General features: G+C 43.9%; 1 pseudogene; it reads left to right on the top strand.

The window, feature by feature from the left end:
• Positions 1–32,523: 32,523 nt before the first annotated feature.
• LOC101404163 (large ribosomal subunit protein uL11 pseudogene) lies at positions 32,524–33,005 on the top strand (annotated as a pseudogene).
• Positions 33,006–72,089: the final 39,084 nt, after the last annotated feature.

Raw genomic sequence — 72,089 nt, forward strand, 5'->3', positions numbered from 1 at the left:
AGCAGAGCCCCAGGACCTCTGCTAGAAATAGGTTCTCGATTCCCCACTACAGATTGTGTCCTGAAGGGACGACAGAGTGTGAGTGTATCATTCGCAGCACCCTCCATGTGTGGGGGATGGGGGTGGAGTGAGACAGAGAAAGAATCTCAGGAAGTGTGTGTATTTGTCCTGGCCTAGCCTTAAGAAAACCCAGCCACCAATCCATCAAAAATGAATTTGAGTTTGGATAACATTAGCGTTTAAGGCAATGCTCTTCTCTTGTATTGATTCTCTGTGGGTTGAAATGGAAACAATTTTAGAAATGTAGTCTTAGGTTTCCTTAATCTGTGTGGCTCAGGGAGGAAAAGGCTGTTGTCACTCGTGCTAATAACCGCAAGAAACACAGTTCTAAAGTGCTTAGCTGGAAAATGAATTCCAGAAGCCAGCCCTGGCCAGGCCTCCAGGGCAGCTGTTTCCTAAAAATTCAGCCTTTTTCTTTCCTTCAAGGGAGTTGCCTCAGGTGCAAGACCATTTGGGAAATAAAAACTAATAAGCGGAATTGAGGATGCCCGAGAAGGGAGGAGTCAGCATGGGGTGGGGTCTTCATTGCCATTGGTGGGGTGAGGGGAGGGGTTGCTTGTGCAGTTGACTTTGGAAGCCCAAGGGAGGTCTCTGTCTCCCACCGTTTAAAATAAATATCTGCTTGGAGTTCCATATGAGATACTTATCCTTTAGGTTAAGGCATTGAAGATACCTGTTCAGATGTGCATGATGTTCGATTGTCTTAGCAGGAAATATGTGTTGAGTTAGCATTAGTCTCCTCTCAGGGTCCTGAGGTGAGGGATAAGTTGGATGGAGAGCAGAGAAGGGAGAAAGGTTTGTGGCATGGGGCACCGCACTGGGAGGAGAGAGCAGGGTGGAGCCAGCAAGGGACGGCAAGAGGTCATGGGGTGTCTAGGTCTGGTGTCTAAGTGCACCAGAGGTGGCTGGCTACCCCCAAATGGGAGTTCTGGTCCTACTAAAGGAAGTCATGTCTGTTTGTCGTTTGGTCTGAGCTTCCTGAAGACCCAACATTTGAAGACTTGTGTCCCAACCCTTTGACTGTAGGAGAGGAAGGTAGGGAGGTCAAAATCAGAAAAAGAATGAAGTCATCAGCCCTCTCCCCTCAGAACTTGCCTTTTTGCCTCTAGCAACTAATGGAGTCCTTGTAGGTATTTGCATAAATATGGGCACTATTTGCATAAAGTGTTAGCACAGTTTGCAGTATCCCCTGGAGGACCAATCTGTCTTGTGGCCTTTTCCCTCTTTGTCACCTGAGGTTTGTCACTTCGCACCTCTCTTCCTTCTCACCTCCCACTTGTCCTGACCCAGATCTGGGGGACCAGAGTGTGGGAGGAGGTTAGAAGCTGATGGCAGATGGATGGACCTTTCTTCCTGGCCACTAACAAGAGTCCAAGTCTTGCCTCCCCCATGGTGTGGACTTCCTTTTCTTCTTCTCAGACCTCCAACAGCCCTCTCTGGCAGCCATGCGCCTCCAGAGTAACATCTTCCTTTTCACTGTAAGTAATTTGCTTCTAAAAATTATGATCCATGTCTCTATCAGCAGCCTGCATTTGGGCACAGCCTGTGTGCGTGGTGGACTCAGACCACAGGATGCAGACAGGGGTGGCCTCCCTGAATCCCCATCATGTGGCCAGAGCTCTGGGGAGTCAGCCTCTTTTGTTGCATTGCTCAGACTCTTTAAGGTGGAAGTACAGATGCTCAATTCACATCAAGAGTTGGGGTTTACTGCAGGTGAGGCCACAGGAGGCACAGGCTGAACCTCCTAGGACAGAAACTCAAGAGAGCAAGGCCACGCTGAGGCTGTGATGGATTGGGCCTGGGAGGGCTTCCAGATTCCAGGCAGGCCAGCTCTAGTGTCCAGATTATCTTGATTCCCTCTTAGAAGCAGGAACTCATAGTCTTCTCTTTCTTCCATCAATGACCAACCACCTCCTCTACTACTCTGTCTGTGTTTAGAATTTTTGTTTACTTATAGCTTCTGCTCATTTGGGCAAACCCAAGACTTAAGGTCTTTGCTGATTGGCTGCTTTTGGTATGATTTCTGTGGTCTCATTATTAACTGGTTCACTTTCTCTCCATAAAAAATTTCCTGCAGAGGGTCTGGCCTGGTGGCGTAGTGGTTAAGTTTGTGCTCTCAACTTCAGGGGCCCGGGGTTTGTGGGTTTGGATCATGGACAGGGACATACCCACTGCTTATCAAGCCATGCTGTGGCAGACGTCCCACATACAAAATAGAGAAAGATGGGCACAGATGTTAGCTCAGGGCTAATCTTCCTCACCAAAAAAAAAAAAAAAAAAAAATTTCCCGCAGAGAATATATGATGTATACAGCTGATCACGACTGTGCCTATTTGGTCACAATTTGGGTGCCCACCCTTCAAAGGTTGGTGGCCAACACAAAGATTGGTTTTTCCAGAGTTAAGTGCTCACACCAGATCCGATCCAACCACCTACAGAAGGGGGTGGGGGGAAAGTGTTGTGGTGTAACCATAAGGACTCCTTAGGAAGATCTCTTGGAAGGGGTGGTGGCATGGTAGGCATTCCAAAGCTTAGCCTGACCCACATGCCTGGCTGTCTAAAGTGATGGCAACTCCAATAATAACCAATCATCTATCTACTTGCTGTGCTGAGGAAATCTTAGTCCCCTGAATCTAACACTGTAGTTTTCTATTGCCTTGTCCATTTGTCCTACTGGCTGAGGGCTTCTGATGTCTAGTGTAATGCCCGGCACACCCTCAATACCCAGTAATTATTTGTGGAATAAATAAGTGTGTGCTGCCTAGGTTGTCATGAAAATATCTCCTTTCCATTCACTAGATTATGAGGATATTTAGCACTGGCATCCTATTTCAAAAATCTCCTGCAATACCTAAAGACCAGGTATACAGAGATTATTAAATGCCTACATTGCTTGGTAAATAAACAGAAACATAGCAGAGATATTACAAAGTATGGCCCGCCAGCCCTCCTAATGGGTACTTTGGAGGACTTTGTGTCAGCTTGTCCAGAAGGAAATAATTAGATCTTTGAGTGAGGAAACTGAGCAGGTGGGATAAGGGACTGAGAAAACAAAACAATGTCTTTTTCCAGGGGCCTCATGGGCAGAGCATGGACTCACTTGACTATAAGGAGAAAAAATGGCCTTCTTAAACCTCATTAACTCAAACTACACTAATTTAGAGTAAGCAATCACTCAGACCCACAGAGCTGAATTTTGGTTTTGCACTTTGAGAAATGTATCTATAAAGTCAGTGAGCAGCATCACAAGGGAAGCAGAGGGTGGGGTAAGTGGGGTGGAGGGGTGGGGGAGGGATCCAGCTGCCTGATGACTGCTAAGCATAGGCCCAGTGTCAAAGCTCAGGAAGCCCTCTCTGACTTCTTCTTGTTCTGTAGAGGCTCAGGGCCCCTCTGTGCTTGCCACACTCCATCGTGGCCCTTAGCACAATGCATCAGACTGGGAACCCCTCCAAGACAATGCCCCCAGTCCCTTTTCTCTGTATCCCCAGCTCGGAGCCTGCCTAAATAAATGTTTGTTCAGTGAAAAACTTCCACAGAACAGTCTTTACATAAAAATGAATACTGTGTTTATTTCAAACAGATATTATTCTAGGAATAAGGTTTTATATCTTTTAGGCAAGTCCTGGACAAATTGGTCTCTTAGACCTAGTATTACCACTATAGAATAAATATTGAAAAGGTAACTTGATGATAAAAGCCAATAGCTTTTGAGTAGTTAACTTACCAGTAATTAGATTTTTAATGTTATGTTTCACTTTCTTACAAAAGTACCTACCCTCCTCCCTCACTCTCAGATCCTAGGTCATGAAGAAGAAAATAAATGAATGAGTAAGTGAGTGAATGAATGAATGCTATACAGTATTTCTCATTGTGGCTTATGTCCTTCACTTTATTTTGTGGCCAGGTTGCCTCCTAGTGGGATTGGGTGCACAGAGGGAAGCTATGTTGGGGCCTGGTGGCCTAGACAGGATAGGCTCGAGCTGGAGCTCAGCTACTTAGAAGGACAGTCCTGGATGGGCAAACCTAAGGGCAAGGGTAGGCCACAGCTTTGCAAGAGAGACTCTTATGGTGAATGCTGGAGAGCAGCTAGATGATGCCCTGGCAAACGGTTAGCCTCAGGAAAGTCCTAGAAAGAGCAGGAGGGGTCATGTGTCAACAACTAAGGACTTGGCCAGGAGGTGGCATCCCAGGAACACTGGCAGCATCCCAGCCTTATACCTATAGAGCTGCTGCAGTTCAAGGCTAGGAAACTCCTGGAAAGAAGCCAGGTGGAGCTCTACTCCTGGTGGGTATAGAGAACAGGGCATGTCTTTAGGTGCAAAGACAAGCACATGAGTGAGTTAACCAGAATCAAGGTGGGTATTATTTGGTCACAAGAATAAGACCATTTACTAGTATTGAGACATGAAGCCAAGGCCAGACTGGGGCAGAGGTAACTTGAAGCTGAGTCATTTGGGTAACTATCTACAACTCTTTCAATTCCTTTTGCTAGTAACATGTCTCTTGAGAAGGTTTGGGGATGTGGGCAGAGGTCTCTCTGGAGGCAGAAGGCAGTGTAGGATTCTTAGGTGTCAGATGTGGGACCACGCAAGAATTGGTAGACTAGTTAATTTGGACAAACTCTTCTGCTGAGGATTAGAAAATATGAACAACAACAATAAAAAGGAGCAATCTGGAGGCATTGGAAAGATAACAAAGTAGTGAAGAATTTCTCAGGAGAAGATAAAAATTCAGAGATGTAAGCACTGGTAAATCACCCTCAACTTGGGTTGGGACTTTGAAAGGCTGTACCTTAGGAATACAGGTGAACCAGAAGTAAAAGAATCGTCTCAAGACTCCAGCCTAGCTTGAGTTGCAGGATGGCCCAGAAATTCTTTTTTTTTTTTTTGTGAGGAAGACCAGCCCTGAGCTAACATCTATTGCCAGTCCTCCTCCTTTTTTCCCCTTTTTCTTCCCAAAGCCCCAGTAGACAGTTGTATGTCATAGTTGCACATCCTTCTAGTTGCTGTATGTGGGACGCTGCCTCAGCATGGCTGGGCAAGCGGTGCGTTGGTGTGCACCAGGGATCTGAACCTGGGCCGCCAGTAGTGGAGCATGCACACTTAACCACTAAGCCACAGGGCCGGCCCCCCAGAAATTCTTAATACCTGAAACTGAATTAAGATAATCCAAGATTATTATTGTTCTCAGGTGTATGGAAAATCAAATGAAAATCACCTCTGGAGGAAGATAATGACATTTAATGTTTCAAATAATTTCTATAAATAATTTTCAAATACAGTGTCTGGCATACAATCAAAGATAACCAGACACATAAGGAGACAAAACCAACATGAACATGAACTTGCTCAAAGAAGGATTCACAGAGTATCCACATATTGAAAATATTAGGGACAGAATTTAAAATAATTATATTTACTATTTTCAAGCAATTAAAACAAGATGGAAACTTCAGCAGAGAACAAGAAACTATAAAGTTGATATAACAGATTAAAAAAATTAGTTATATAGAATTTGTAGAAATAAAAAAATAATACTCTAAGTCAAGAAGTTTATGGAATGGTTTACCTGAAGATTAGACATAACTGAAGAGAGAATTAGTTAACTGGAATATAGGTCAGAAGAAAATATCCAGAAAGAAGCCTAGTCACATAAAAGGTGCAAAACAAACAAACAGACAAAAAAAATCCAACAGAAAATAGGACAGAGACATATAGGAAACAGTGATATATTCTATCATATGTTTAATTGAAATCCCAGAAATAGAAGTGAGAGAATGGAGCAGAAAAAATATTTGAAGAAATAATATCTAAGAAATTTCCAACAATATTAAAAGACATTAAACCAAGATTTAAAAAAGCTATAAACTGTAAGCAAAAAAATGAAAATTTCACATAGCCCATCATTTTAAAATCACAGAAATCCAAAGACAAAAGAAACTTTTAAAAGCAGTCATGGGGGAAAGATAAATTATCTTCAAAGTGCAACAATTAGACTGATGGGTAACTTTAAAATAGGAAAGAGAAAGCAAGCAAGCAAGCCAAAAGACATTAGAATGATATATATATATATATATATATATATATATATATATATATTTTTATTTTGGTGAGGAAGATTGGCTCTGAGCTAACATCTGTTGCCAATCTTCTTTTTGCTTGAGGAAGATTGTCCCTTGGCTAACATAGAATGATATTTTTAATGTGCTGAAAGGGAATAACTGCCAATTTAGAATTTTATCCCCTGAGAAAATATTTTTCAGGAATGAAGGTAAAATAAAGACTTTTTCAGACAAACAAATGGGAATTTGTCACCAGCAATCTTACACTAAAGGAAAAGCTAAGGGCTTTCTTCAAGTGGAAGAAAAAATAAGCTTAGACAGAAGAATGAAGAGTGAAAAACAAGTAATATACAAGTAAATTTAAATGAGTATTGGTTCTATAAAACAATGATAATATTGCCTTGAGTGGTTTAAAGTTAACATGGAATTAAAATAAATAAAAATGTGTCATACAAATTAGGAGAGGGATAAATAAATTAATAGTACTCTAAGGTCTTTTTCCTGCCCAGGAAAAAGGTTTAGTTTCCAATTAAAATTAGACTTTGATAGGTTAAAGATGTAAATCATAGTTTCTAGTTTACCCACTAAGAGAATAGAAAAATAAGTTTGTAACTAACAAGCTAATACATGACCATCCTCTGAAAAAAAGAAGAAAGGAAAAGGATCAAACCATAGAGAGAAAGAAAGGAGAGAAAAAGCAACATAGAATAAGAGAGACAAAGCATAAACAAATAATAAAGTGGTAAGTTTAAACATGCCTATATTAATAATTACATTAAATTTAAATGGACTCCAATACAAAGACAAAGATTGTCAGACTGGATTAAAAATTTTTCAGTTATGTTTGGTTTTTGAGATATACAACTAAAATATGAGGATAACAAAAAATTAAATGTTAAAGGATGGAAAAATTTATACTATATTAAGATTAGAAAAAGTATTCTTAAAGAGAAAGTATTGCTAGAGATAGAAAGGATTTTGTAATGATGAAAGGTTCAATTTACTAGGAAGAAATGACAATTCAAAATTTACATGTACCTAAAAATATGACCTTAAAATATATAATGTAAAAGTTGACAAACCTAAAAAAAATAAATCTACAACTACATATATAATTTCGCCTACCTCTCTCACTGACTCAAAGAACAAACAGGAAAAAAAATGAGCAGGGATACAAAATATTTTTAAAAAATGACAAACAAATTAGACCTAAAAATATATATAGGCACTCTGCTCCTAAAAACAGCAGAATGTACATTTTGTCTAAGCACAACGGCAACAGTGGTAAAATTTGATCACATTTAAAGCAAGTCGCAAATTTTCAAACTATTGAAATCATGCAGAGTATGTTCTCTGATTGCAACACAAATGATCTAAATGTAAACAAATGATAACTAGAAAAATCCTCATTTGTTTGACATTAAAAAATGTACTTTTAAATAACCTCTTGGTGAAAGAAGTCACAAAGTAAAATACAAATTATTTGCAACTGGATTATAATAAATATAAAATACATCAAGAGTTGTGGAATGGGGCCAAAGAAGTATTTAGAGGGAAACTTTATGTCCATAAATGAACATATGAGAAAGAAAGAAAGGCTGAAAATTAATAGTATAAGCATCTATTTTAAAAGTTAGAAACACAACTTCAAAATAAACATAAAGAGTAAAAATAGTGAAATAAAGATAAAACAGAAAATATAAAAGTAAAAACTACATAAAAACTAGAGCGTTAATGAAACTAAAATTAAGTCTTTGAAAAGAGTAAAATAATTGATAAACTCCTGATACGACTAGTCGTGAAGAAAGAGAAAGACCACAAATAATGAAGAAAGGAAAATCTTTTCATTTGGATTTTTCAATTATGGATCTGGAAAACGTAAGAAAGAAAAAAAGAGAGCATATTATAAACAACTCTATGCAAGAAATTTGAAATTTATTCAAAATACACAAATTTCTAGACAAACCCTACCTACTAAATGTAATACAAGAAGGAACAGAAAATCTGTTGTCCTATAACGAATAAAGGAAAATTTCAGAAACAAAAGGTTTCATCAGAAAAATTTCCCAAACATTTAAGAAAGAAATAATGCCAGTTTTAACTAAACTCTTCTATAGATGGACAAAAAAGGGAATATTTTCCATCGTGTTTATGAGGCCGGCACACACTTGATACTAAACGTGTGAAAAAAGAAAGGAAAATTGCAAGTCAGTGCCTCTCCTGAACATTTAGACAAAAATCCTAAACAAGATATTAGCAAACCAAATCTAGTAATATATGGGAAAACATAATTTGTCCCTTCTGAGTTGGGTTTATTCTGTGAATACAGATTTTATTTAATATTTGAAAATCAATTAATGTATATTACCATATCAGCAGACTAAAGCAGAAAAAATGTGATTATTTTAATAGGTGCAGGAAAAATGTTTGATAAAATTCATGATAAAAATAAAACTTTAGCAAACTAGGAATAGAAATAAACTTCCTTGTAATAAAGGATAATCTTTCTGATGAAGAATATCTACAAAAACTCTATCTTAAATAATACCTTATTACACCTAGCGTAATGTCTTCTAGGTACATCCATGTTTTCGCAAATGGCAGGATTTTCTTCTTTTTTATAGCTGAATAGTATTCCATTGTGTGTGTGCGTTTGTGTGTGTGTATCTATATATCTATATCTATATGTATCACATTTTCTTTATCTATTCATCTATCAATGGGCATTTAGGTTGCTTCCGTGTCTTGGCCATTGTGAATAATGCTGTAATGAACATGCGAGTTAAGATATCTGTTCGAGATTCTGATTTTAATTCCTTAGGCTATATAGCCAGAAGTGCGACTGATAGGCCACATGGCAGCTCTATTTTTAATTTTTTTGAGGAAGCTCCACTGTGTTCTCCATACTGACTCTACCATTTTACATTCCCACCAATAGTGCACAAGGGTTCCAATTTCTCTATATCTTTGCCAACACGTATCTTTTTTTTTTTTAAATAATAGCCATCTTAACAGGTGTGAGGTGATATGTGGTTTTGATTTGCATTTCTCTGATGATTAGTGATGATTAGTTGAGTATCTTTTCATATACCTGTTGGCCATTTGTGTGCCTTTTTTGGAGAAATGTTTATTTCCTTTGCTTATTTTTCAATCAAATTGAAATAAACCAGACACAAAGACAAATACTACATGGTACCACTTATACGAGAAATCTAAAATAGTCAAAGTCATAGAAGCAGAGAGCAGAGTGGTGGTTGCCAGCGGCTAGGGGGAGGGGAAAATGGGAAGGTATTTGTCAAAGGGTACACAGTTTCAATTACGCGTCCAAGAGATCTACTGTACAGCATAAGCCTATAGTTAAAAATTCTGTATTGTGTACTTACAAATTTGCTGAGAGGATAGATCTTATGTTAAACATTCTTATCACCAAAAAATAATAATTAGAGCAAATTAAGAGGGCAGGAGGAAACTTTTGGAGGTAATGGATATATTTATCGCATAGATCGTGGTGATGGTTTTATGGGTGTATATGTTTTGTATGTCAATCATAACTCAATAAAGTGTTTTTATAAAATAATAACAATTATCGATTATATGAAAAAAGCAAGACAAACAAAAAATAATACTTTATGTATAAGTATTGACAGATTTTCTTTTGAGATCATGACCAAGACCAAGGTGCCCGCTATCATTATTTCTATTCAACTTTATATTGTGTGCCCTAGCCAATGCAGCAAGATAAGTAGAAAAATAAACATTTTTTGAATTGGAAAGCAAGAAATAAAATTGTCAGTATTTACTCAAATATTATATTATTGTATATGGAAAAAAATCTAAATAAATCAACAGATAAATTAGAATTTACAGGTGAGTTTACCAAGGTTTCTGTAAACAGGTCACTATTCACAAACCAATTGATTTTGAAATACCAGCCATAAGCAATTAGAAAATTAAAATTTAAAATATAAATATACCATTTATAGTAACATCAAAAATATAAAATGAAATCCTAAGAATAAATTTAAAAACAAGTGTGCAAGATGTAAATCGTGCTAAGAACAACCAAGACACTCTTGAAGAAGAATGAGTCAGAGGATTTATTCTATTGAATATTAAGATTTCTTTTGAAGCTGCAATAATTAAGATGGTGCAGTATTGTTGTAATAATAGGCTAATAGACCAGTGAGACAGAATAAATTGCCTAGAACAGACCCATGTACATATGGACACTTGATTTATGACAAATGTTACACTCTATCACAGTGGGCAAAGAATGGTCTTTTTAATAAATGCTTGTGAAACAAAATAGATCTCCATGTTTCAAAAAAAGAAAACTATTCTTGACCCCTACCTAACACTATTAAAAAAATCAATTACAGATGGATTGTGTATATAAATGTAAAAGGCAAAATAGTAAATCTTATGGAAGACAAGATAGAGAATATCTTCATAATCTCAGAAGGGGGAATGACTTTTAAGTAGGAAATAATGCTAATTATATAGACAAGACTAATAATTTATCTATATTCAAATTTAGAACTTCTATCCATCAAAAGAAACCTTCAAGAGAGTGAAAATATAACCCGAAGAGTGGGAAAATGTTTGCAAGACATAAAAGCAACAAAGGCTAGATTTCAGAATAAATAAAGAACTCTTAAAGATCAATAAAAAAAAATCAAACAAACAACCCAGTAGGAAAACAGGCAAGAGACTTCAATCAGGATTCCACAAAGAGACCATGTGTTCACATGACAACGTGTCCACCTTCATTAAGAATCAATAATAACAGGGAAAATGCAAATTAAAACCACAGTGACATAACACTACATAACTACAGAAGGGCCAATTTAAAAAACTGGTTAATAACAAGTTTTTGTAAGAATGTGGAGCAAGGCACACTACTGGTGGGAGTGTAAATTGACACAACCAAATTGGAAAACAGTTTGTGCTTCCCAAAGCTGAAGATATCCATATCCTATGACCTAACAGTTTCACTCTTAAGTAAGTATATAGTCAGCAGAAATTCACGCACACATATGCCAAGAGATAATTCACAATAGCCCAATGCTGGAAACAGCCCAAATGCCATCACCAGTAGAATGGATAAATAAAATTTCATGTATTCCTATAGTGGCATACCATTCAGCAATGAAAATGAATGAACTACTGCTATATGTTAACCGTGGATGAACTTTACAAGCCTAATGTTAAGCAAATGAATCCAAACACAAAAGAATACACATGTGATTCTTTTTATATAAGGTTCTAAACAGGCCAAATTAAACTTAATGTTTGGGAATGCAAATTAGGTGATAAGATTATAAAGAAAAGCAAACAAGTGATTACCGTAAAGATCATGATGGTGGTTACCTGTGGCTGGAGAGAGAGAGACAGTTGAAAGGCTTCCTGGATGCTGGAAATGCTTTTATCTTGACCTGGGTGGTGGTTACACAAGTGCTCATTTTGAAATTATTTAAGTATATATTTATATTTTAAGTATTTTTTCGTATGTGTGGTTTAATTTTGCAATACAAAAGAGATGGGGCGGTGTTGAGAGACAGACAATACTTGCCTCTACCTCCTACTTTTTCCCTTCTTCCTCCTGCTCCCTCTCCTCTTCCTTCTTTGTTTTCCTCAGCATCATCTAGGTCTACAAGTGCAGAGCTATTTCATGTAAAAACAAAATAAACATCTTTTCCTAAGGAATTTTTTTTCTTTTTACTATTTTATTCTCCAAAGAAAAGTATTCCAGAAGACATGTGTTAAGAAAAAAGGAACTGACTGGTATTGTTAGTCACCTCAGGGCTTGTCCGTAGTACTTTCCACATTCCATTAGTTTCTGCAATTGTGGGGGTGGGAGGGGGCACACTGTTTGGGGTTTGGAGCTCTGAAAGCAGTGAATAAACTCTGGCTGAGATTTTAAAATACACCTTGGTGGTGGTAATATTGATGCTCTGAATTCTTCTTGGATCAAGGAATATTGCCTACCCATTTGTAGATGTAGGCAGATCTGGTGAATGCTGAGAATACTGAGAAGGAATTTCTCTGACCCTTGGAAATAAAGGCAAGCACACTCCACTCACCTGTCAGAGTACCTGAAATCCCCACCCACACCTGCAGCCCCTCAGCGATTTATTACTTTGGTTTATAATTTTTCTCTCCAGACTCTCCTGAAAGCAGGTGCCCCTGGGAGGGAGATTTTGGAGACATATTCAATGTCTGGCACCTTTGTGAGAATGAGCTCCTTGACACCATCATCCCTTCCTGATATCTGAGCACAAGGAGAGGTGAGGTAGGGAAATGCCTCTGTGACAGGGAAAAGGGAGGGAACCAGGGAAAGTTAAGAATAGTCACTTTTGCTATAGAGTTGTAAGGATTCCCTATATATTTTGGATATTAACCCCTTATCAGATATATGATTTGCAAATATTTTCCCCATTCTGTGGGTTGCTTTTTCCCTCTGTTGGTTGTTTTCTTTGCTACCCAGAAGCTTTTTAGTTCGATGTAGTCCCATTTGTCTATTTTTGCTTTTGTTGCCTGTGCTTTTGATGTCATATCTAAGAAATCATTGCCAAGACCAATGTCATAAGCTTTTCCTGTATGTTTTCTTCTAGGAGTTTTATAGTTTCAGGTCTTATTTTTAAGTCTTCAATCCATTTTGAATGGATTTTTGTGTATTCTATAAGATAAAGGTCCAATTTCATTATTTTGCAAGTGGATATCCAGTTTTCCCAGCACTATTTGTTGAGGAAACTATCCTTTCCCCGTTGTATATGCTTGGCACTCTTCTTGAAGATTAGTTGACAATATGGGAAAAGGACTTGAATAGATATTTCTCCAAAAATGACATACAAGTGATCAGCAGGTATATGAGAAGATCCTCAACATCACTAATCATTAGGGAAATGCAAATCAAAACCACAATGAGATATCACCTTACATCTATTAGGATGGCCATTATAAAAATAACTAAATAAGTAGCAAGTGTTGACAAGGATTTGGAGAAATTGGAACACTTGTGCACTGTTGGTGGGAATATAAAATAGTGCAGACACTATGGAAAACAGTATGTAGGTTCCTCAAAAAATTAAAAATAGAACTGCTATATGATCCATCAGTCCCATCTCTGGGTATTCATACAAAGGAATTAAAATCAGGGTCGCAAAGAGATCTTTTGCACTTCCATGTTCATTGCAACGCTATTCACGATAGCCAAGATGTGGAAGCAAACTAAATGTCCACTGATGGCTGAATAAAGAAAATGCAGTAAATACATACAACGGAATATAACTGAACCCTAAAAAAGAAGGACATTCTGTCATATACAACAAGAGGGATGAACCTTGAGGACATTATGCTAAGTTAAATAAGCCAGTCACAGAAGGACAATTGCTGCATGATTCCACTTATATGTGGTATCTAAAGTAGTCCAACTCACAGAAACAGAGAGTAGAATGGTAGTTGTTAGAAGCTGGGGGGAAGGAGATGTGGGGAGTTGTTCAATGGGTATGAAATTTCAGTTATGCAAGTTGAAAAAGTCCTAGAGATCTGCTGTACAACATTGTGTTTATAACAATTCTCTACTATACACTTAAGAATTTATTAAGAAGGTAGATTTCACGTTACGTGTTTTTACTACAACCAGGAAAAAAATCATCAGACCACAATCCAAGTCTGACTGCCCAAAGGAGATGGGAGAAGATTGGGGGGAACCTTCCTAGATTAGTTTAAGGAAGGTTCTACAAAGCCGCAGGGAGTCCTTGAGACAAAGTCTGTGGATTTAAAGTACTAGGAGTTGAAGCTCTTAGTTATTTATGTTCCTGTAAGTCCAAGAGAAGCATTCTTATGGCTGCCAAAGCAAGAAAGGAGAGGGAAGGTGGGATTCTGAGGACACTCCCCACTGCCTCCCCCAGGTGGGGAACTTTGAATGCTGGCTGACTTCCTCCTTGCCCCTTTGAAAAATCACCTTGGGGCATGAAGACAACTCAGTCACTAAAGCTGAAACCCAATGGTCTCAGCTGCCCACATCCTTCCAGCCTCCATGAGCCTCTCCTGAGCTTCCTGTTCTTGGGGGCACCTCAGGGCATCTTGAGAGTTAGGCTCTGGGGGCAAGGTTCGAGGCTCTCAAAGCCAGTGTGGAAAGCCTGTACTGAGACTGTTTCTTTCTGACGATGCGGCTGCTGAAAGCATGCACCACGGTCAGATAAGAACAACCCCAGAATCATGCCATGGGGAGACAACACCTGGCTCTGTCCTGGAAGAGAAAACAAAGGACGTCTAGGTTCTGAACGTTGGTTCTGGTATTCTTTTTCTCAGCTCCCTGAGCCAGCCCCATTGGACGTGACTTATCTCCTTTTGGATCTCAACATTTCCTTGTACCTGTCTTACTCTGCCTTTTGTCTGGACCACTTCTGATGCCTGGGAACAAGGCTCTCCTAGGAATCTGTTGTTTATCTCTGCCAGATCATCCAGCACATGATAGGGTCTCTTTTACATATAAGAAACTTCAAATGGAGAATCAGCAGGACTCCAGCCATCAGGATCAAAACTGATCATTACCTTTGGAGTCTGACTGGGAGAATTACATTACCTCTGGAAGCAAGAGAAACCTCTGGAAGCAAACCTAATTTTAGGAGAAGATGGTAGAATTTTCAACACGAGGAGCTTGAGAAGCATGTGGAACATGCAGGTGGAGAGTCCTATAGCAAGATGGGAGCTGGGACTGCAGATGTGGGTGTCCTCATCATAGGGTGGAGATTTTTACTCTTATCAACACATATTTACTCAGTACAGCATTGAACCACTCTCAAAACAGTTGGGATCATGTATCAGGCATAGAAGCTCTCCTCAGACAGTAGCTAATCTCTGCAGAAGATGAAACATTGATGTGCTACACAATAACCTAAGATTATTTAAATAAAAGTCCCAGATAACAGTGGAGTGATGTGCAGCCCAGTGCATAATTAGTTGACAAGTGAGAGATACAGCCAGTAAGTCCTATTTGTTCCAAAGAAAGAGAAAACATTAGGTTGGGGAAATCCAAGGTATAAATTTATGCTGAATCATTAAAAATGGGGGAGAAGAGGAGAAAATCCCATGTGAGTGCAATTTATTAGCAAAATGGGAAGGTGGGAGTGTGCAAGCCAACTTTGGACATATTCAGAAATGTCCAGGAGATTCCAGTTATAAGGAGGTTCCGGGATTAGGCTGTAGTTACACCAGGGAACCTCACCCGTCTGACTATAGCATATCTTTGCAAGTGGTGTGACATAAGGCAAAGGTGCCTGGGCTAGAAGCCATGGGTCTTGGCTCTCATCCTGCTTCACCACTTACTAGTGGTGTGACCTTGAACAAGATGTTTCATCTTCCTGAGTTCCTGTTTCCCATCTGTAAACCAATCCCTGTCTATGTTAAATGGCTTTGTGAAGATCCAAAGAGAAAACATTTGTGCAAGTCCCTCAAACACAGCAGTTAATGAATGTTGGTTATTATCATTATTTCTGACCTCTTTAATATACACAGTGCCTTCTCCATTCTCTGAATTCCTAAGACCACTTAATGCTTGTATCATTCATTTTGACCTACCTGTTCCACCTGTTGTTATCTCTTAATTGCTTCACAAGTTTGTAGGAGCTTCTTAATTAGATAAAGAACTCACTGTGGGCAAGCGCCTTGTCTTAGGTATTCACTGACTGCTCAGAATATTGTGAGCACATACTAGGTACTCAAAATATTGTTGCAATGATTGATTTCTGTATCCACGAAGACCAAAATAATCCTGAAAGATTTCCCAGAGGAAGTAGATCTTGGGGTTGACATTGATGGATGGGTAAGTAATGACAGGTAATGTTCAAGGGGCAGGATGCCCAGTGATGGGAATGATGTGAACAAGCTGGCAGATTTTTTTTTTTACTTTCCGGTAGCATGATTCCTCTAGAACATTCTTTCAGGTTTTGAAGTCATTTATCACCCTGGCACTTTGTGAGAAAACCAAGTAAAACAAAACCAAAAGAGAAAATATCCGTCCAGCAGCTGGACAGCTCAGTTATTTTTAGGGACAGGAGAAGAAGCCAGTATTTGGGACTCAGCAAAACATCCCACTCTGTTTGGATTGACCAGTACCTGGAAATGCATGGGTATAAGCATTTTCTCAGCTGTAACTCTCCAGCACATGTGTATTTGAAGGAAAACTTAATCCATCTGTTTCTAATTCATTTACATTGTACTCATCAGAAAAGCTGTTGACATGTCCTTTGCACAGTCAAGTTCTCTATAGGTTTTCAGGAAATCCCAATATATTATTGTGTTCTTTTGGGTATCCCAGCGTTGTTGGGATTTCTCTTCACTGGGAACCCAGGGAGAGCGGAGAATGCTCTGAATTGGAGTCATTCCAAACCTGCAAAGCTCTGCTCTTCCCTCTTGGAGTCTCAGTGGCTCCCAGAGTCTGACCAGCTTGGAAAGAGAACAAAGAAAAAGTATCCCCAAGGTCTCAGATCTCTTCTCCCTGCTCCTAGCAGAGCCTGAGAGATGGTCTCAGATAGGGAGAAAAGTGCTTTAGATGCAATGTGGCCATTAGACTAATTACAAGATAAAGAGTGTTTTAATTCTAGATATTGTGTGACCTTGGGCAAAAGAAGTTACTTTTTTGTTTTTCAATTCCCCAAAATATAGTAGGAGAATGATATTGCAATTTTTGATCCATCTCCTAGAGATGGTTTGTGTGGTCAGTGTGTGGTTTGTGATTTTGGAAACAAAAATATCACAGTAAGAAATTATTTTCCAGTTACCCAGATGGCAGTCATGACCCCTTTGAGTAGAGTGTGTTCTGGGTATCTCATCTCTAGCACTGGGCATGGACAATGCTAAATTACCCATCCATATTCTTTCTTAGGCTTGGTGAGGGGTCTAGCTTGGGTGTGTTGTCCAAGTCCTGAGTGATGCTGACTGATCCATGAAGGAGTTGGGTTGTTGATAGCTGAGTCCTGCAGCCTGTCTGTTCAACACACTCACTTTGGCAGGCCTGGAAGGAGATTTGTGTCCCTGCCAGTGTAGACATAGCTAATACCCCACTGTAGAATATAAACGTGTACGCTCTCCAGAGAACTGAGAGCTGAAAAGCAACTTGGGAGCTCACAACTCTCTTCTTTATTCTAAATATGAGGGAAATTGGGGCTCCAACAGGTAAGATAATGTACCTAGCATTTACTGGATGTTGATTTTTATGCCAGTCCTGTGTTGGGTGGTCATAGTTAAGTAGCACTGGATAGAAGATATTATTATCTGCATTTTGCAGAGGAAGCAACTGGGGTGCAAAGGAGGCTGATACCTGGCCAAAGTCACACAGCGAGCAAGTTATGAACTAGAATTTGAATTCAGCTCTGTGAACATCAAAGGTCAATTGACACCCCCCTAAGTAGTGAGGGACCAGAACACAGAACCTTGATCTCCCAGCCAAAGATTATTCTGAAAAGTAAAAGTTGGGTTGTACCTCCAGCACGCATGCCCTCTTCTCTATAGCACCTCCTACTTTTGGTCGATCCACTGAGGGATTGGCTGCCTGGGGAGAAGAGTGCCGTAGCAGAGGTAGAGAGGGTGATGAGTGGGTCAAACAGGTGGATGGGAAGCTGAATCTCCCACCTGAGGGCACTGTGCAGGGGCAGGCCCTGTGAGTGGTCTCCAAAGACTCTGACATGACCACCATGAGAGAACGAGAGAGCTGAGGTTTAGAAACCAGCAGGCAGCCATGGCCGGCCAAGTAGAAGGACCACCATAGCACCATATCCTTAAAAGACACTTGTTGCTTTCCATCTTTTCTATCCTTTTTGCCCCAACATGTCAAGGGTACAGAGGGGAGTAGGAGACGTCCTGAGAGTAGACCAAACTCCCCCTCTCATCTCCTTCTCCTTTGGGCCAGTGCCTGGCCAGTGTTGGGGGAAGGGAGGAGTCGATGCCTTATTGGATATATGATGGAGTTCTGAACAAAGCTCAGCTTATTTGTGCTTTTTAATGATTGGAAGTGATTAGCCAGGAATGAGATATGCCTGGGTTGTCATCGAGGATGGGAAAAGAGATTCGACAGGGCCTGTCTGAAAACAGGGATTGGGGAAATGCAAATCATTTTGTATCTATGCCTCGTGAGTTCCAACTGTTCAATGGGCAATTATCTCCCTCTCTTTTTCCATCTATCTGTCAAATGGAGGGAATATGAAAATAGAGTGTATCCTTAGGTAAGATTCCTCCTCTCCTCTTGGGCACATTTTGCTTGTGTCTGCACTCCCTGGTTTTGAGCAGAAGAAAAAGACCCAGATACTGCCGGGTTGGCTATTCTTCCCAGATGAGCTACTCAGCACCAGAATATCCAGACATGGAGGAAGAGAGAGAGAGAGAGGACAAACGTCAGGGACGGAAAGGGACAAGGTGTAAGGGACAGAGGAGGTGAGAGATGCAGCAAAGAGGAGAGAAAGAGTTGAAAGAGTGGGAAGAGGCGAAGGGAATGGAGGAGGCAGGGAGAAGAGTGGAGTGGAAGGGCAAGAAGGGGATGGGCCAGAGGCATGGGTTTGGGGTCAGAGCTGGAGCAGCTTCCTGCCAGGCCTGCTGCCCAGCCGGCTGCTGGAACATCTGCATCCTGGTGGGGGTGTTTCCAAATGGAGCTACTACCTCCCTGGATTTCTTCCCGTGCATTTGCGTGCCTGCCCACTAGTGCCCAAACAGCTAAATCAGCTCTGGACATGGGCAATGGCTGAGCAGTTGGGGCGACTCTGGGGTCAGCCAGGGGAAGAGGTGTTTGCTCTTGGACATCACGATTCCAGGCACAAGAGGAGCTGACTGGCTGCACCAGCGCTGCCTTGACCTCCCCTTGAATAACTGAGTTTACGGAAAGAACACGGAAATGGGAGTCAGGGTCTGGAGGACAGAGTCCCTGTATGGTCTTGGCAAGCTGTGAGTCTTCTTGAGTGACAATTCCATCATCCATAAAATAAGGAGCTGAAGTCCTTCCTGATGATTTGGGGAAAGAAGATATTTCACACAATCGTGTTTTAGCATTCTTTGCTACCTGGTTCCTGTTGGACAGAGTTCAGATGAAAGAGGAAAGCTGTTATTTTCTCCTCAATGCCTTTCATCTTTCTCAGCATCTCAGGCCTGTGGTGGGGTCCCACTAGAGGGGTCCTTGCACTGGTGCCCTTCCTGGAGGGTGCCAGGTGGTTTCAGGTGTCAAGGCCAACTTTCAGCCCTCATAAGGAGGAAAAGCTTGTCCTCTACTTGTCCTTGGCTTCTATGGTGTCCTCTTAGTCTCTTCCAGGGTCCCCCATCCTCGGGTGTCACTCTCAGGCAACTGCCCCACTCTGCCTCTCAGCTGACAGATCATTAATCTCTGCGAAGCTGCCACTAGACCTGGAAGGTTCTAACTGTTAATTGGATGAAAAGAGGTTCTTGTTTAGCTCTTCCCTGGGAAATCTCACTTGTAAAGGCCACCCTGCTCTTTTCCCAGATGGCTGTTCTCCTGGTCCTTCCTTTTCTTTCTCTGCCTCCTTCTTTTTCCTGACTCCTGAGGTAGCTGAGGAAGACATTCTCGGGGATAAGAATCCTGGGCAGCCGGGCTAGGCTGGGCCACCTCCCATGGCCTCACTTCTGTGGGGTGGGAGGTGATCTCAGGCGACCCACTCAGCCCCAGCTTGGCTAGGGGGGGAAACCTGGGGGGTGGGGATGATGCCCAAACCTCAGCTCCTTTTGTTGGTCTGACCCTAGAAGGGCCCCTGTAATTTACCTTCCAGCGCTGGCCACAGTCAAGCTGCTAGTGAAATCATCGTTGGAGCCCCAGCGAGCCTTTCCTTAACCCTCCTGCCCTTGTGGGGAGGCCTTCCTCCCTCAGCCTTTCTGCACGCACTCGCCCTCCCAAGATCCTCTCAGGGGGGCAGTGATGAGGTAGAGTTAGGGTGTGGCTCTCCCTGCAGCCTCCCACGTTTATGGGGCTCTAAACTAAATTGATGAAGGTCCCTTCCTGGTATTTCAGGCCTCTGCATGTGCATGACAGCAGATTTAGGTTCATATGGCCCCTTGAAATCACCTGTTTTTAGTATTTTTTTAGTTCTGGTCTCTTCAAAGTTCTCCAGGGACCCAGGGAGTTTATATGTGTCCTCAAATGAGAAGTGGGACTTGTGGGGAGACACTGGAAGGGTGTGTCTGAACATCGGGACACTCCAGCAGATGATCCCTGGAAAGGGGATCAATTGTGGGATTTGCTACCCCCAGAGGGCAGCGCAGGTTGTAATGTAATTAGATGCCACAGATACATTTATATGAGTTCACGGGCTACAAATCCCAAACACCGAAGTGGACTTACAAGGCAGGAAAGGGATTACTATTTGTTGGATACATACTAGGGCTGTTTGGTAATTCATCTACTCACAACCATCCAACTAGGTAAGCATTATTATGCCCCTTTACAGATGAGGACACTGGGGCTCAGAAAGATTATGAAAATAGTCTAAGATCATACGCCAGCTAACGGCAGAGCTGGGATTTTTAGCCTGGGATTTTACAGGGGACTTGGCATGTTTGGATCCTGACTGTCATGGGGGCATGAGATGAGGGGGACACCCAGGCATCGCCTGTCTTCTGCTCCCAGCAGGTCCCCTGTTACTCTCAAGTAGAATTCTTGTCACTTTTCAAAGCCAGATTCAGACTCTGCCCTGCTGGGAAGGTCCTCCATTCCTCACTCTCACATCGTTTCCTCTCCACCCACCATCCTGAGCTACTACAGTGTGCACAGGAGGAGCCAAGTAAGTTCACTCTCCGTGTGAGACTCCTTCCTCTGTTGGGACTGGGGGCTCCTGGCTGGTCCAGATAGGGCTTTCACAGTGTCACTCCCTGACCACTCTTGCCGTGGTCCATGCTGATGGAGAAACTGAGAGACGAGTATAGCTAAGCCACAGGGACTTCTCCTGGGCTCCCATTGCTTGGCTCTGACGTGAACTTGCTTTGTCTGGGGGCAGGGAGGGTCTCTCTTCTGGAAGTGCTTAGCTGGATCCTCACTGAGGACAGCAGAGTGCAGAGGAAGAGAGGAAGGGCCAGTCACCTACACGGCCTCATCCTGTCACAGACAGCTCTCAGTCCAGCATCCCTGTCTTCAATACCAGTGAACTTGCTGGCGTTCCTTCCTTTACCCTCATTTATGTTCGTGGACCTCCCTAGGACACAGTGCCGGTAGATAAACGGGGTCATAGTCACTATAGCCACCTACTGATGCTCACAAATGTCCTCCTACCAAGACTCTTAGCTTCCCAGATGGCATTTCATATGCCCTTTCCTGTAAGTCTGGTTAGTGGCCCCACCGACCGGGCACTGCTGTCACTGCTGTAGGGTACCCCTGCTTCCTCCAGGCACTGCTACTTTCTCTGCTCTGAGCCCCAGGTCCCGCTTCACCCCTACCATCCCATGCACCACTGCAATCTGCTGCTGGACAGCACTGCTGCTGTGGCTACCTCCTCCATGAGCCAAGTGACACTAGGGATGGAAGCTATGTGGAGTCAACATGTTAGAGGATGCCTCCCTACCCCTCGGTGTGACATGCTTTTGGTGCCATCACAAGTAGAAGCCTCTGCTGCCATGCCTGGCAGCATTTTTGGTGAAGTGGCTTTTTCTGGATTTTACTTGTAGCCACTTTTCCCCTTAGATGTGAGACATGGCTGGACGGAAAGGCACATGTGAGGGACGAAGATCATGCCGCCCTTAGAATGACCTTTCTCCACCAGCACTACTGTGCTGTTCCTGGGCCAAGCTTGGCTTCCTGATTCCTGATTCTTTTAAGAGCGTTTTCTGCTGGGAAGCTGCTCACCTCCTCGTGAAAGAGATGCCTGATGGGTTCACCTCACCTGGTTTCCAGACCTGTCTTGATCCCTGCAAGCTAAAATTGGGAACCTGCTACCCTGACCCCATCTGCCTCTTTGTCATCTTCTTTGTGTTCTTTCTGCCTCCAGGCCTTCATTATACTCTTTCTCTTGCCTGGAGCAAGTAGAGATGCATGCCTGTGTTGTGATGTCTGGTGCATCTTCAATCTGCTCCAACCAGCTAAATCCTTTTTCTTCTTCATGGCCCAGCTGAGCCCCCACTGTCTGGGGAAGCATCCCTTGATTATTCAGTCCTGCACCATAGCTCCCTCTGTTTAACTCCTACCACCACACAATCATGTGACTATTTTACCCTTGCTATAGATGGAATATTTTTGTCCTCCAAAAATTTATATGATGAAAACTAATCCTCAATGCGATGACATTTTGAGGTGGGGCCTTTGGGAGGTGATTAGATCGTGAGAGTGGAGCTCTCATGAATGGGATTAGTGCCCTCATAGAAGAGGCCCTAGGGAGCTCCCTAGCCCCTTCTACCTTATGAGGTCACAGCTATGAAGCAGGAAGCAAGCTCTTATGAGACACCAAATCTGCCAATGCCTTGACCTTGGACTTCCAGACTCCAGACTGTGGACAATAAATTTCTGTTGCCTATATGCCACCCAGTCTATGGTAATTTGTTAGAGCAGCCCAAATGGACTGAGATAACCTCCAAGTTGTTCTCTACCTGGTGTCACCTCTCCCTGTCTAGACTGAATGCCCCTAGAGGTCTTGGAGTATGTAATTTGCTTCTCTTGCTTCTCGAAGAGCTCTCACCGCTTGGCTGGTGCTCAGCAAACCTTTGATGCCTGAGTGAGTAAAAGCAAGAACATGGTTGATGTGGGGCTGGGAGGTCCCTGTGGCCCAGCTCCCTTCAGTGATTAGCCCCTTTGTGCTGCCCTAAAATCCTGGCTTGGTTAATTAAGATGCAATAAGAAGTCTGGGGAACTAGCAAATTCTGTTTGCAAACCACACTCTGTTCTGTCCTGCTCTGGTCCTGTCAGCCACTGGGTTGCCAGCCCTGTAAGCAGAAGTGCCTGCAGGTCCCTTCCAGGTGTTGCCTCTCCACCTCTAAGGAGGAAGATTTAGTTGGATGGATTTTGGTAAAGGTTTAAAACCCGCAATAAATAACAAAAAATTCAGCATGCCATTCTGCATATTTTATAACTCAGTCTAATAAAGAAATAATCCAAGATGGCACCTGCTAAGAAAACTTAGTTTATTGAAATATGACTGTAATATAGAAAAGATGGCTAATGCACTAGGCTGCGAGATATTAATGCTCTACACTTCAGCTGGTGTGTTTAAAAGAAGTCTCTCAAGTATTTTATTTTATTTTATTAGGAGCCATATCATTAGCTTTTAAAGACATTGTGAATGAGAGAGAAGAAAAGAGATTTGAACTATTAAAGAAAAACATCAGCAACTCAACCTGCCTTTCTCTACAGATGAAATAAACAAACCACAAAAAAAAAAAAAGGTTTTTTTTCATAAACATTTTTTTCCAGCTGGGATATTAGGACAGTATATTAAATTCCCCCAAAAGGAGGCCCTAGAACTATTTACATAATAATGTCTCCACTGTGGTTGTGACAGATGGGCTTCACTGACGCAGACATACTGTTAGGGGCTTAGCAATAGATTAAAAAAAACCACCACAATACTGCGTAACATAATAAAAGTGTATTGTAATGTACATCATAACTTGTGGCCAAGGTTAAATTTGCAGTCGGAGTATGAAAGTCGTATTCCATTATACAAAATAGATGTTACACGGAAAAGCATTAAAGATGAGTTGACTCAACCATTTATTTTTAGTTTATATTTTATTCTATTTTCCTTGGCCCTATTTATGCAATATTTTTTTAATCATATGAAATGACATCGTTATGTGCCCCCTGCCCCCACCTCAGAGTGAGGGGCAGCCTGATCTACAGACTTTCCTAGCTTTGTGGATTCATGTTTCAGGAGGCCCTGCGACTTTGCTCTATTGGAAAACGGCTGTTTGTGTGTTTCTTTTTTTGCTTCATTCAAAGCTGTTGGAGATGAGACCAGCAGTGGCCTCTGAGGGTGGCCTCCTTTGGTTTATGTGGAATCTTTGGAGACAAGCTATAGTTCCAGAGACTTTCGCCACCCTATCAAGAGGCGACGTGGACATGAGAGCAGAGACCAGTGGGAGTCATCCCGTGGAGGATGGACTGTGAACACTTTCCAAGGCAAGCTTGCCTATCTTGTGCAGGACTTGACCACTGATTTCAGCTCAATGGTCCTATCCCTCTGAAGGTATCCTCCAGCCACCAGTATGTGCTCAAAGGTGTTGGGTGAAGGAGGAGTAATTTCTGGGGTGAGAGATCTGCTGAAGACATTTTATCCTCATCTACTGCCCTAAATCTCCAGGTGCCTTTCAATGCCAAAAGAAAGGAAGATATTTTTTATGCATCATATAGGATAATAGAATTTTGGAGACAGAACAAGACAATTATGCAAATAACCCTCCATGTGCCTCATTTCTTTATCTATAAAACAGGAACTTTTTGGTTCCTACTTCATAGGGTGGTTATGAGGTTTTAATGAAATAATATAAAGTACCTAGCACATGGTAAGCACTCAATAAATGTTAGATATTTCATATTATGACATAAATATTATCTCACTTAGAACAGATCTTCTGAAGACTAAAAAGGGCGATTGAAGAACTGTGTTTTCCCCTTTCTGAACTCTTTCTCTTTCTCTCTCTCTCCAGGTCTCTCTTTCAGGGCAGAGATTATCCCCGCCTTTCATTCTCTCTATATATTTTTTCTATTGGTTTGTTCTGTTCCACCCTCTTATTTTCTGCATGTCCACTATTACCCACTATTCAGGGCTCTACTGAATCTCTTCTCCTCCCTGGACTAGCTATTTACTCCTCCAACTTGACAAGCTCTGGCCTCCTCTGAAACCCAAAGCAACCTGCATCTGCGTATCCATTTGGTGTCAATTTGCAGGTGGAAGTTAGAGAGGGCAAAATTCAGCTTCCAGGAGGAAGAACTCTGAAACAAGAGATATTTACAAAGAGGGAGCTCCATGTTACCAAAAGGTTGAGACAGTGGCTGTGGGCCTTTGTGGGGATGCTAAAGGGTAGACTGCAGCATTCTAGGAGGCCAGAATTGCAAGTACTCTAAGAGATCAACCTGTCCACGACTCACCTTTAAAATATGAGGATAGAGGAAACTGAGGCCCAGGTGAACAGGAGGCTGTTCTACCAAGGGTCCCACAGCTCGGTAGTGACAGAGCTGGTTCTGAGCTTCAGCTGGTAGTCGATTCCCCCTCCCACCATGCCACAGAGGCTGTGTCATGGTGGGAATTAGCTGGAAGACTTCTACATGCTAAGATAAAAAGCCATCCACTGTTGTCTTGAGTTTTTTAGTTGTGATTATTTAAGTTTCTGATTATCGATGAGTGATCTTAATAAACATTATATATTTGATGAGGGCAGGATTACATTAACTGCTTCTATGTATATGTTACATGTAGTACACAGTAGGACAAATTTTACCAACAGGCGGTCAGTTACTATTTGTTGATCCAACTTTATTGGCTCTAAACTAGTCTAAGTTAGTATCTTCACGTTGGTCAAAGCCAGCAACCTCTTAGATGATTTGAGATTTGGTACAGAGCATAGCCTCTCAGTACTCCATGGTAGCGTCCAGAATTTCAGGGCATGACTTTAACTAGGGGTCCTCCCTCGTGGGGCGGGGGGCAGCCCAGGATACACAGGAAGACAGGCATGACAGAGCCCTGCAGCCCAGGTGGTGAGCCTGGCTCAGGGAATTCGGTCCGGGCTCACTCAGCTGGGGATGTTGAGTGTTTCTGTGGGGAGGCTGACCATCAACTCTGGGAAGCCAGAGAAGCTGACTGCTAGGGGCACATGTTGAGAGGAAATAAGCACCACTTTCTAGAAAGACTCTATCCTGAATTCTTATTGCTGCAGATAACGAGACTTCGAGCACAATTTGAAAATATGGCTGCCTGCATGGAGTTATCTGAAGAGTACTGGAAAAGCCCTATTGTCCACATCACCACTGCCCCATAGAAGTAGAATGTGAGTCACAAATGCAAGCTGCATATGTAATGTAAAATTTACTAGTAGCCATATTAAAAAAGGTAAAAAGAAATAAGTAAAATTAATTTTATTATATTTTTATTTAATTCAATATATCCAAAATATTCTAATTTCAACATATAATTATAAAAAATTATTTAGATATTTTACATCCTTTTCTTCACACAAAGTCTTTGAAATCCCATGTTTATTTACACTTAAGGCCTCTCTCAGTTGGGATCAGCCATTTCTCAAGTGCTCAATAGCCCCATGTGGGTGGTGGCCACCATTTTGGATGGAACAGGTCTCAGTGATTTCTCTCTTCTGAAATTCTGCCATTTGGGCCAAGGGAGGAGAGTGGATTAAGGGATTGTTACTCTTCTAACTCAAATCCCCCTTTAAGTGTTCATATTTTAATTCCTTATCAATCTATTGACCTTTAATAACAGTGGATCAAATTTCTAGACCTCTTTCCAATGGGGCTGGAGTAGAAATATGACCAAGGATTAAGCACTGTGGGTGGGGTTTTGGGTATCAAGGCAGCTGGACCACTGGAGGGACATCACCCAGAAGGCACTGGATGAGAATAAACAGTTGAGCTGGGGACGTGAGTGGCATCAAGAAAAAGCCCTGCCATGTGAGTAGTGAGAAGAGTGTAGGACCTGCAGGGTCAGGATTGGCTGGGTGGATTCCCTAGCCTGCCTACATGGCTTCAGAATAAATCACAATTCTCTCTGAACCTCACCTTCCTTATCTGTAACATGGGGATAATAAGCCCATTCCTGGTTTCCTCAAAGGGGTATTGTGAGGCTCCAATTATATGATTCACGGGAAGTGGTTTGGTGTAAACACTGAAGTGCTCAGCTCGTATAAACTGCGAGCCATCCAATTGTGAGTCTTCCAGCAGGGCTGCTACAGTTAATTCAGGGGAAGCAAGTTTCATTAAGGGCCCAGGTCTAAGCCAAGGACTGTAGCAGGGAAGGAGATGTCAAAGAGGGAAGCAATCTGTAGTAATCTCCTGCCTCAGTTGGAGAGACAAAACCTGGATAGAAACAATTACAAGACAGAAGGTAATTCTCACAAAGTGGTTCATATAGACAGTCTGAGGGGCAGACAGTGGAGAGTGTGCGGTGTCAGGCAGGGGTTCAGGGAGGGTCAGTTGTGGGGTCAGGGAGGCACCCCAGGCAGGATGCAGAGAGTTTGAAGAGGCAGAGCAGGAGAGGAGAGAGTGTTCCTAGTGGAGGGCACAGCACAGACAAAGGCCAGGAGTGGGAATGAAAAGTCGTACCCTGGGGGTAACAGGAGACCTCTTGACTAGGACAGAAGAGAAGAGCAGAGATGGGTGGTCTGCAGGGGTCCTTCCCTGCCGGCACCTGTCCCAAGGCATGAGATGTCAGGCAGAGGCCAAACTTCTGATGCCCATGTCTTATGTCTTGCCCTGAAAGTGGGTCACCCACTGCAGAAGAGACCAGCCTGCATGAGATAAATATGAAATATGACTACAGCCACGGTGGGGATGCTCTGATAATCACCAGGACGACTCTGGGCAGTTCAGAGAAAAGGAGCTCTGATCTCAGACCATCTCTGCTGCACATGCTTGTCTCAGGAATAAAGCTGGACAGAGGCCCCGCAAGAAACAAAATTGTCAGGCATTTCCTATGGTTCCAGGGATTTCTGGCTTTCGAGCCAGTTGTTTAATATCAGTTTAATATTTAATGTCAGTTTTTTTAACATCAGAGCGTTTTCCATCACGAATCCATATGGTTTATACACATGTGCAATTCAGACTCCACCTCCATGCACTGTAGGTGCCCCTTCATTTCCTTAGCAAACACACAGATGTCCTCTGTCAACAAGCACACACATGCACATTCACACGTGCACACTCAAAACCACACAAGCCTGGGGAGCATGGAGGACAGAACTGCTCTAATTTGAGAGCAGTGAATGAATGAAGACTCAAGGCTGAGCTGATGTATGAGACTGTTAATCAGACACCAACAGGTAGCTGTAGAAGTGACACCAGGGGCATACTTGTCCCCTCTTCTTTCCTCTCCTGTCAATTCTCCAGCAGCTCCAATATCCTTCAAGCTTTGGGATATTTGCTTGCCTGTCACTTTCTCTCCATCCTTAGGTATTCTTTTTTCTAGGGTTCAGTTGGGTCTAGGAATATGGAATTTGGAAAAGGCCAAATTTCCTTAGTAACTTTGTTTGGTAGTTTGGTGGAGGAAGGGAGCTTCAAAAAGTTCCCTTTGCTCCAGGAGCCCTCTGCTCTGACCGTACTATCTCCAGCTCCTTCACTGAACTACTCCTGCCTTGAAAAGATAAACAGCTCTATCTGGATTTGAATGAAGTGCTATTTCTAGCAGAAAACTGAAGCAGCGGCCATTTTCTTCTTTCTTACTTATTCCTTACCTTTAGTGCAGAATTGGGCCCAACTTAGTAAGTACAGGATAGATGGATGGATGGATAAACACAAGATTGCTAGTATACAAAATAAGTCCATTTGCCGGTCAAATCTTGATCTTAAACCCTGGCCCAAAGATATGAAATGAAGTCTTGTTTTTGTCCAGAGGTCCAATACTAGCCAAAGAATGGCAAACCCAATTCCAGACAAATTTAGTTCTGGCCCTGACTCCCACTGCCATGACAACAGTTAGACTGAGCTATAAGCACCACTGTAGGTTAACCAAAATGACCCATCAAAGGCAGCCAGATGCAAGAGTGCCCCCAGTGGTGCTGGAAAATTAAAGACCACAGAACACTTGATTAATTCAAGAGCAGAACATGTGCCATTGACCAGTGTTCTCTGACACTCGTGGTTCTGGGGCTTCTACCTTGCCCACTGGGTGATGCATTCCCTGAGATCAAGGATTGAAGTCTCCCAGCTTTGAAGTCAGGGTTGGGTTCCCAGCCTTAGAGCTAAATTTCACCTCCAAAATTAGAGTCTGATTAATTTGCATTAAAGTAGGTGGGTTATATAGACCCCAGGGGTTCCAGTGACTATGGCATTATGACTTCAATCTTCAGGAAGGGAAACTAGCATATACTGTGTGCTGTCTACATGCCAAATATTGTGCAGGTCTTCTCAAATACATTATTTTGCCTAACTTTAATGACAACTTCATGACTGGGGATTATTTTAGATAGGATTGAGGCTCCACGAGGTAAGCAGCTCACTGAGTGTCACACAGACGGCTGTCAAACACCCAAACCTGACATCTTTGCTCTGCACCCACGGACAGAATTTTGAATGGAGAATGGAATGGACTGAATTGATATAAAATATAGTGGAAAGCACAGGACGGATTAGAATGGGATTAGACTGCATTTCCACATTTCCCCTTTTCCCTTCCCCAAGAAGGTCTGGTAAATTCCTCCCACACTGAAGTGGGGCAGCCCAGTCCAGAGGATTTGCATCTGAAGGGAGTTAAGTAGTTTGAAAGGGAAATATCTCCAGTGGCGGCATGTCAGGCACTGAACAGAGGGTGAGAGGACAGCAGGAGGCCGGGGTGGACATGTCCTAAGGACTTCAGAGGCTGCCCTGTGTTTTGAGCCGGTGCCTAAGGCTGATTGCTCCTGATTGTCTCCTTCCTCTGCCAGGCCCACTTCCCTCTGCCCTTTCCTGTTGGGCTCCTCTGCTTTCTTTTCAGGACTCCAAGTTGCTAGGCAACTCCTGTCTGGAGCTGAGGTTCTCACGGTGGCCAGCAGCCTGCATGCAGGGACAGGGAGTTTGATAGAGCCGGTGATTACAGGTGTCTGTGCAGAAAGGAAGACAACAGCAGCAACTTCCCCTCACCCTCCTCATGGCCTCCCAGAGACAGAGGAAATGAGAGATCTGGGCCAAGGAGCAAAGCTTTGCTTCCGCCATTTGCCCTTTCCTCTTCCTGTTCTGCTCCCTTTCCCCCAGCAGGACTTCCTTCCAAGCAGGCCCCACAATCCTCCTGGTGCCCTTGGCCTGCTACTGCCCCACTCAGATCCACAGCGATCTGCACCACCAAGGCCCTTAACGCCTCACCTGGAGCTGCCCCCAGCTGTGCCCCCAGAGTGCCCCATGGGGGCACTCTACTCAGGCAGACCTCCATGGCTTAACTTTGCTAGCCATGTGAGGAGGCCCTGGTTGGGGAAGGGGAGTGCAGGGCCCCTGTGTAGCCGGAACCCGCAGAGGTGAGAGCTATCTGTTTCCTTTGTGCTCAGGTGGCTCAGAGGAAGGGACATATCTGTTCGTGGTTGGCCTGAGTGGTCTCTGGGACTGAGAGGGGCAGAGGCAACGCCGAACAAACAGAGTAGAGATGAAACTCAGAGGACAGCCTCAGGGGCACTGCACACTTCAGTGGTACAAGCTTAGACGTTTCTGAGTCTGTACCTTGCGCCCAGTACCATCTATTCTTGGTGCTGGGGATTCCGCGAGCAAGGAAACATTCCATCTCCTGCTCACAGAGCTACTATTTATACCGAAGGAGACCGTCAGCAAACAACAGACAAACAAATAAAGCTACTTTGCACAGCGTTTTTGCCCATTCTCTTCCAGAGGAACTGTCCTGCTCAGAGTTGGGAGGGCCCTGGGTTTCCTTTGCGCAGCCCAAGGCCCTGGAGCATCTGGAGCCCATCACTGCGGCATTTCCGGGAACAGCGCCAGGCAGCCCGGGTTGCAGACGGGCCTCTAAGTGGCGGGAAGGAGGCTGGTCTCCAAGGACCCCTACTCTGCGGCAGCATCCCCTGTACAAGACCTGTGGAGGGGAGAAGGACGGCTGATGGCGCTACCCAGGCTGAACTAGCCTCCTGATTGAAAGTTGCAGCGTCAGTCCAAAGGAGGGGGACTGGGGTGGGGGGAATGTGTGATCTAGACCTGGCCAATCAGACCTCGGTGATTACTTAAGGAGGGGCATGTGATCTAAGGTTAGCCAATCAGAGTCCACCTCTGTGCTTTGGGTAAAAGGAGCTCTTTTTTTCTGAGGGAGTTGCCAAGCTGGTGGGATGTGGGCGTGGGCAGTCTTTGCTCTCCTTGAGGAGGATGCAGTCAGCCCAGAGGAAATCAGCCAGGCAGAGAAGAGAGCTAGCTGAGCCTGAGGCCAGTGCACACCTTCGGACCTTTGGATTTCATAAGCTCATATTTTCCATTTTATTTTATTATTTCATTTTATTATTTTATTTTATTAACGTTTAAGGCAGTTTGCGTGGGTTTTTACTACTTGGCCCTGTAGGGTTTCTCTGTCCATATAACTTCATCACTTCTTCCCTCTGCTGGATCTTACTGCCCAAGTTTCCAGAGCTGTCCTCTAGACTAAGGAGCCTTTCCTTAGTTGAACCTCCAAGTTTCAGGCCAGGGACCACCTTATTCGTTCTTCTTTCTGTCAAAACATGCCTGTCCTGTGTTCCATCATTTCAGGGCCCTGCCCTCTGCCAGAAGTTATTTGATTAAGTTATAGTAGGCCATTGATGGCTGAAAATTGCTCTGGCCATCAATAATCCTCTGTGGCCTCTTTACATTTGCACTGCAGTCTTTTGTGCCATAATCCATGGAAGTGGACCCCAAATGGTGGGAGTTCAGGCACTGTGGCAGGCTGCTGAAGAGATGATTTCATAAATTGCTCCTCCTAGTGACTCTGAAGTTCCTTGGCTGGATGTTCAGTTCCTCTGCCTGTGGCCATGGCTGAGGGCCAACTCTCCTGGCTCACAGTGAAATGCCTGGGCCTCTACCACTGCGAGGAGGTCACGTCCTTATCATAGAAGCAGGGAAAAATGTTCTGAAGGGAAAGCTTTTGGAGACAAGCATCATGTGAGCCTCTGAGTCATGAAGTGGCCTGGACTAGTCAGTGAACTTGCAGGGCATCACTCTTCTCATTTGTAAAATGGAGGTGTTTTGTGAGCTGATCCCCAAGTCCTCTTCCAGCCCTGATGTCTTATGTGAGGTGTCTGTGACTCTGAGTGACCTGTGGGCCTTCGTGTTTTAGACTGAAAGAGTCCCCACAGGAGCATGAGGCATGTTTAAATGGATACTTTTCACAGTCCATTTGCATTTCACACTCCATTCATAGTTTTCTTGCTCCCTTCTGCTGGTTTCAGGCTTGTTTTGCAACTTACTCATATTCATTCCATGCAAGGCAGTGGGTGGAAAGCGAAGAAGCTTAGCTTCAAAAATTAGGACACCTGCGTTCCAGTCCCAAAACGGCCACTATCCAGATAGCTGAGACCTTGAAAGAGGTCCCCATTCAGGATTTGTTTTCTCATCTGTAAAATGGGAATAAGACCACTTTGCTTTCCTCACAGAGTTGATTGTGGCTTACAGGGCACATTAAATGAAAATGTAATAAAGAGATAGGGGCTGTATAAAAATATCAGGGGAGCTATTGGCTTTCAGCTTGGAGGAGGCCAACCTGTGTGACTTTCTTCGGTTATTCTGCATCTGGGTTCATCCTATACCAGCTGTCTCCACCATGCCACCCAAGTTTGACCCCAAGGAGACTAAAGTTGTGTACCTGAGGTGCATCTGTGGGGGCGTCAGTGCCATGTCTGTCCTTGGTCCCCTGGGCTTATCTGCAAAAGAGGTTCGTGATGACATTGCCAAGGCAGCAGGTGACTGGAAAGGTCTAAGATTACAATGGAACTGATCATTCAGAACACAGAGGCCCAGATTGAGGTGGTACCTCTTCTTCTGCCCTGATCATCAAAGTCCTTAAGGAACCACCCAGAGACAGAAAGAAGCAGAAAAACATTAAGCTCAGTGGAAATACCACTTTTGATGACACTGTCAACATTGCCCAACAGATGCAGCACTGATATTTAGCCAGAGAACTCTGGAACCATTAAGGAGACCCTGGGGACTGCACAGTCTGAGGGCTGCAATGTGAATGGCTGCCACCTTCACGACATCATAGATGACGTCAACACTGATGCGGTGGAATGCATAGGGAATTAAGAACTGCGAAGGAAATAAAGGATCATTTAGCAACCAGAAAAACAAAAAAAGACAGGGAAAAGTGTTGAATTTTGGTAATATGCATAGGAAAACTCAGTTAGTCTTCTGTCACACCCAAGGAAGCAAGTGATGTAAAACTTTCTCTAACAACGGGAGGTGAGATGGGTTCTCGGAGAGGAGAGGATATCAGCTCAGCCTCACACAGCAAGTCTCTGGACTGTGGTGCAGTCTGTGGACAGAGCAGGAGGCCTTCCTTCTGGTGCTCCATTGGCTTGTTCTCCCCATTTCCAGGTTAGAGATTTGAGTCAGATACAAGGCAAATGCTTAGGCAAGGAAAAAATGTTTCGCCAGCTTGCTCCACAGGGAAAGAGAGTCCGTGATATGATATGAAGCCGAAAATAGAGTGCCTCAGGAAAGAGCTATCAGCCGCCGACTATCTTGTGGTGGGTGTGGGGGCCTCCTCCAGGAAGATGGGAGTTGAAACGAGAATGCGGCATTGGTTGCTGCCTTGTCGTACTGCTGAGCGCAGACGCTCTGGGCTGGGATTTGGAATCCGTGTCACAAGAAAGGGGTCCCTCTGGAAAGGCTCGTTTAGCAACGCTTTCCTGCTGGGGTCTGTGGAACATCCTGACACAGTCCAGGGCTTGAACAAGGGCCAAGGATTTATCCAGAAACAGCAAGCCCTGTACAAAGACGATCCTGGATTTAGAACAGATGAAATGTACTTTGAGGGAGTTCAAAGAACGGGCACACGCTCCCCGATGGCTGCTTGCTGGATATTTCGAGAGGCGACTGGGGCATGCTTTCCCTCCCAGCTTCTCCCAGGGGTCTTTTCCAACACAGTTTCTCTCCATTAGTATATTCCAGAGCTCGCAGGCTTGGAAGTCTGAATATGGAAATTCCTGCAGTGGTGGGAACAGACCTCTCCCAGTTGGGGTTTGCTAAGGCCATTATTCTGATGATGTTAATAGTGATGATTAATTGTCACTAATGGTGGTGCTGGTGACAGTAATGAGGCCAACCTGATTGGGTGACGAGAAAGATGGAGCATGTGGGCACATGGTGAGGATGGTGAGAGTGATGGTGATGGCAGTGGCAGGGATCTTGGTTTTAGAAATTTGTTGAGAAATCTAAGGCACAAACCGTAACTTGAACTTCATTTTCTTGTCTGACAAAGTAGACTATTGGCAGGAAAAAAAATCTACCTCTGGGAAAGGAGAAAAGAAAATCCCTTTTGTCTGTGGTTAGTTCTGTCAAACCAAATACTCGGTGTCGAGTATTTTAAGTATATTACACTATGGCATAGCTTTCTGCTGGGTTATCTAGTGAGCCCAGAGCAGTGTACATTAAGATACAGACTCAAGCTGATATTAGTGGCCACAAACGAACTAGTGACCTCTCAAATGTCGAGTTAATACAAGGAGGAGCCAATCATCCTCATTTTCTTGCTCTGACCAGTGTCTGGAGAGGAGGGATGAGAATAGTCAATCATCAAACTCTTCTTCAGGATCTGAGACAATCCCACTCTCTTTGAAGAGCATTTCAGCTGAGGCTGTGCTTGCAATAAGTCCTTCTACTTCTCTATTTCCACCCTTGAGTCACAACATCTTTGCCTTTCTGAGGCACTGTCTCCAGCTGGTGAGATGACAGCATTAAGGCAAAGGAACTTTGAGGTCCAGCTGATTCCTGTCATGACACTGATGGCACTCTCAACAGCAAAGGACAAGTTAAGGGTCTCTGAGGCCTAGTAAAAGAGGGGAGTGACACTAGTTCCAGGTGATCCCAATTTCACTGATTACCAGAAACATAACAAATAAATGATGAACCAAATTTTAAAAATTACCATCAAGTAAAGAGATGTACTGGCAGCATCTACCAATTTTGGTGACTTTGCGAAACGTGAGAAACTTGATTTCAGAGTTCCTAGAGTTCCTTTCCTTTATTTTTTTCTTTCTTTGTGGATGTCCTCACCCATGAACCTCTGCCTCAGTTATGCACAATTACCCCTCAGTCCAGGGACAAACTCCCAGGAACACATTCACTCTGCGATGTTAGGGCAGAATAGCAGTAGTGCTGCTGCTGGTTCTGTCACGCTGGGGACCTGTGCCCTCTTCCCAGGGGAGTTTTTCTTTAATGTAAGAGCCTGGAGAGGAAAATGCTTACCCCATCAGGGGATCTGAAATCATGGATTAGCACAGGGAAGACCTTTTGCCCTTCAAACGTCACCACATAGGTGGCGCCATGTGCTAGGGTTATGGCAATGGCAACTTAATGGGACTTAGGGGTCTGTCTGCTCCTTGGGGCTGTGGTTCTGTAGCTAGCATCCCTGTTGACTGAGGGTATGAAGATAGCAGTATCCTGCTAACGTGTTGGTTACCAAAGTGTCCACCTTTTCCTAGAAAATGGCTTTTTCTTGAGAAAAGGGCAAGCTCAGAGCCATCACTTTCTTCATTGGTCCTCTTGTTTCATTAGCTCTTCTTTTTAGAGAGTGAAACTTTCTGCATGCTGGGTAGCTAAAGGTGTAACTGAAAGGAATTATGCAGAAGGAAACAAAGTTCAGAATATGTATAAAAAGGATTTGCTTTGCTGGTTCTCTTCGGTCAGGAGGTTCTTAAGAAGATTCATTAGCATGCATAAGTTTGGAACTAAGGAATACAGTGATGTTTAGAACTCCCATTCATTCATTCATTGATTTATGTAACAAATATACATGGATTAATTTTTGTAGGGCCAAGGGATTTAGGACTGAAAGTGTACCAGAGAAGATCTGTGAGGCAGCAAAGAAAAAAAAGGAAATATAAGTAAGTTACAGTTATCACTTGTTATGTGACAAATCACCCCAAAACTTAATGACTTAAAATATAGCAATCATTTTATTGTTATCATCTCTCAAAGTTCAGGGTTTGGCTAGGCTCAGGTAGATAGTTCTTGTTCAGAGTCTCTCATGTATTTGCAGGCAGGAAGTGGATAGGGCCGAGTCATTGCAAAGGCTTTCTCATTTGCATATTGGTGGTTGTTGCTGGCTGTTGACTGGAACTTCAGCTGGGGCTCTTAGCCAGCTGAACACCTGGACGTGGACTCTCCATGTGGCCTGGGTTTCCTCACAGAATAGCAGCTGGATTCCAGAAAAAGAGCATCCCAAGAGAATTGGGTGGAAGCACTATCCTCTTGTATGTCCTGGCCTCAGAAGTCACATAGCATCACATCTGCTGTAGTTACAGGCTCGCTTAGGTTCAAGGACAGAGAACATAGACCCTGCCTCTTCCTTGGAGGAGTGTCAATGCCAATCGTAAGAAGAGCATGTGGAATGGGAGAACTTGTTGCAGCCATCTTGGAAAATACAATCAACCGTGGGTAAGGTAGAACCGGATATAAGTCGATCTTGAATGAAATCTCACTGAAGAATTAACACTTTCAAATCTGGGATAATTAGTCAGCAATTCAAGGAAGGATATGATCAAATGGGTGATTGTACAACATGGATAATAACAGCTAAAAGAGTGCAAAGGATGAGTAGAGCAGTGAGATCTGGGGTAGTCAGGGCAGACTTCATGGAAGAAGTAGGTTTTTGAGCTGACTTTGAAGCCTGGGTAGGGTCCAGTTGGTTATGTTTAATTTACATCGTTTTTTCCCCACACGGAAAAGAAATAATAATAAAGAAAATTGTAATTATTGGTAATTCCTCCCTACTGAGATAACTACTTAACATCTCCATGCATAATTCCTCCAGTTTTTTTCCTGGGGATATATTACAAATTTGGACTCCAATTTAGCCTATTTACTTAAAATATTTTGTGAATATTTTCCTACACTTTTAAATATTGTACTAAAATATAATCTTGAATGGCTGCATAGCATTCTATCATGTGAATATGCTATGATTTACTTTTCAATCTTTTACTGTTGGAATTTTAAGCTGTTGCATTTTTTGTATTGCTAAAAACACTGATGAAAATCCTTATGCAGGAATCTTGGTGCTCATCTATGATTATTCTCTTAGGAGTAATTCCTAAAGTTATTCACATTTTAAAAACCGTTAGTGCATCTCGCCATAGTAGCTTCCAGGATAGGCTGTGCTCACTTCCCGTCCTGTCAGGGTAAGTCTCTGTTTATTTGCAGGTTTGTCAATATTGATGGTTACTGGCTGCAAAGGACAGTTTCCTATTTGAGAGACCAAAGTGGACTTTGGGCTTTACTTTGATTTTATTTGATTATTAGATGGGTAGCATTTTCCCCTACATTTCTTTATCTTCTAGGTTTCTTTTTCTGTGATTTGATAGTTTGAGTGCGTTGCTTATTTTTTCCTTTGTTATTCTCCTCTTATTGATTAGTAATAGCTTTTTATAAATTATTAATCTTTCTTTAGCATATATGGTGCAATCATTTTTTTTTTCTCTTTTGATGTCTTGCTTTCCAGCTTTGTTTGTGGTGGTGTAGATGTAGGAAGATTTTTTAGCTTTTGTGTGGTCACGTATAGTAATCTTTTTATTTATATATTTTTCTTTTGCTCTTTTGTATCAAAGTACTTAACCACAATAACAGATTAATTTTACCTTGCTTTTCCTTTGTGTTCATCCCCCCACCCCACATATAAAACATTTAATTCTTGAATCAATCTGGACTGTATCTTAATATATGTTCTGAGTAGGTGTCTCCTAAAGACCGTTTCCCAAATATTTACCCAGCCGTTGGGTGACAGCATTTAGATCAGTAGAGGGGGATGTCCAGCACCCTGAAAGGGAGAGATGGCATGATCCTGACTGAAGCAGAGGGTGGCTTGTGGGGCTTCAGGGGTGACCACACTTCCGTTCTGGAGGACCTGGATGCCAGGCAAAGGGAGGTGCCTTCTAGGCGTTGAGAACCACTGCAGGTTTGGGAATAGCAAAATTATTTTTTCTGTTCTTTAACATCTTTTGAGGGTTTGTGAGGAGCCAGGTACTCTGGTAAATATACATAATATTTGATTTAATTCAGGTGCTATTATTATCATTACTTTATAGATGAGATGATTGAGGCTTGGTAAGTAGGTAGGCCTGGGACTGAGTCCAACTCTGGCTATTTCCAAAGCTCTTCATTCAGCCACAATGTGTATTCATTTCTCAATATAATTAAAGTAAGAGTTTCAGAGAGTTAATCCGGAAACATTGTACAGGCTTGAAGGAAGAGGGGAGTGATTGAGGTCAGGAGCTTCTGAAATACTGGAGGACACAGAGATGAGGGCCTATACTAAGGTGATGTCGGGGAATGGATGATGGTGATGAATAGGGAGGAGGAGAATCTAGCAGCAAGCAATGTAAGGAGGTTGGGAGGGAAACTTGCTGGATTTAGTATTCTTTCATTTTTGGCTCTTATTCTAAATATCTGATGTCCCTCTCGGGCCTTGCCTATGGTCTTCACAAACTGCTCTTAGCGGTTGTCACTTTTCTGAGACTTAAGCAGAAATTTCCAAGGGCCAGACATTCTTGTGTAGAAATTGAGAACAGTACCAAAAACTATTTTTTCGTCCATCCAGATCCTTGAAGGAAGCCAGTGTGATTAAGGGAATTTTTTTCCAAAAGATGGAACTTGGTATCCTCATCCTTTTAATAAACATTAGCGAGGCATACAGTGGGCACATGCATCTGCTGTGAGGCACCCAAAGACATAGCAAAGCAGACTCTGCCCTAAAGTTGAGCAGAAGTAGTAGCCTACACATACGGAAACATGCAAAATGGAAAGTACCAAATCCCCCCAAAGAGGCGTAGTTAATGGGTTATGGGAGGTCTGAGGAGGGAGAATTATTCTTGTTGGGAGGGCCAGGAACAGATATAATCATGAACTAATAACTAGTTTCTAAGTCAGGATCGTGCTGTGCTTGTTAGAAGGAACAGATAAGAATCTTGTGTAATGAGAACTTTTATTCTTTGTTTGCAGTCCCTGCGACCTGCCCTCCTACAGCCACGGGGGACTCCCTTGGCTTTGTCCCTCATTTCCCCAGCCCCTGAGGTGGTTCACTCTTCAATCACAAGATCGTGTCATGCTGTAATAACAGTAATAGGAGTAGCTCAGTTATTTTCTTTCTTTATGCATCTAAGATGTTCTAAGAAAGAGGACAAAAGCAGACGAATAAGAAATAAACTGCAGCTCAGTGCACAGAACGTGCATCTTTATCAAAAGAATTACAGGATGGATGCAGCTTTTATTCTCCACCCAGGCACAAACTGAAGTTCCAACTCTATTTCAAAGTCTTCCCTAATAACTCACATGGCATAAATCATCCACAGCCCTTATCTTTATAACCCCAACTTGGTCTTGTAGTTCTTGGCAACTGAGCTATCATGAATAGGCTTAGTTCTGCAAGAGCACCCTACAAAATATCTATTGAGGCTCCTTTGCACCACCAGACAGGCCCACTAAGAGGGAGAGAAGGACTCTAGCTGCTTAAGATGTCCTGAGTTTGAGTCCCAGCCCTGTAAGTTCCTAGCTGTCAATTCCAAGCTGTTATTGAACTTCACTGAGCACCAGTTCAATAATCTGTGAAAAGAGGATAAATAATAGCTCTCACTTCACAGGGATATTATGAGGATTATATGAGGTTGTGGAGTAAACATTCAGTACATGGGTGGGATTAATGCTGAATGAGGACAGCCGGAGGTCCCAGTTGGTTGCATACAATTCAGTGTATTTCATTGAGCTCTAACGGTGCAGGACAATTTCCCTTTGGGCCTAAAGTCCTCATTCCATGATTGCTTCATTAGAGTGCTTAGAATGGGTTTTTCCCATCTTGTTACAGGATGAGTACATCCTGATGAATATGTTCTTTGCACTATCATTTGAAATCTCTTCTGAGGTTTTGATAAGTGCCCCAGGTTTGGGAACTGTAAGTCTGAAATTAGAAACTGGTGAACGTTCCCCTGTGCCCTGTACATAGACAAACAGAGCACATGGCTCACTGTGTCATATCTGTCAGTTCCACTTATCTGTACCCATTACTAGACAGTGAGATTCAGGAGGGAGGGGATGAGTCCATTTATGTATCTTGGCATTCCCAGGACATAGCATAGAACTTGGCACATGGTAGACATTCACTGAGTATTTATTGAAGGGATGGCATGATGTGGTATCTTTGCCCAAGGATTGGTGACAAACATCTTGTTGGGCTCTTTCTTTTTAACTTACTTAAACTTCACCACGACCTTATGAACTAGATATTATCATTTCCAATTTCTTAATAGAGAAGCAGAGATTCAGAAAGGTTTACCAACTCAGCCAAGGTCAGAGAATGACCTGCTTCCCTTCTCTATCCATTGCCTTGCTCATCCTTAATTACTCTGGTTCTCATTTTGATTATGCCACTTGTTAACCATATGGCACCAGGCAAGTCACAAATCCTTACAAAAAGTCACGTTTTCTTACAATGAGAACTGCCTCACTGTCTTGGAAATGCTTTAATATTTTCTGGATAGTCACAATCCTGAAAAATAAGTGACTCATCATGATGTTGTTTTGATGAAGCCTGAAAATGGCTTGTGTATTTTTAACGTTGAGTGGCAGTAACTAATAATATTAAGTTCTCTTATCCTACTCTGAGAGGAGGGAGAAGTGAATGGTGATGTGGGTTAAAGGGATATCTGTAAGGAGGGAGAGTTGTGCTCTGTGCAGCACCCAGGATAGAAATGGTCCAGTTATCTCAAGCACTTGCCCTAAAACTGGCTGCTCCAGGCCGTATCGGGGTCTACTTTCTGGGAAGCTTTACAACGATTTTCACCAGCACTCTCTGCTTTGTGATAGTTCTCAGTTTCATTTGGGCACATCTCTAGCTATACTCTTATTGTGTTTTCTTCCTTTCTGGTGCATTATTGTTTACATAGCTTGGGTTCTATCTCAGCATTTCCAGCAACTTTCAAGTTACTGGCACAATGTGATACTCAATCAACTTTTATTTTTTGAAAGTATGAATGAATGAACAAATGAATGAGTAAGTAAATACTTTTGGAGAGGATTTCAGAGCGTGTCCAAGCAGTGTGTGGCGCAGAGCAGGAAGGTGCGAAGGGGGTTGGTAGTGTTCCCTAGAGGTTAGGGTGCAGGTTCTGGGATCAGAAGGCCTGAACTAGATCCTGACTTCACCACTCATCAGCCATGAGGTCTTGGGTGAGTTACTTGCCTGTGCTAAGAATCATTTTCCACATTTTTAAAATGGGAAACACGGAAATATCTCCATCACTGAACTATTGCTGTGAAACAAACCACCCCAAAGCTCAGTGACTTAAAATAACCATTTTACTGTTCATGTGGCTGAAGGTCAACAAAGACTGTCTGATTCAGGCTGGGTTTCACTCAGGTGGCTCCATGTCTCTCATCTTTCTCTAGTATCAGCGGGCCAGCCTGGGCACGTTCTCAAGAGGATGGCAGAAGTGCAAGAAGACAGGAGAAAACATGCAAGGCCTTTTAGGACCTAGATTTGGAACTTGATGCTTTCATTTTCACTCAGATATCATTGGGCAAAACAAGTCACGTGTCCACACTCGAAGTTAAGGGGAGAGGGAATACACCCTACTCATAGTATGTCCAAGAAGGTGAGGGAGGCTGTGAGACTAATCAAGGAAGGAGTTAATAGTCAGTTGGACTTGGGTGGTGACAGCAATGATGTTGAGCGTCTCAAATTTGGATAAGTTTTGAAATTAGAGCCAACAAAATCTACTGACAGAGTAGATATGGATAATGCAGAATTTGGGCCGTAATTTTGGCCCAAATTTTGGGATAATGCAAATTGATAATGCAGAAACAGAGGAGACAAGGATGACTCCATAGTTTTTGGCCTGAGAAACTGAGATAGGAAAGGTGAGTGCAGAGTAGGATTGGGGTGGGAAAAAATTAGGTATTGAATTTTGGACATGTTGAATTTGAGAGGAGTCTTAGATGTTCAAGTGGAGATTGTCACATAGGCAGTTGGGGACATGTGTCTAGAATTCAGGAGCAAAATCCAGGCTAGAGAGATGAATTTGGGATTCATGAGCCCACAGCAGTTTTTGAAGTCATGGGCCTGGTCTTATGAGCAAGGGGTTGAGTGTTGGTAGAAAAGAGGGCCAAGGAGATGCCCCAGAGCACTCAACATGTGGAGAGAGTGTGGAGTCCGGGAGGTGGACAGTGTTGTCAAATGCTGCTGGTAGGGCGAGTATGATGAGAATTGAGAAGCAATGGGTGGATACAGCAATGTGGAGGTCACTAGGGATCATGATGGGAACAGTTTTGGTTGGGAGGTGTTCATGAATGATGGACTGGAGTGAGTTTAAGAGAGAAAAGGAGGAGAGGAATTTGAGAGAGAATAGATAGCCCTTTGAGGAAGTCCATGGCAGAGGCGAACAAAGAAATGGGTCAGTAGTTAGAGAGAAGTAGGGTCAGGAGAGTTTGATTTTAATGGCAGACATAATGGCATGTTTATGTGCTGACGGTAATAATCCAGTAGAGAGTGAAAAATTGATAATGCAGGAGAGAATAGAGAAAGGATAGTGATATGGAAACCACCAAAGGAACTGCTCAAGCTTTTCCGGCTTTTTACTCCTGGTATTCCTTACCCCAATAGGGATATTCATTACATTATTATGATTCTCTACTCTCAAATTATTACATCAAGTCCCATTGGTAGTCTCAGGCCCATCATTAGCATTAGTGTTTCCTCTGTTGTCATCTATTATCCCTCCATTCAGGGCACAACAGTACCAGGACATTTGTTATTTTCTAAATATGGAACCCTGAACCATTTCCTGTGCTTTCTTTTGTTGCACAGTTAGGACCATGAGAAAGCAGAATTGGGCTCCCTGACCTTAGTCTATGAGGCAGTCATTACAGACAAACTCTATTTTAGAACACCAAGATCATATTGAGACAAACTGGGACTGACTAGGAGAGGAAGGGATAAATAAGATCAACAGCTTTGGAGATTTCAATGAGAAATGAGTCAGGGGAGGGCTGTTCTGCTCAGAATCAAGGTGGGGCAGTGGTATTGGGAGGGGAGCTCCCACTAAAGTGTCTTACTTTTTCCCTTAACTTCACTGAACGGGCCTCCAAATCTCACCCTACAGCCTTCCCCTGATCCCCTGTTTGAAATTGCTCTCTGTGTCCTAGGTGCAGTTTATCCCCCAGCTGCACACAGGTTGTGAGATTTCTGAAGCCAAAGACTGTACTTATCCTGTGCACCAGGGCACTAAGCACCTGTGCGGAGCAGGATACACAGTGGATTGGTTAATACAGTCGGCCCTCCGTATCCATGGGTTCTGTATCCGCGGATTCAACCACAGATCGAAAGGCCTACAATGGTTCTATCTGTACATGTACACCTTTTTTCTTGTCATTATCCCCTAAACAATACAGTACAACAACTATTTACATAGCATTTACATTGTATTAGGTATTATAAGTAATCTAGAGATGATTTAAAGTGTACAAGAGAAGGTGTGTATGTTATATGCAAATATTACACCATTTTATATAAAGGATTTGAGTCTCAGTGGATTTTGGTATCCATGGAGTCCTGGAACCAATCCTCCGGGAGTAGCGAGGGATGACTGTACTTGGCAATTCACAGACGGGGGATGACAAGGGTCAGCTAGTAGCAGAACCTTCCTACTGGAAGAGGTTTCAGCCTCATCATCAAATCAGCTGGAAAAAGAGAAGAGTGGGTCTGATGGGGAGATTTCATCCCAATCTTCAATATCAAATTTATAGTATGGAGGCTGGAGTCTGACCTTCCTGATCTATTGATTTATTGGGGGTCAGTCTTCTCTGCTCTGTCTGGTCAGTCCGCACCTGGAGCATGGTACTCAGCCTCTCTGAGAGCTAGTGAGCTCTCTCTTGCTGGGGACCATCTACTGAAGACTGGTAGTTACCAGTCTGGGATGCTATGGATAGGCCTCCTATTTTACTATAGATGTTAGCTAAGGACTCTGTTGCTTTTATTTTATTCCCAGCCCAGTCTGAATGGGTGAGTGGTGGTTCCTGCTGCTTACCCCACCCCCACCCCATATCCCTCAGCTCCACTCACCTTCTAACCTTGTAGTCCTATGGCCAGTGCTTAACTCTCCCAAGTCTGCAGCTGTCTTCTGCATCCCAGGCTACACACTCCCATTACACAATCTGAGGCCCAGGGCACAGGGGAGTAGTGGCAGGAATAAGACAAACTGAAGCCATTTGTCAGCCACTTCCATGCACAGGAGGGTGTCCGTGTTCTAATGACCAAACTGATCCTAGGTGTCACAGAAGTGAAAGGCTACCCGTGGGCACTTGTCTGGGTTTCTGGGTGGGTCTCTTGTTCTCTATCCCCCTCCCAATGTCATCTCTTAATGTTGGTTGATGCCTACATTCCCACTAGAGACCATGAGACTTCGAGCATCATTAAAATGCACATTTTAATACCCCAGAAAGAAATGGAGATTTATTATTTATTATTAGATATCACTCCTGAGTGCGAATAAATATCAGCCAGTATCCTGAGGGTGCTGGTATGGAGGGGAGGGATCCTGAAATGTGTAAGGTCCTGCTATAGGAGAGAAGAAGTAAGGGTAAGAGGAGAGCCTAGAAGGTAGTGATGGGGGCACCCCAAAAGAAATTATTCCCCCTCCACCATTCTGTGGAGAGCGAATTCGGTATACCTGTTGCTCCCCTAGTCTCCACCCTCCTCACACAGCGACTCCCAAAAGGCCTTCAGGCTCTAAATGACACCCTCATCAATAAGCTTGCATTGCAAAACCACATTTTGACAACACATTTCCCAAATTTAGTCCCCTAATCCACTCCCAGAATATATTATGCTTTGCACCCAACAGATGGATTAAAAGCTTAAATCTTCTGCTTGTTCGGAAACCAACCAGAAACCTAAAATATAAACACTCACACCCCTGCAGGTGTGAGTGCAATGGTGGGGTGAGGGAAGTAGCGTGGCTGTACATGGGGACATGAGAGTGCGCACTCTGGGCAGGAGAGATCTGTGGCAGGGAATGTGGGGGTAGGGGATGGGTCAGGGCATCCTCTGGGCTCTGGAGGGCTGAGCAGCAACCAGCTTCTTTCTATAAATCCATCTCTGCTCCCTCGATTTAGGCCTCTGGGTACTAGGCGGTTGTGTATGGTAGCATGAGGTCCAAGGCACAAGTCTGAGTCTCTGAGTGTGGGGGCTGTCGGGGATCTCAGCCAAGCTCTCCCCTACGTAAATGCAGAGACATAGGCCTGAGCAGGGGGACCCAGCCCATAGCCCACCCCCAGTGCCAGATTTGCAACTAGATGCTGGACTCCAACCCAGGGCTTGCTCCTCTCTGCCAGCTTCTACTGGAGGCTTGGGGGCTTTGAGGGTTTCCTTCTCTCCATTTTTTGGGGAGTCCCATGTTATCATCATGTCAGAGACCATATCTCATCTTCCCTCTGTGCTTAAAATCTGCTGAAATCTCTGCAAATGGAGGTTGTTTTTTTGAAGGCCACTGGGGCAGGGGGATGTGTGGGAAGAGGGGTACCAGGGGGCACGTACAGGGAATGCAAGGAAACACCCCAGAAACTGGGTCTTCAGGGGAAGTAGAGAAGATCTCTGGGAGTCTCTGAGAAATTTCAGAATCTCTTCCTGACTGTCTTATTTTCTCCTCATCATTGAATAATTGCTCAGAATGTAATAAAAACAAGGTGTTCTAATTAAACAGATTTGTTTACATGTTGTGGCACGAAAAACTAATTCAATCTGATATACTGTACTTTTTCTCCTTTCCTTTATATAAAACTGCCCATTTTTAAATAGTGTTGTACTTAAGCATCTTAAAATGTATCCTTGATTAAAAGAAGGCGAGCGATTTTCTACTTCCCACAGCTTTCATAGGGTTGTGTCTACAGGGCGAGAAGGAGAGTGGTTGTGGGTGGGGGCTCCGTGATATTCCACTTGACATTTCTCATGATAGTTCTTGCCATTTGATGCCCAGAAACATGTGCTAAACTGCCAGATTGGAGACTTAGATGGGTTTTCTACCATGACCAAAGCACAGAGGCCAAGGGTGCTGGGAGCAGATGGTGGCCTGATCTGGGGTCCTCGCGTCTGAGAAAGAGTAGGTGCCGTCATCACATGTCCTGCCCAGGAGGGAGGCAGCCCCAGCACTCTTGCAGAGCCCTGTGGTGTCCTGGGAAAGAGTCCATAGAGAGGAGTGGGTGTGGAGAAACCAAGAGGCGTATTCGTAATAATGATGATTGTGATAATAGAAACAAAATTTTGTGGGAACAACTGGGATGATTTAAGTTATTGTAGAATAAACTTTCTATCAATTAAAATTGTCCAAGAGAAGATCAAGATGACCTTATGTCATCCTCTAGCCAGCCTACTAGCCTTCCAGGGTTCTCTGAAAGGAATCTTTGTTTGGGTTAAGAGGCCCGGCTAGTTTCTCACAATTCCTAGATTCTCAGAGCTGGTAACAACCTGGCAGCTTCTGGAGAGCAAGGACTCTGTCTTTCTCATCTTTAATCCCTTGTGCTTTAGGCACTACTGGTGTGTGTGTGTGTAAATATTTGTAGATGTGAATTGGGACCATCTGTTCTAGACATGTGGCTCATTTTTTCTGACCTCCTTGCCTTCGTCCAAGCTGATTCTTTCACCTGGGAAATCTCCCTCCATCCACTCAACCCATCGAAGTGGAATCAAACTGTTGAGCCCCTCAGACCCACACTCCCCTGACCCGTACTCTCTGTGCATTCATTTTTTACGCCTATGACCAGTTCCATGTTACTCAGCCTGCCACTTAATTGTTCTACTTGGTGAATACCTTTTGACACAGCCTTGTCCTCCAACTGTTGTTGATCCTGTGTTGTTCTGAGAGACATGAGTAGTAGTAAGAATATCCTCGCTGATGGGTTTATTGGGGGTAACCATTCAAGAATTCTCTCCTTCCTCCCTGTCTACCATTTCCTCTTCTACTCTGTTCATTCCGTGAGTATTTAATGGACACGTCAGTATAAGGTCCCATTGTGACTCAAACATGAACTAGGTCGGATTTCTCTACATTGTTACATTGCTTGTGGAGAGTACTAGCCCTAACTGAGTGTTAATTTGGGGCATGGGGGAGGAAGCCCTTGGGTCTGAGGTGGGGGGCATCAGACTTGCCAGTGCAATCTGCCTTCAGGTCATGGTCTAGAGACCTTGCCTCTTTGCTTGGCTCCCTCCTTGCTCTTTTCAGCCCTGCTGTACCCCGCCCCCCACTCAGAGACCTTTTCCCCAGTAATCCTAATATGAATGTCTTGGGTTAGTGCTCAAGATAAAAGTGGGGTGAAAAATCTAGAATTAGACTCTCTTTGAACGAATGTGGCTCTCCTGAGCCTCATTAGGCTATATCTGCCCAGTGGGACAGTGATTCCACAATTAAAAGCCAGAAAGAGGAAAAGGTGTGAAGAGCATGAAACCTGTGCTCCCAGGTCCCCTACAATAGCTCCTTTTAGCATATAGGATCCAGAGAGGGCTTCGCTTTGTGGCATCCCTGATTCTTATACCCATGTGTTTAATGTTTGTGCTGATTTATTTCTTCACAAAAATTAGTGAGATCCAACTATGTGCTGGGCACCATGCTGGATGTTCTGATGATCTAACCCATCATTCAGAACATGTGGCTTAGCCTCAAATCCCACTCTTCCCCTACCAAGCCCATCCAGCCCAGCTAAGCCAGGTTTCTCACCCTCCACTGCCTTCCACCGGTCTCCCAACTTCATTCTCCCCTCCAATACTGGCTGCCTCAATGGGATGCTTTCTTCTCCTGACCTTCTCAGACTCCAGCCACAATTCAGAGCCTTCTACACTGCATGTCTCCCATTGGCTCTCCAGATCCACTCCTCACCTGCCCTCTGCCCTGCAGGATGCCCTGTATGGATTAATCAAGAGGCATGTGAGCCCTCTGGCTTCTGGTTGGTTGGACCAATAAAGAGAGACTTATGTGGGATCAAGGTGTTTCCTCTCTTCCTTCCCTCCTGTGGGGTCACGTCACCTGTCACTGTGAGGTCCCTGCCCTTCTCATTGGCCTACTCTGTGCAAGCCTCTCTCCTTTTCAGTGCCCGTGACCTCTCCCTCTCCCCATCCCTTTAGCCTGGGGCCCATCACAGCTCCGCTGCTGCTATCCCTGGGTTCCCGCCCTGGCCCTCCTCTGCTTCCTCTTCGCCCTGCCTGCCCCATTGTACGAAATGCTCTGCAAAGAAACCCTCCTAATTTGAGTGTCCCATCCTTTCCTGGAGGGACTCTGACATACATCGCCCATATCTATCTCGTAGGTGTGATTCTCTCTTCTTGTTTTGGAACTCCTAGAGGCCTTCTTAAACTTGGCACACATCTAACAACGTTTTCTGTATTCAAAAAAAAAATTATTATAATGCCAATATTTTCCTTGTCTCTCTTGCTAGATCATGAACTCTTCAGAAGAAGGCCTATGTGTGTTTTGTTTTTCTCATATCTCTTCCAAGCCTGGGTAGAAAGTAGGTGCTCAAACAAGTACCTATTTATGGACAGATGAATCATTACACTAGCAAGGTCAGGGTGGAGGCTCACGGGCTTAGAGTTAAATTTCAGATTCAAAGATAGGGTTCAAAGCTGTCTTCTCTTTCCAGGGGGCTGTGCCACCTTAGCCAAGTCATTGCTCTTAGATTCTTAAACTGCAAAATTGATGCGATAATGTAAGTTACTGCACCTCTCCATATCTCATTTTCATTATTAAAGAAAAATGTGTAGTTGTGGTAGTGATTTTGTGAGGATTCAATAAAATCTGATATGAGAAAGATTCTTACTTTATTCATTTGAATTAAATCTGGAGATACAATTTGGGACCAAATATTGAAAACTTACAAGTTGATTCAAATTATGAAAACTATGTATATATACTACCATTGCTAACAGATATAATTTATTGAGTATTATATATAAGAGTTTTATAAATATTTTCTCACTTAATTTTATGCAATAGGCACCAATAATCCCATTTTACAGAGGAGGAAACTAGTCTTAGAAGCTAAAGAACTTGCTCCAAGTCACAGAGTGAGGAAGTAGCAGAGTCCAAATCTATACTCGGGGTGCCACCCCCAGATCAGGGCTCATGACCCTGGCTGTGTGATTTGCCTCAGTGCGGCTTAGCCAGAGCCTTCAGCCGGGATGTCTCCAGAGAGTCACCTGTCACCTTCCACATGTGCTGTGTACTTGCTTGTCCCATGCTGTTTCCGAGAGGGAGGTTTTTCCTCTGGAGCTTTCTTTCACAGCCCTCAGGGCTGGGAGGCACGGACAGCTGAGAAGAAGAGGGAGGAAGATTTCCTTCTTTTGTTATATCCTCATCCTCCAATTGGACTCCTGATTTTGTTCTAATATATGAAAGGAATGCCAATAAAATCTTGGGGGTGTGGACACCAGAAGGTCAAGCCAGTGGTATAGATACATGGAGGAAGTGACCTAGTGGGATGTCCAGGGATTTTGAAAAGAGACATATCAAGGTATCCAGCCCATAATGCAAGGATGTCGGAAATTTTAAAACAGGAGCTTCATTTTATTAGTAACAGACTGACTGTGACTGAGGCATACAGTGTTTTGAGCAATTGTCATTATTTGTCCACCTTAATGTGCAGGTGTCTCAGCCTCTGGTGGCACTGTTGGGGCCAGCTGACCCCATAGGCCACAAGACAAAGCTTTATTTAGACAAGAACTTATTTTTGTGGGGAGGTTGACCAGGTCAGACTCTGGAGAAATTCGTCTGCGTTCAGAGTGACACCTGCATAGATCTGAAGCAAAATTAGGCACCAGCAGCATGCAACAGACTCACTTCCATGGGTCCAGAGGGGCAGCAGTGCACTGGAGAGAGGGGAGTGTGAACTTAAAAGTAGGGACTAGCGTCTGGGGCTCACATCAGAGGGATGTAAATCTGAATAGGGTACTTGAGACAGACTCTCACAATAGTCACAAAGAGGGCATTAAAATGGGTCTTAGGGACAGGTGCAGTTACCTTGTGCCCTGTGTTTTAGTATTGTGTCATGGATGCTCATCCACAGAAGCCGGGTGGGGTTATGGCTACTCTGAGGCATGCTCATAGACTGAATACCTTTCTTAAAGGACAGGAATCAGAACGAAGGAGCAGGCCTGTTTGGGATTCTCCAACTGAGGGAAGAAGGAGGGATAAGGTGGACAGACACATGCAATCATCACACAGTGGTCTATCATACCCAAAGGGCTGGTCTGGCATTGTGGTTAAGCTTGTAACTGGAATTAGACTGCTGTCATTCAAATTTTACCAGCTAGTTCTGGTTATCTATTGCAGAGAACCATAGGAAATAAACCATTATTTTATTGGTTCTGTGGATTGGCTGGGCTCAGCTGGGTGGTTCTTGGTTGGGGTCTCTTTTGTGGTTGTGGTCAGATGGTGGCTGGTGTTGGAGTCAACTGAAGGCTTCATACAGCTGGGCTGTATGTCCAAGACGGAGTCTTTACTTGCATGTTTGGTACCTCAGTGGGGGTGGCTATAATAGCTGAGGACTGTCTAGGCATCTTTTTTCCCCCACATAGCCTCTCCTTGTGGCTAGCTTGAGCTTCCTCACAGCACGTCAGTCTCAGGGTAGTTGGATCTCTTACATAGTGGCTGGCTTCTCCTAGAGGAAGTGTGCTAAGAGGCCTGGGCAGACACTATAAGGCTTCTTATGATCTAGCCACAAAAATCACACAGCACCACTTCTGCAATACTCTTTTTGGACAAGAGCAAGTCCTAGAATCAGCCCAGGTTCAAGAGGATGAGTCCACGCAGTGATGTGAATGCCAAGCGGTATGGTTCATTGCAGGGCCATTTTTGAAGACTAGTTGCCAGCTGTGTGAATGTAGACAAGGTATAGAGCCAGTGCCTCAGTTTCTTCATCTGCGGATTGAGAAAGGAAACTATAATGCCTGCCTCCCAGGGTTGCTTACGTATTAACATATACACGTCAAGGGATTCTCACAGTGACCAGCACAACCAAGGGGGTTAACCACAGTAGGCACTTATTATGCATTGCCTTGATCGAGCACTTGAATTCTTCCCTAATATTTTAATATGTCTGTGCCCTGTCTTGTGTAAGATCCTTGAGGTCAAAGATTATCCTATACTTTTCTCTTTAAATTTCTTTTAGTTGCCCTCAATAAATACTGACTGAAAGAAACTGAGAAGGAAAAAGAGATAAGGGAGCTGGGGACCGTGCAAACAAGCTTGGGCATCTGTGTAATTTTCTCTGGGCTCAGCATAGCACCCAAGCTCCTGGAGATCTGACCTTTGCCTTTTCTGGAAAAAACTAATAAGTTTTCCTAGATCGTAAAGGGGCATTATTAATCTAGTTAATAGATTGCACTGTTTTTATGAGGACTTTAGCCCATTAATTGTTTCCATGCAAATGGATGCCGTTAATTACAAATTAATCTTATCTTTTTGTTAAGGCAGGACCATCAGGACCTCCACTTGGCAATACTTGTTGGCACTTGATATGAATCAATGCTTATACTTGAAAGTAATAAAACGGCATTTCTTTAAAGATAGTTAATAAATCAGATCTTCATTAATGCAGATAGGCCAGACCCCTACTTGTCTAATTTAAAGAGGTTCTAATTCATTACTGTGATTCATGTGTCTCCCTGGGGATTGTGGCCAGCAGGGCAGGGCACATAGTAGGCAGTTAATAAATCCTGTATTTTCCGGGTTGTCCCACAGTGGGAGGCTGTCCACTAGTCTTTTTCCTGATAAAGCATCATTTAGGTCCTCACCAGCCTTAATACATTTTCCATGTGTTCATACAGGACCCCAAAGAGGAAACATAACCTTCTAGCAAAGCCTGTAGCTTTTATGCTACATCTACGCAGAGGGCTCATGTTCTCAGTTGAGAAACTAAGGGTGGGGGACATCAGAAGCACTGTTGGGGCCAGAGTGATGGCTTGTTTAGCTGGTGTTTGGACTCTGTTGGTGACTAAGGCTGTTGGATGGCGCTATCTGCCCATCCTGTGCTATTTACCAGATCATGATGTATGAATGAATCGGCAATGGCACCCAGATTTCTCCCCGGGACCCATTAGCGATCCATTTCCTAGAGATATTGGGAAACCGTTTCTCAGCCTGTTCCTCTTCCCAGGCAGGCTTCCCTTTACCGGAGAGCTAGTTCCTCTTCATCATATTTATTGCCAGCCTAGGACTGGGCCTCCACCCACCTCCTTCCAGCTACTGGGATCTCAGGTGCCAAGCCTGGGCCTCCTGTGTTTGAGGAACAAGTATGGGGCCAGCAGAGGTAGGGGACTTGCCCATCCCTCTCCATTCCACCCACCAGCCTAGCGCACCAGGGACGGGTCCAGATACAACACAGAAATATGGGGTGGGGTGTTCATGAGTGGGCGGCAAAGAGGAAACATGGCTTCTGTTTTCGATTCGGGGAGCCAGCAGCGTGATGAAACACTTCCCTCCGTGCTGCCGAATTCATTTCTCTCAAGTTCCACTGTGCACAGAACCATTTGTTTCCACATTGTTTTTATTAAACAAGAAAGGCGAGCTTTATTACTGCGCAAATGAAAGCAGCCGGCAAAGACAGATACTTCCCAGATTCTTATTAATCTCCAAGAGTTATGGGGCCTCTGAAGTCCCACAGAAATTAACATACTCCACAGAATTCTCTTAGCAAGTCACCCGGTGCTGCTCATCTCCCCTGCAGATAGCGACCACTGCCCTGCCCTGGCCGCTCCAGGAGGGCTCTCTGTGCCTGTCCTGGGCTGGGCTCTCACCCTGTCACATGAACCCACCAGCTTTTGGGTGACGTGTGTACTAACCTCACGCTTCAATGAACAATCCTGGATTTGTTTGTACACTGATTCTGGGCATTGTCTGGAAATGCGAATTTAGGTGTTGTTCAATTCACTTCCATATACAGTTAAATATGTATGGATTATTTACTACTGTAGTATGGGAGTCTTGACATCTGTGAGATTATATCCTGAGGCCTTTGTGAATCTCAAATGCATGAAAAACACAGTCATGTATAATTCCTTCTCTCTACAAATGCAGTCCAGTGATCAGTCATTCATTCTATAGATATTTACTCAGTGGCCTCCATAAGCTGGCCACAGCACTCTCCACCCTCACAGAGCCCTGGGTGTGATGGGGAGGCTGGGGAGACATGGGAGAGTTTGAATGAAGGGATGACAGGATCTGTTTTAGGATTTTTAAACTATAGTTTCTTTGCAGATAAGACTCGTATATACACACAACTCTTAAGGAGGAGTGTGTTCTAGAATGGCACTGTTTAAAGTTTAAAGCAGTGTCTGATCAGGTACAAGGGTTGGGGTTCCGATTGCAAGTGCCTCTAGCCATTAAGAACATCATCGCCATGGAATGTTCCATGATGGAGTGAGGGCTTCAGTGTAAGGCATATAGGGCCAGGTCATGTCAATATAGTTGCTGGTCAGTGTGTTTTGACAATTCTTATTCTCTGATATCAGGTCCCCTCCTTCCCATTCAAACCCCTTGGCCCAAGTGAGGCCAGTGGCCCTTAGGTCTTCCTCACAGTAAGTTCGTTTCTGCCATCAATGCCTTTGCTTACCCTGTCCCTGGTCCCCTTTGGAAGGAGGGTCCCTGTCCTCCAGCTACCTGGGTAAATGCCACCTCTCTCTTCAGAGAGGCCCCAGCCCCACAGTCCTAAAAATGTCATCTATGCACCGACAATTCCCCCAGAGGCACAGAGGGGAAAAGTCCAGAAAAACGTGGAGAGTGAGTTTGGGGGTAAGAAAAACATCTGGAAAAGCTCGATCTGGGAATGGGGCAGGAGTGTGAGAGGAAGAATAACGACTTGTTCCTTAAATGCCTAGACTTGGGCATTTCTGGATGCTTGAAAGAGGTTCTGCAGGGTGAAACCACAAATCAATTGATGTCACAGAGGAATGACTGTATGGCACTTGTTCTCCTAAGGCAGGAGATAGAAACCAATGCAACGGGTTCTGAGGACTCCCCAGAGGGGCTCTGAGGGATCCCACTTGTAGGGACTGGGAGGATGACAGAGATCGGGGGGTCAGATAGGGCAAGTCTGGCTCCCTCCTGGAGCAGAAGGGGCTGTCTGCGTGGGTGAGGCCTCCCAGTGCTCTTATTTCCTTAGAAGTGGTCCCCCTCACTGACTCTGGAGAGCACATCAGGCCCTAGGCTCTCTGAAGTGCAACTGGAGTGGGAATCAGGCAGTCCAGGACCCCTTTGTCCCTGTCCCTAGCACTCCAAAGGAAGGTTAAGCCAAGGCTAGAGTTTCCAATAGTTCTCCACTTCCCTACTCCTGGGGATTGGAGGGAAATGAGGGGTGTGTCTTGCACAGCACTTTTGTCCTGCAGTCTCACCCCTTTGGCCTAAGGCATGGCTCTCCATCAAAACATAGATTACCAAGGACAAAGACTTGGAAGCCCCTTTCTCAGGCATTGTCATGGTGTTGGAATGAGATTGTCAGACTCTTTCCAGGGGGAGCACCACGGAGGAGGAGACTAGGGTCTGGTGTGAAGCCAGGTTCCCAGCACAGGGTCCTGTAGGTAAGTGCAAGTCTGGATGGGATACGTGGTATGTGTGTGTGTGTGTAACATAGTGTCTGCAGCAGCATCCAGGATTCCTACGAGGTCCGCAAACCAAGGAAGATTCTAGAGATCACTCCAAGAAGAGTGACCTCAGAGACCAGATTCTATCTTTCTCCATTAAGCACATTCCCAAGCTCTCTGAGCCTTGGGGTGTGATCAATCGCTGGGCTAGTTGACTGGCCAGGAATGATATCTGACAGTGACATTTAGGTATGCAGCTTGACATTTTCCTCCTCAGTGATTCAATTCTTTTTCTATTTATTTTTGTTTATTGTTATAGCCGCCTACGTGCATTTAGATCCGTGAATACAGGCAACCCAGCTAGACGTACTGGCATTTTCTCTCTCTCAACTGTGGCTGTTTTCTCAGGGCCCCCTTTTTTCTTTTCCTTTTCCTGTTCTCACACTGGAGGTGTGATGCAGCTTGAGTGCATGCATGATACAGCATGAGTCAGCAGCTGGGTCTCCCGAGAAGCACTCCCCTATGCCTCAGGTACACTCTACTCCCCTGTGGAAAGAGAATGTATAAATGAGAGTTCCAGCCCTTGAGCGAGAAGGAGATGGCACATAGGGAAAGGTTAGAATGACTGGGACTAATGCCTCCTAAGAAAGACTGGGAGGTGTAGACTCAGTTGGCATACAGGAGCCCCATTCTAGGTGCCTGACCTATCTCTACATCCTTTTTCCACAGGACTGCTAAGAGAGAGAAAGAGAAGGATATGGAGATGGAGATGGAGGGGTAGGGGGAGAGGGAAGGGGAGAGAAAGAGGAGAGCAGGTGGAGGAGGAGAAAGAACGAGAAGAAGAAGAGGAAGAGGAGGGGAAGGGAGAGGAGAGGGAAGATGGCATCTGGAAAATACACTGAACCTACAATCAGAACTTGTGGGTTGATATCCAAATTCCATATTTACTAATTTTAAGAACTAAACAAGTTGCTTCTCTCTTGAATTTCTTCCCTGTGACATGAAGAATCATATCTTGCCAATCCAACAGATCCATTGTGAAAATCAAATGAGATGATACATGCAGATGTGTTTTGTGGAGTGAAACATCCTCTAGTATAAATAAATACATATGTGTGTCGGTATGCCCCCTCTCCCCACGCTGATTGCATGTCATTATAACGGCAGCACTGTCCTCTGCAGGTGCCACACTGATTTCTCTTGCACCTTTGCCATTGCCATTTTCCACATCTGGGGTACTCTTGCCATTTGTAACCATCGCCTTAGGTATTAATTGGAACAATTTCTCAAGCATCTTCTGAACTCTGGCCTTTGGGAAGCATTTCTTGATTGTCCAGCTACTGCTAATACCTCCTTTCTTTGAGTTGTAAGCACTGAGATGGGATAGAATGACTCATGAAGGGCTCCTCCCCAGCCCCCCGTGTCCTCTTGTCTATCAGCTGGAATTGCGAGTTGTTTTAAATGTGAGCCCAGGTAGGATGGTGTTATTGAAACAGTTAGGAACGACCATATTTTTACACAATGGCCTGCAGTGTCCTGGGGTAGGGGAGTATGTGTGGAAAGAGGACAAAGACGGAGAGTTTTCTTGTTGGGCTAAGATGAAGGGGGCTGTGGGTTTCTAATAAAGGATAGCAGACAAAATGGCGGATGGTGCTTCCCACCTGTCCTGGCCTCTGATGAAGAGTGGGACCCGCTGCATGGGGTGTTGTCCCTCCTCTAGAGACGAGCAGTGGCAGATGGGAAGCTCAAAGCTGCCGTAGCAAGTCATGCTATTTTTAGAGGTGTTTCTTGACTGTTTAAGAGATAGTAGCTAGAAGAACAGAAGGGAACACCTCTCAACCCCTGCTTTCTGCATTGCAGGGACCATAAGCCATAGAGGGAAGCCTTAGGCCTTGGGACAGTGGAGTGGGGGAGGGGAATGTGTGGTGACGTCAAGTTTCCCTGGGGGATCAGGACACCTCACTAGATATTGACTTTGTTTCCACATTTGCCCTACTGCGCTTAGGTGAAGAGGAAGTCAGACCTGAGAAGAAGGACAGAGCTGGGTGCATGTCAGGAGCCCAACCACTCAGGATCAGCAGCGGCGCCCTCTGATCTGGCCCTCAAGCATACCCTAGAATCTTCTTTAGTTAGTCTCTCTCTAGAAGTATTGTATTTCCAAGCAGATTATAACAGCCTCAAGGGTGGAGGCTGCTATAATGAAATACTCTCACAGCCCATAGCCCTAGCATATTGCAAGGGCACCTCTAGCTGCCCATTGAATTGACAAGCACACAGTAAGAACCATAACAGCAACATATGAAACAGGTACAAGCCAGGCACTGTTCTAAGTATCTTACACACATCTCTCCATCCAATCCGCATAAGAGCCCTATGCAGTAAACGCCACGATAACCCCATTTTATAAATGAGGACACCAAGGCAAACGGAGGTTGAGTAACTTGATTGGGGTCACATATCTAAAGAATGATAAAGCTAGGTTTGAACCCAGGCAGTCTGGCTCCAGCATCCAAGCTCTTAACCACTGAACGATACTTTCATGTTGTGTGTATGCACGTGTGTGTGTGTGTGTGTGTGTGTGTGTGTGCATATGCATGCATGTGAAGGGCAGAGGTTCCATCTTAGTATAGGAGGAGAAGTTAGAAATGACTGGAAGGGTGGAAGCCCTACAAGGGAGAAATCCTAGTGTGCTTTGAGGAAAAACCTCTTTTTCAAAGGGCACATCCCTCTAACAACTTATGCAATTCCCACAAATAGGAATATTCCTAAAATAGACCATTCCTTCATATGCTATGTTTGTATCAACCTCGTCTTGGTCTCATTTTTAGAACTTTAGGTAATCCTCACTTTCTATTAGTTGTCTATGTTTTGAGTTCTCTCAGGAAGTTCTTTCTGAGATCACTCCTCTTTTTGGCCCACCAAAAACACTTGCATAAGCAGGCTGTGATGCTGGGGCCAGCAGGAAGGGAGCCTGAGTAACAGAGCTGCTGTGAAGCTACTGTTAGCCTCCTTTCCATGAGAATTAATTATGTGTCCCCAAATAGAGCTGTGAGGAATGTGGGGCAGACCCTATTCCCCTTATCTCTCCCGTAGCTCCCGGCACAGGGTCTGGTATATGGTTGATGTTTGATCCCCATTGTTTATTAATTATAGACCCACAATGAGAGGGAATGGTCTCTGCTTGGAAACCTCTCCAAGTTTGGTTTGCTTCATTCGCAAGTCCCAGGTTTGCCCAGGAACCAGCAATAGTGGGCTCCAAAGTGAAATTCTCAGCTTATGCTTTTTGTGGAAGTTTCCTCCTTGAGGATGATGCCATTTCTAGAAAACAAGTCTTCTTTTGGCCTATTGCATTTGTTATCAGACATCCTACCACTTGAAACACCGAGAGGAGACATGTTTTTCCAGCTGTAGGGATGTCGTCTTAGGGGAGAAGTTCCACACAATACAAGTTCAGGAAACCCAGTGATATGATTTAGAAGCCATTCACTAGGTCAGAGACACTGTTAAATCAGAAAAGTGGCCAGGGGAGAGGAGAGAAATCTGGAACAGTTAGTTATTTTGTCTACAAATCAAGGGCATGGTAAACTTTCCCACTTTTAACTTCTATTGAAACAATGACCATAAACAATGTGCAATGCTAAAAAACTAATTAAACAGCCACCCTACATCAACAAAAAAGGGTAAATTGAATTTTAAGTAACATTTGCTGCCGTGAAATGTACATGAGGCAACAGGAGGGGAAATGTGCTTCTCTTCTTCGTGTGGGGCCTGTCCCAATGCTGACACTTCTGTGAGTCAGGCTTGACTGATTAGTGAGTGGATTAGGCTGTCCCTATTATCTCAGCGGCTTTATTTTTCACTGAACACTCCCCTCATTTCCCATCATCATCATGCCTTCCTTCAAGCCATTTGTCCAACTCAAATTTTGTCTTTTTTTCTGCTTATCTAAATTCTGCTCCTCCTTACAATGCTCTCAATTCTTTTATTCAGTCTATCCAGCAGTTCTCCAACATTCTCGCCTCTTAATGGATACTTCGATGATTGTCTGTACCACTTACTGGCCGCTTGTTACATCCAGCTTCATGAAAGCCATTCATTCAGTTCTTATCATCCTTATCAGTATCATAGTCCTCCTGCACCCCATGCTAATGAGGAAGGGCTAGGTTATGCAGGAACAAAAGATTCCCAAAAGTCAGCAGCTCAACACTACAAAGTTTTATGTTTTTGTTCAAGGCTCCAAGCTAGGCAAGTCTCCTCCATCCAGTAACTGTATCTTGGAGCACAGGGCCTCTTTGGGTCACTGTCGCGGGGGTAGATAGCGCTTTCCAGTGATGCATCCTGGATGTGACATATATCATTCTTGCTCATGTTTCATTGGCCAATTAGTCACACAACACTGCCCATCTGCAAGGCAGTTGAAAGGTGCAACTTTCCAGGTATCTGGAATGGGAGCAGAACTGGATAATTGGGGAACACTGTGATGCCAACCACATCCCCAGCCAGATAATAAATTTAGAATGGCTTGGATATCTTATATTTCTTAGCATCTCCCATGATGTTTTAGGTAGAATAGGCTCTCAATAAATGTTCGCTGAATAAACAACATCATCAATTACCCTTTACGAAGCATTAATTTGTGACAGGATTTATGCTAGGCTCAAGCGGAGTGGAATAAAGACCTGTAATTAAGGTCTGGCACATGGTAGATAATTCATTCATTCATTCATTCAACAAATACCTATTTAGTGCCTTATCTGTTCCAGGCACTGTTCTAAGCATTTGTGAACAAGGTACTGATCATTGTCCTTGCAGAGCCTGCATTCTAGAGAAGGAAACAGATTAACAAACAATAAATATAACAAATAAGGAAACTAAATAGTATGATAGAATGTGACGTGTTGTGGAAATAGAAAAAAAGGTAGAGCAGGGTAAGGGATACAGAGATCGTGAGGGTTGGGGTGAACGTAATTTTGAATAGGGCAGTCAGAGCAGGCTTCATTGGAATGACGTTGGAAAAGAAGGAGGTGAAGTAGTTAGCCATAGCAGGTATTTGGAGGAAAAGCATCTAGGAAGAGGGAACAGCCTAGGCTAAAGCCTTAAGGTGTGGTATGTTTGAGGAATAGCAAGGAGTTCAGTATGGCTGGAGTTAGATGGTGTGAGCCAGGGGAGGCGGGTTTAGAAAGGTGATGAGGGCCACATCATGAGGGCTTGTAGGCCATTGTAGGACTTTGGTTTTTCCTTTGAGTGACTTGGGAAGTGCCATTGAAGGATTCTGATGTTTAGTAATACATAATTATATGTGTGTTATGTATATGTATATTTGAATTCAAAGAGGAAACTGTAGCTTTATGTCTCATTTGCATATAAAGATACATTTCTTGGCCCTTATTGAAATACCTTATATTGCTTTTTCAGAGAACTTTTTCATGTATTATATCACAAAACAGCAATTATAAAGATAGAAGTGGCTGTACCATAATCATCTCCCCTCCCATATGTCACCTTTATGGGGACCATCACTGGTATAGGGTCTAGATGGAAATTGTGCCGAGAGTCTTTGCGGCCCAGCTACCCAAGGGATGGGGTTTTTGGGGACTGGCTTCTCCTTTACCAGCCTCCCAAGTGCTTATATCACAAAGTCTTAGAGAAAGAAACTTAATCAACAGAGTCAAATGGGTGGGGAGATGAGTTCCACATAATCCCCACGCTCATCGAATCTGAGCATCTCTTAGTAAAACTCACAGTTGTTGTGGGGAAGGGATATGGGGTTCCAGTCTCTCCAGCCCGCTGAGCCACCACCTGCTCCTGGCAGGGACTGCACCACTAATCCCCTGAGCGTCATCACTTATTTCCCAGCCTGCTTTCCCTTCCAGGAAGAAAATTACCACTAGTCTGTGAGCTACATCCCAGTCTCTCTCCCATTGTCATCAGAGCCTCTGTGGCAACTGCCTCTATCACGCTACCGGTGACCCCCAGAGTGACGACCACCCTTTCCTGGCATTTCTAGGGGTCTTTTCATTTAACTGATACCCACTCGCACATGTTTCATTGTCTCAGGCCTGCCAAAGTTGAGGTTGCTTTCCTCCCCTCAGTTTATTTTTATTTATTTATTTTCTTGCTGTGTGATGGTGATTGCCAGATATGAGACCAAGACTGGCTAAGAGGGTTTCATGATGATCCCGTAATTTGCTGTTAGATGCAGAGTCGTGAAATCCTCACATCCTGCTGACACTGCTCCTACTCTGCCCAGGTTGGCTCTATTTGGTTTTCCTCCTGTGTCCCCAACAACTACTAAGCAAACAGTCAACGACAGTCATTTCTTCGTACCAATTAGGTGTCCAGTGCTTTTGGAGAATATTAACTCTTTGTCTGAGGAATATGTTGCAAACATTCCCTCATTTGGCTCTTGGTCTTTGCTAATTGTGATGATTACGCTCCATCCTTTTCTGCCTTTTACTGTCCTGATTGCTGCCCTGGGATGCTGACCCCTGCACACTACCTTTCCCAGGTTCCTGTGCAGCCCTCTGTCTGTCTTCCTGTTGGGTTCAGCTGTGGGAGGTACCTGCGGGACGCTGGGGGCGGTGGGGAGAGCGACGTCGTGGTGCTTCTGCTCTGCTCTCTTTCTACCTTGGGCAGCAGTTCTGGCTGTAGCTGTTTCTCTACTCCTGCAGCTTCCAGAACTCTAGCTCTCACTGGGTTCCAGTAACATCACTTCCTCCCTCGTCTGGCCCCGTCATGCCCCTGCTTTTCTAATCCTTGTGTGTCTTGACATCTCTTATTGGCTTCCTTAAACATGTCCCTAGTCCCATCACTAAATTCTCTTCAAAATCCCAGCTTGAGTGCCTTCCGTTTCCCGCTGGGCCTTCACTGACACTCCCATGAACAATTCTCTTTGAAGACAGGGACAGGATTTGGCTATAGGTTCTGGTGCTTCCCATTGTCGCATCTCCCAGAGTCTCTAACCTCACCCTTTTCTGCTGGACACTTGTTTACATGGCTTCAACTATGGTCACCCTTAGGGTTGGGGGTAAAGGCCATCTACCAATGAGTGCACACTTGAGGCAGTGGTGGTGGGGTGTTGAAAGGAGAAGGTGTGTTCATTGCCTCAGGGGAGTCCACAGACTGGCTGGGGATATAAGAAATCACATATATCAAAACAATATTAATGATGATCACAAAAAAATGACAGTTATTATTTACTGTGCACTTAATATGTGTCAATCGTTGGAGTGTGAGAGATTTCATTAGGGAGGCAAGATTTGACCTGCACCTTGAAGGAAAGAAATTAGGATATGTGGAGAAAGAGAAATAGGGAAATGAGGACACAAATGCCAGTACTATATCCAGAAGCAATGGCTCCCCAACTTCAGGAACTCAGTAAGAGGCTGCCCATGCCACGTGATTCTCCCTAAGACCCTGGGCTCCAGCGGGTTCGGTTGCCCCGGGCTCAGATGTAGGCATAGCTGTAGAGTTGAGCCTTCCTATGGCACAGCTGCCTGTACTGAAAGGCTCTTCTCAACTCTTCATTAGTTCATACTTGGATTCCCTGTTGGAATGAGGGCCATGGGCTTCTGCTTTGCCTCACTCCTTGCTTTATGTTGGTCTGATGGGGACATATGTTCCTGGGACCACACTCAGGAACTTGTCATCCACCTATTCAACCACCCATTTTTGTATTCATTTACTTACTCGTTTGGATTGACACACCTGTCTACTTTATTCTTATCCACTCTAACCATATATCCATACAAAACCATCCCACAAATCCTCAGCTGTGGACCCAGTCATATGCTTATACTCCAGCTGGTGGGCACAACTAAAGACAGCCCCACCACAACCATGCCAATGGTGGATCCCCAACCTCTCTATGTTCTCAGTATTTCCCAGGAACCACTTTGTATGCCCAAAATATCCTCTCATTCCTAAATATTGTCCTTCCAGAGCCTCATCGTTCTTCTTTAGACATTTGCTGCCCACTCCCACCTCTGACTCACTCACCTTCCCACATCCCTCAGATATCCTTACTGCCTTCTCTAATCCCCCTTAACTAGTTTCCTCAATGCCTTACTGCCTGTGTATGCTCAGCACACAAATAGTTCATCTTTCTTCTTTTACCTTGCCCTTTACTCTGAGGATGGTCACCTCTCTCATCACTTCCCCTTCACCCAAGCCCCTGCAGTCTCCCCATACCAATTCATGGAGATACATGTGACTTCTCCAATGGCCTCCAGATGACTGAACCTAAAGGACTCTTGGTTCTTGCTTTCTGCAGCATATGGCATCAATGTCTTTGTTCCTGCGGGATCTTGGTAAATGTCTTTCATTTTGTGATCTCGAGGACTCCACTTTCTCTGCAATCTCCTCTCTCTTTAACCACTCTCTGTACTTCCTCTTCTTTCCCAACTCAGCTCCTAAACTCAGACTCATCATCTTTCTCTATCATGGAGCAAGCTGATGCAGTGGTTAAAAGCATGAAGTCTAGACCCAGTTGATGTGTGTTTGAGAATTTGAATCTTGGATCCACCACTTCCTAATTAGGCAACTTACCTACCTTGTTGTGCCTCCACATTGGAATAGAGCCTAGCCCATAGTTAGCATTTAATAAGCATCAATTATTATTCCTCCGCTTGTCTGAGCACAACCTAGATGTCATCCCAGACTGCTCGTTCCTCCTCATCCACTCATCTAATCCAGCAACAAGGATCCTGAACTTCTGATTGGCTCTCAGAGCTACTCATTTTTTGTTTTCTTCAGAGCTGTCCCAGTTCAGGGACTCATGTGGTGTTTGATTCTTAACTGTTCTATTTGTTTCCAGCTTTACCTGCCTTGATCCAGCTTTTACTTTGGAGCCAAAGTAATCTTTCTAAGAAGCAAATATGACCTCACCCATGCTTAAAATCCTCCTGGAAATGCCACTGCCTTCAGGATGGAGTCCAAATGCCTTGGCATGTAATGGAGGGCCCTTCCAGATCTGCTTCCTGCTCCTTTCCAGCCATACTTCCTACATCTTGCAGGTTTCCCAATATCCATTCTATGGTCTAGCCATCTAATTTCCCAAAGATTCTCATTAAACATGGATCCAGACTTGCTGGTGGAGACTCACTGGCATGGAATGTCCCAGGAATCTGCACATTTGACAAGTGCCTCCCACCCCATGTATGCCTGATGCACTTCAAAAATTAGAAACCACTGCTTTAGAAAATACAACAGAAGAGTGCACAGTCCTTGCCCTTAACAAGAGGTCAAAATTAAATTAATCAATGGATACATGATGTAATCTTGGCTTTAAATGCCATAGGAAGGAGGTTACAGAAATGTGCTGTGACTTTCTGCTTCTTTGCTTACTTTTTGCCCACTATTTCTTCATTCCATCACTAACCATGTATATTTTTTCCTAGCTTTTGGAGAGGAATGTGCCTTCACACATCTTCTTGTGAAATGTAGGAGGAAGGAATTACTCTATCCACTCTCCATGGACACTAAGACCTTTCCTCCTCACTGTGCCTGAACCAAGACCCATGTGCTCACAAAACAAATAAATTTTATTTAAATCCTGGGTTTCTTTTGCATGCATCTCAGCTGGATCAGGGTATGAGCTTTGTGGAAGAAGATAAAGGAACCCCACCTGAAGTCTGAAGGAAAGATGAGGTGAAATAATGATTAGTGTTGGAGTCAGAATTCCTGGGATCTAACTTAAGCAAATCAATGTACTCCCTTGGGCAAGTCATAGAACCTCTAGGCATCACATTTGTCCCCTTTAAAATGGGTAGGAGAAAATGATTACCAAATTAATAGCATTAGTGTACCTTCTTCATAGGATCAACATGAGAATCCAATAGGATAAGAGCTGTGAAAACACTTTTAAATCTTAAAATGCCATGATGCAAAAACGGATTACTCAGGCTCGAAAACGTCATTTGACCTTCTGATTGTTAGACTTTATAATTGATATTTTTCTTCCAAATGTGAGGTGGATCTCAGGAGTGGGTGGCAGTGGGAGTGGGGGGTGGGTGTCTGAGGAGGGATTACAAAGGATCTATCTTTAGAAGTGGAATGTTAAGAGCAGGAGGAGCCTATTCTACTAACCATTTTCTCCATGTTTCACCTTCATGAATGGCCCGTTACATGTCCTTGCCTGCTTTTTCCTTTTTCTTTTGGAGCAAACTGAACTTCTGTAAATCTTAGAATTAATCTTCTTTGAACACCACATTTAACATGTTAATATTTGCTGAAAAACCTCCAGTGATCTTTGTCCTCATCCACCTCTCAAACTTAAGCTCCCACTGGTTCCTAAAATCCATCTCCATTACAGCCCAACTGGTGTGATCACTCTTGCAACTCGGTGCATTGCCTATTGTGTATAGCACAGGCCAACATAAGGTAGGAAATATTCAATACACATTTCTTTGGAGGTGAAATATGTCACTTTGCTAGGCTCAAGGAATTCCTTTTGAGTGAATTCTTAGTACCACTCTGGAATGTTGAGTTCAAAATGGTCAAGTTAGATACCAGTTGGGATCCAGTCAGAGCTCTGCTCCCAGTCAACAAAATCCACACAAAGCTGACCAGTTTTTACTGCGAATTTTAGTAATCCTCTCTCTTCTTTTCTTTCTCCTCCCTTTTGGCCTTACACACTGAGCAGGGTCAGGTTTTATTCCAGCGAACTTGGGTAACAATAGATATGATTGTCAGCCTCCTTGGGGCTCTGCCCAGGTTTTTATGAAATTAGACATATTTGTCTTGATGTTTAGGAGTGAGCATGAAATTCAAATCTGTGTGTTGGCATTCTGCAGGCTGGGCCTTTAATATTCAATGACATAACTTCATTGCGATTTTGACAACACTATACAGAAGTTGTGCTTACCATTGAAAATTAAAGCCACTGAAAGCGTTGACAACAGCAAAATTGTGAATGCTTCCCGGCTCCTGAAGTGATTGCTATTCCAGTTTGTCTAGAAGTGCTTATTGTGTTTGTAATACCGTCAGTTCCACTTAAAGACGACTTGAAGTCAATGCCATACAGGTAAGTACCAAAGAAATCTCTGCCTTCCTTCCTCTCTCTACTCCTCCATTGCCTCCCACACAGTTTTTCTACTGAGGGCCTATTTGCGTTTGGTTATAGAGCCCCTGAGTCCCAAAACTTCTGAGCTACTTGATTGTATTTCTCTTTCAAGTTCCCAGGTTAACCAGACTTTCATTTTTTTTTTGTTCATTTGCCTCTTCTTCTTTTTCTTTTTCTCTCACGTGAGCATCAGGAAAATTCAGTTTTAGTGACTTAACTGCACAAATTCCCTGAGCATGTGAATCACCTCCTCTTGTGTGTCAAACAAATCTTGAGTGGGGAGGTGAGGGGGATTTGGTATCTGAGGAAGGATTACAAGATACTATCCTTGAAACTAATGCTAAGAGTAGAGAAAGACTACTCTATTAACTGTGACTTCAGATTGGGTCCTTGTAATGTCAAAAAATGGTAAAAAGAAAACTTAAGAATAATTATTTAATAATGGTCAGCTTTGCTGTTGTCGTTGGTGGTGGTATTAAAGCAGATGAACTAGCAGAGAATTTTGAGGGCCTCTTTGTTAGGTCGGTTGCTTGGTTGGTCTTTTTTTTTTTTAATAATTTTATTTATTTATTTTCCCCCCCAAAGCCCCAGTAGATAGTTGTATGTCATAGCTGCACATCCTTCTAGTTGCTGTATGTGGGATGCGGCCTCGGCATGGCCGGAGAAGCGGGTGCGTTGGTGCACACCCGGGATCCGAACCCGGGCTGCCAGCAGCAGAGCACGTGCACTTAACCGCTAAGCCACGGCGCCGACCCCGCTTGGTTGGTCTTTGAAGGAGATTTCCCTCCCTTGTCACAAGTTGAGGTAGGGTGATTTCATCAGAAAAATTCTTTACACAAGCCTTTCATCATCAAGCAAGCTGAGACTGTTGAAATGTAAAACTAAGAGCAAATAGGAGAGCTGTGAGGACTGTCTGGGGCACTGAGAGCAGTGATCCTGGAGGGACCCTCGTGGCAGATGGAGGGGTGATGTCTGTAGGAAGAGTCCAGCCTAAGAGAGCAGCTGTGTGGGTACCCACATCAACAGTCTTGGGGAGCTAGTGTGGGAGTGACTCTCAGTCTCCTGCTTTTCTCAGCACACTCTTAATTGTAATCCACTTTCCCACTTTTCCAGACCCTACTGGACAAAAAGAGGTTTCCCACTATAGAGGATGAGCACTCCTTTCTGTTTCCAAGCAGCCCCCCTGGAGTTTGGAAAATATGAACACATTGCCAGGGCAAGGCTGCTATGGGGTGATTTGAATGGTGAGGTATCAGGGCAGATATCTGAACTCCATCCTCTTCCTGGACACATTGTAGTTCCTGATAGTTACCATAGTGTCTCTTGGTCCCTGCCTTTCCAGAAGGCATGTCATTGAAGAGAGCCTTGTAGTCAGATACCTTCTGAGGAGGCCCTGGTACTTAGAAATACCATGCTTGTAAGTTTTCAGCAGCCCACTGAAGCCTTAACAAGTTGTTGGTGTCAAAGGAATTCAGTTGAATTAAGGAATATGGCTGGATTTTATAAATTTTATGTATTTAAACTAGAGGATTTTTTCATTTGTTTGGCTTTTGTAAGCTTTCCTAGTCAACCCATATCCTGGTTGGCTGTTCCTCTCCTTAAATGGCCCACGTGAATTTTGGTCTCATTTGCTATATGTGCCACCCTTCTGTGACTATCCACAGGACAGGTGTTGTGGTCTCTGGAGGGGTTTAGAGGCTTGGGGTGGGCCCTAGGGACCATTTCCCGAGTTTTCACTATCAGATTCTTTCTTTGGTACCTAGTTTTTCTTACTTTTGGGGCCATGTTTTTTATTTTAAAAAGTTGGACTTTTGTCCACAGCTTTGAAACATGGCATTGTTTCATGGCATTTTGAATATGAATGATTTAGACATCATCAAAATGCAACTTTATTTTTGTTTCCTGACATTGTTTTAAACTTAACTGGTGGGAGTAATTTTCCCAATGCTTCCACGGTTCTCATCAAGCATTGGGAAAAGCAGGTCCCATGGCTTTTCTGCTCATTTTTAGATTCTAGACAGACCATGACTATTGTTGTAGGCCACAAACGCAGGCTAGAGCCAATAAGTGGTATATATTGTCTCATGTGATGGTCAAAACTCTGAACTGGACTTGGAACTGAGTATTCTTCCCTGCCCTGATTTAGACTGCTTCAGGCTGGAAGCCTGAGTGGGAAACGAGGCATGGTTCTTTGGCTGTCTCCTGTTCCCTGCCTCCCTGCTAATCTCCTTCTCCACTTGGTCACTATGTCCTGTAATGGATCTCACAAGGTTGGAGGCATGGGAGGGAGGAGAGGTGAGTAGATGAGATAGTATCTACTTGGCTGGGGACATCATGGTCTCTGGTATTGGCCAATTGATAGAGCTGATTCTTTCTCTTGAGGACACTTTCTTGAGATCTTCAGAGGTTCCCTGATGGGTCCCTCTGTCCTGAGGTTTCCCTTACCTCTGTGTGATCCCCATCTAATCCAATTGGACACTTGTGACAACTTCCTTTGTCTTGGGCATCCAGTGGTACACCTCGAGCCTCTTTCTGCTGAGGACTCTCCTTCCTCACGCAGCTCTATTGGCTAGGACCCAAGACGCCCCTAAGTAGCCTCTCTTTCCCTGGCCTACATCTGGTCCATGAGAAACACTCATGCATCTCTTGCTCTATTCTTGGAGTGAAGGCCAATCCCGGTGAAGCAGCCCTCAGCACTGGGGCAGTTGATCAACTCTGCCCTCACCCAGCAGATTTCCAGGTGAGGGTAAGACTTCAATCCCCTTAATCTTCTCTGGTGAGAGTCACTGGCAGTCTTCCGTGTCTTCTAAGGGAAGAAATATATTTCAAATTCCTGCATGTGGTCCTATTGGAGAACTTCTCATTAGGCCTGGGGAGAGAAGATAGCATTTTCCCACTCTTTCTAAATTGTTGACTGAGCTGAGGGGTCCAAAGTTGCAAAACCGCCTCTGACTTCTTTTCCTTTGTAAATTCTGCATTAAGGGGGTAGGTTGAAAAATGAAGCAGGAAGTGTCCCATTCCATCTCGTTGCACATACTTTGCTCTCACAACGGCCTTACAGATAAGGGCCTCCAGATAAGGGGGCCAAAACAAAATGAGGAAAAGGTTAAAAAGCAATGAAACGGATGTTACAAGTCAAGTAGCCCCAAGTCCCAGTTGCTCAGTACACATAACACTGTGGTTCAGGTTAGGGTTTGGGTGGGTGGCAGAAGAGGAGAAACAGGGTAGAGTTATGACTGTGTGTGTTCAGAGCATTCAGTTCTAGCTTTGTTGCAATATTACTGCTTTTCTACTTGAAATTCAAGATCCAAACACTGTGAAACGATGAGCCAAGCTTCAAGGATTCTTCTGGCTGGGAGTGACTAGCTGAGAAAATGTGTCCAGGTCCAGGCAGCTCCTGCACAGAGGCACCAAGGATAATGAAATACAGTGCTTATATTAAGCACCCTATACATGTAAATGTTGTCCTGTTAGCCTACATGTGTTTTTGGCCAATTCCAGAAGCCTCCTGAAAAACTTAGTACATGGGAGAAGGGGTAAACTTGGATCAACAACATTCACTTTGCATAAACATTTAAATGCACAATTATTCATTCTATATATATGTGTATGTGTGTATATATACATATATACATATATAGACACATATATGTGTCTATATATGTATATATGTATATATATCATGCACCATATTACTTAAGACTCTATTCCAGGCATTGTGAGAGACAATAATTCTCTCAGGTAGCTCAAGAGATGAGAGGGACATACCCAATAACTAAACTCACTACTGGGGACAGTGTAACAACACAGCTGAGTGTGAGGACAGCGAGTACCAGATCAGTTCAGCAGGAGAGATGCCTTCCTGCTGCCATAGTGCAGGAAAACTTCACCAGAAGATGGGAATTCACTGTGTCTCACCCTGGACTTCACCACCTCACCAAGTGCTGGCTACCTGGCTGTGCTCAGTCATGGCCTCTGGGATCCCCCAGTGCATAGGTATTAACTGTATTCAATGCTGGCAAAGACTCTGAGAGGGGCTCTCACTCACCATCATCTATATCTGAGGAGTCTAGCACTTCCATAATTTTTATGTAGTGCTTAATAAGTACCTAGTACATTTTCTGGAACATATTAGGTCTTCCCTAAGTATTTGTGGGTTGACTGAATGAGAACCTCAGGGGGAACCTCTGGGGTCATGCTGATGCAAGGTACCTCTGCCTTTGACTCTGACTGGGATGGGGCCCCAGCGGCTGTGTTGAGAAAGACAAAGTCAAGCCTCTGGGGGTGGTCCCAGCAGAACAGAGATGTTCCTCAAGAACATTTATCCTCTGGGCATTTCTCTCCACCTTCCTGTTCCTTTCACAGGTGTTTGCTTGGTGTTTCTCTTGGAGGATTTGTTACACAGCCTTTCTCCCTCTGGCGGAAAATGACTATATTTGTTTTAAAACTCCCATCAAGCTGCCACTAGGGGCATTTTGAATTGAGGATAGAGTGACAGAGAACTTGCAGCTTCCCACAGCCTTGGTTCTTTACTGCCAGAAGTTCCACTTAATGCTCATACTAACTTTCTCTACCTGGAACTGAGGGTCATTTTCTCCATTTCTGGTTTGGCTGGGAAATCTTACCATTAACGTTTTTTCTGGTGTGGCTCACCTCTCCAGGAGAACTTGCAGGGGTGAACCAGGAAGTTCTTCATGAGGATCCAGCTTCCCCTCACTGTGACCTTCCTCAGGAGGGTACGGAGGCTCTCCCTTTCCTTGGAATCAGCCAGTGACATTCCAGGGTAAGTGGAGGATACTTTCCATGAGGCATCTGTATTCACCACTGTTTGTATGAGGAAACAAACTGCTATCATCAAAAGTTAGGAGCCCATGTGGGCAGCTGCAAGACCTCCAGGTCCCTGCACTCACACCACCGGGTGACTTCCCAGTGTGCCCAAGCCAAGAGCAGCAGAGCACAGAACCTACACAACGGACGGACTTGGCTTCCTCTCCTCCCTCCTCCAGTCTGGAGGTTTCTGAGGTTACAGACTGAATCTACTGTTTAATTTCTCACCTCCCATGGCTCCCAATTTAGGGCTCGCCTATGGGGTCCAACCACTCAATTAGAGCAGGCATTAAAGGTGGTGGCTGTTTTGACAGTGTGTTGTGGGAGGTGGCAACATGGCCCAATCCAGGAGCCTTTCATTCCTCCATGACAGCCTCCTCCAGCGTTTCTTTATCAGGTAGCACCTTGGTTGTTCGTTAATGCCGTGGGAAATAGCAGATAACACTGACTTGAGAGCAAGACTAGGAGAAAGGTTAGGCCTGGAAAAAATGGGGCAGTCATAGGAGAAGGGCACCAGGATGGAGGAAAGGGAAGCTAATGGTAGAATTGAAGACAACAAAGAAAATCTTCCTTAGTTTTGATATTTTGCCAAAGGCAACCCCTGCAGTCCATCACTGTCCCCTCTGCAGAGTTTTAAACCACCTACTCTAATTTTCTAACAGTATGAATAGCTGCTCTTTATGGAGCACCTACCTTTTAAGACTGGATTTTTTTTTTTTAAAGAAGATTGGCCCTGAGCTAACATCTGTTGCCAATCTTCCTCCTTTTTTCATTTTTTCTCCCCAAAATCCCAGTAGATAGTTGTATGTCATAGTTGTAGATCCTTCTAGTTGCTCTATGTGGGATGCTGCCTCAGCATGGCTTGATAAGCGGTGTGTAGGTCCACGCCCAGGATCTGAACTGGCGAACCCCGGGCCACCAAAGTGGAGCGTGTGAACTTAACCACTACACCACTGGCATCACCAGGCCAGCCCCTGGACAGGATATTTTTTATTCCTCTCTTACAAATGAATGAGTGGAGACTCAGAGAGGTTGATAATCTGCCCAAGGTGGCACAGCCAATGGGTGGTGGAGTTGGTATTAAATTCAAGTGTATTCCCAAAGCTGTTCTGCACCACAGTCATGTTGTCACTGCTGAACTCTCACCCCTGCTCTCTCTCTTTCTGGTCTGATCTTGGTACTGACATGAATTTTAAGGTAGCTTGAGAATCCTGACTTGTCTTGACCATTCATTTGCTTCAGTTAAGAGTCAAGATGGAAGAGCACAGAGAGGGCCAGGACGTAGTTTAGCACACATTTTTTGAAAGACCCACTAGGATTGTACACTCTGATTCTGTTCACTCTTTTCTCTCCCTCCTGTTCTTGGCAACTGTCCCTTAAGCCCGTCTGTTCTCTGCCTCTAATATATTATGCTGATATTTTATTACCAAACAATTACATCCACTAATTTGAAAAGGAAACGAGCAGGAAATTGCAATTATAAGAGTAAAAGCAATGCTCTTTTATTTCTCCCCCTTTATGCATATGAAATATGGTTTGTCATTGCTGCAAAACAGACTTTCCCCCTCTTCCATGCCTCTCCACTGCCTTGTCTTTAATAATTGAGCAGAAACGAGAATCATAATTAGATTCCTGATAGCAGAGGAGATATCCATGGGTTTGCAGATGTGGAAGC

Source organism: Ceratotherium simum, chromosome 14, assembly GCF_057802395.1.
Source record: "Ceratotherium simum simum isolate JZ-2026a chromosome 14, ASM5780239v1, whole genome shotgun sequence".
Classification (NCBI taxonomy): Eukaryota; Metazoa; Chordata; class Mammalia; order Perissodactyla; family Rhinocerotidae; genus Ceratotherium; species Ceratotherium simum.